Here is a 64,093-nt window from a genome sequence, read left to right on the forward strand (position 1 = left end):
GTCAGCTGAAATGGAATAGACTATTATTTGTATGCAGCATAGGCTAAAGAGTGGCCATGATAACTTCATGGTTTCCATTTGTAGTTGTTATCCGTCTTTAAATCATTAAAGTCAGGCATAAGACAATCAAAAATACACGAGTTGTAGAAAACAAAAGGTAATTTGGAATAGAATACAACAAAGAAAATGACACCATCTAAAAGCATTTTAAAGTGAGAGACCTGTAAAATTTAAATTACTGAAATAATAATTCAATACCATATGGTGGACTTATACGACAGATGCTTTTGGCTCTTTATCACTCTCTATTAATATTTATTTGGCACTAAGGAAGTTCTGTTTGTTTGACTGACTGGCAATAGCTAAACAACTGTTCTTACATCATGCTAGCGGCATTATGTTGACTGAACTACCACAGGGGATCACCTTATGCTGGAGCTTACAGAAAATACTAAACTTGGTGTAAACTCTAAGTGCCAGGGTATATCTGCTTATCCAACAGATTGGACATCTCCATCCACGACAGGTCCCACTGCACTTCCGTCACGTCCTGCTTAGTTGCAGGAACCGTCACTGCTGGCACGTCTTCTTTGGAAAATGGCCAACGTTTCCAAGTACCCAACATCTGGTATCTTAAAAAAATAAACAAATGATAATACCTGAAGCATTTGACAGCTTGTTTGATTTTTGAGTCATGCTAAGACATCATCTGTCTAACAACATATATACAACTCCTGGGTACTGTAACTTACCTGTAGCGATAAAAAAGCCAGACCGATAGAGGAATAAGAAACAGAAATACAAGTCCAACAGACAGGATAATCCATTTCCAGTAGCCTGTTGACAAGAACAAATAGTATTTGTTTCAGTGCAAAAAGGCTCAACCAGGTTGTACCTGAAAATACATTACTGTTCCACATCATTTAGTCTCATTTCTTTTCTATTTTTTAAGTCTGATTTCTAATTAACAGCTGAAGAAACCTGCTAATGGGGTGCAAAGTAATGTGATTCACAGGGTGCTTTTTTTCTTTGCTTGCATACCTTGAATTACTGTTACATCTACTACAATAATCAGTCAAAAAAAAAAAAAGGACAGTTGAATAAGTAGGCAAATTAATACTCGAATTATATTTTTATGAAGTGTTACCAATATAAAAATAGCACTTAACGTTTTGGGTTTTCATTTATGACTTTCTGTGATGCATGTGGAGCACACAACAAAGGTGGGCTCACTTCATTCAGAAATGTGGCTAACCCAATCAATTATGGCAAATAGCACAAACATTACCAGTACTGTTTCTAGCTTATGATTGGGTGAACAGGCTAATGTTGCCCAGTGTTGAGCGAGAAATACAGAGCTCTGAAGCAGACCAACTCTAATCTTAGATATAGGATGAGATGCCAGCATCTGGCCTCAAACTTGCAATTTTTATACTAATAGTTTGTCTAACCTCTGGCTTATGGTTACTTTCTAATGGTTGTTGCTTCTACTAAGTCATCCTGATACAAAAGGCTAAAACTAGGCTGATGGGATATCACTAGCATAGGGATATTACAACAAGTAAATTTTAGATATTTTTGCCAGTGTTATTATCATAATTTGCCTCATGCTGAAAACCTTTTATAAGGTTTTTACTATGAAGGAAATTATGCGCAGCCAGGCTTTCTTTGCAATAGCTGGCTTGAGAAAACTTAAAATCCCAGTCAGGCTTACTGGATATCACAATGGTACTTTTAATCCAGCTTGCATTTCACACAAAATATTCTTCTTCTGCTGCACAAAATGATCCATATGAGTGCTACCTACTCCAGTCATAGACATTATTGGAAGATGACGATGATAAAATGGTGATAAAAATGTATAAAGAACATAAAAAAAAAGCAGCAGGAAATTATTAATCTTGTAATTTTGCGCACAGAGCAATAAAACAAACATTTTAAGTTGAATTAATTATTTTAATCCTATTTTAATTTTTAACTTGATGGCTGCAAATTAAAGCTCTGAAACTGTAAACATTTAAAGATTAAAGGTTAGTGTTCCATAGCCTCTAAAGGGAGCTGTCGACAAAGGTTGCTAACTGATCTTAATCTCCCTTCGTAGTACACCTCTCTAATGGCTCATTAGGAAATGACAAAGTTGGCCTGGTATCGTCCCAGGTACTTGTCATTTATTTGTAGTGCTTTGGTTCTGAGGAAATCCCAAAGTTTTATTTGACATTATTAGAAACATTCTTATGACTCTATCTCCTGCTCTGACTAGTCACTCAAATAAAGAGTGTAAAAACTTTCTTTGCTTCTTTGCTAATAAGATCCAACATTTCAGAGCAAACATTACCCATCCTTTCTCTCTTCTCGCCGCTTGCCTTAACCGCCCATGTGTCTTTGAGAGCTTTGCACTGATATCTGTGAATGCTCTCATCAATTTAGTTGATAAAATGAAACCTTCCTGCTGCCCACTTGACATTTTACCAACCCCACTATTAGGTAGTGTGTTCTCAGGATAATTAACATCTCATTTAGCTCTGCCAGTGTCCCTTCCTATTTTAAACAGGCTATTAGAGGCCCTCTTAGAAAGAAAAAAAAGTGACCTTTTCCTCCATCACAATTTTAGACTGTTTTCAAAATTGCCTTTTATTTCCAATTTTTTTTTAGAAAAGATGGTTTCCAGCCAGCTTATGGATGCATAGAGATGCAGGTGAACACTTAGCCCTTGTTCTGTCAGATATCTGTGTTGCCTTTGACACAGTTTATCATGAATCAGTCATGAGTGAGGATCTATGGGTCAGCTCTAGATTTGTTTTCCTCTTATTTGTCTTGAGCTGCTTCTGCTAACATTCTGTCTTCTCTGGCCATTTTATCTTGTGGTGCATCCCAAGGTTTGCTTGTGGGAACTATTTTATTTACCCTGTACATGCTTCCACTAGGACATATCCTGAATGACTCTGAAGATAGCCCATACCATTGTTATGCAGATGATATTCAGTTGTACATATCAAACTCAAACTTATAGCCAAATCAATGTTCTAAAAACTTAATGGAATTGAAAACTGTTCTTATTTGTGCCCCTGATAACTTCGTCCCCAGAGTAATTGAGAATCATGGACCCATTTCAGCTTCACTTCTGCCCACAGTGAGAAATCTGAGGACACTTTTGATCAGGCATTCAGTTTTAAAAGGATCTTGGCTGTCTTGTGCAAACGTATTTTTATCATCATTGCCTGTCTCAGATATATTGTCTCTCAGTGTGAATTGAAAATGATCATTCATCTTTTTATTTCAACATGATTCGATTATTGTGATTCATTATTCCTACTCTGAGCAAATCCTTCCTGGATCGCCTGGAAATGGTCCAAAAGGCTGCTGTGAGGCTGAATCCTCTAAAAGCTCTCATCAGAGTCAAATTCTTCTTCTTTATTGTTCAGTTTACAATTTTGGTGATCACTTTTAGACTTCTTAAAGGTCAGATGCCTCCCTTTATTCATGAACTACTGTTTAATAATTTTATCTTATATTATATTGTACCTGTAAAGCACTTTTGGACTTTTGTTCTTGAAAAAATCTATATAAATAAACTTAATTACTTACTAACTTATTGTGTTTCTATATCAATTTTTTCCTTGTGACTTTGGTGTTTGTGTTATCTCCTTTGTCTTCTTTAACCACTTTTATGACTTTTGGTGACTGCTCTTCCTTGTGTGCATCAAACCCTTAACCTCCTCCTTTGCCTTCCTACTGGTGGCCTGATTGTTCCCACCTGTGTCTTGTTCCCACCTGTGATTGTTCCCACCTTGGAGTCAGCCTTCTGTGTGCATGCAAAGGCTTGGATTTCCCTTTTTTACTTCGCCTGTTCATTCCATGGGTTTTTATTTCTTCTCCCTTCTTATGAAATCACATTTCTACCTTTTGGAGCTTATCTTGGGACTTTTGTTCAGCCAAAAAAGGCTGCATAGGCTGGATGCTTCTGTTACCTAAAAGGCATTTGAACAAAATGTAAAAATATAAACACAAATCATTAAGTTGAGATTATACACCTGACCTGGGGTGTCGCTCTTGGGTCTCACAGATAACCAGCTCTCTGTACTCTCCATCTTTAGGGCCGGGGATGCACACTTGTAGGAACCTTCGTCTTTCTTTGTTACGTTCTCAATAGTCATGTTTATCTCATTGTTTGGACTCGAAGGCATCACAGAGACGACTGCTCCGTTTTTGAAGAAGGTTGTGTCGTTGTAGTTTGTTGTTTTGTACTGACAGTACAAAATTACTTTATCCCCCTCAAATACAGGGAAGGCTGGAGTCTTCATGATGATATTGTCATCTGTGGGATAAAGATAGTACACATAAATAACTCCTTACTTTTTTTTGTCACACATAAAACAAAAAATGCTCTCCCTCATACGTCACATTTAAAACCCCACCGTGTTATAATTTGTCTCTGGTGTGTTTTCCCCATTATGTCCAGAGGCAGCAATACTCACAGCTTGCTGAGATCCTGACTGAGTTGCTGCGACCCTCAGGTCCCTCACACCAGTACAGCCCACTGTTCCCAATGGTAGCATTGAAGACACACGCATCAGTCCTGTTTGTGTTAACAGCACACTCTAGTGGTGAACATTGGTCACCTTGGACAGCTTTTCTCCTCTGTGTACAGTCTGGAGAGTAATGCCTCAGCTTCCAGCCTTTGGCGTTCGTCTGAGATGAGGGGCAGCGCATACTGAATCTCTCCCCACTAAAGATGTATCTCGTGCTGGGAGCCAGAATCAGCGAGGGAGGGGTCAGCTCTGGAGTTGAAAGACGCAATAAGATTAGAAGAAGAACCAGAGCACTTTCATACTGTAGCAACTGGCAAATGTTTCCATGTTAAAGTTTTACTCATGAATATCATTATCATAAATGCACTTGCGGGCCTTGTTTGGCTGCAGAATAAGTGGCTCACATGGGAACACAACCGCTATAACTACATATCTCTGGAAATTACATTATAATTATTGCACGATTACATTTCATGCACCGCAGCAATGTGCAGTAATGAAAGAAGAAATCATATTCTGAAGTTCAGCTGCAGCAGGGACACGGGAATCCACAGATGACTGGTACATTTTGTCCTATTGAGGTAATTGACTTTTCTTATGAAACCCAACTTAATTTTCATACCACTTAAAATTTGATACAGGCATTCACGTGTCCCTTATGATCAGTTTGGTGATTCCCTCAGCTTTTCTTATTGGAATCTAAATCATACAAAACGTATTACTTACTGATCTGCCTTAGCTGTCCTTTGTGCAGAGAATACTGAATGAACATGACAGGTAAAGTGGGTTTACTTTGCATTTCCTAATTTTCTGTCATATAAATAATGTAACAGTGGTAGATGCTCATAATAAAGGTTTGAAGAATGGTTTAAAATTGAAATCAGAGTGTGCCCGTATAATCTTTGTGAAGCAGAATCTTAGCCTGCAGACTACCTGAAATGCTAGCAGATCTTTATAATATCATAGAGAGTGGATATCATTAATATGGTCATGTTAGACACACAGCTTGGGCTGAACCAAAATCACACCCACATTCTGGTTTAACATTATGTTTTCAAGGGTCAGCCAATCAGAAGAAAGTTGGCAAAGAGGGAGAGCGTTCTTTAGGAGAAAAGAAGATAAAACAGCATAATTTAGTTGAACTGAAGGGTTGCACTAAGGCCCAGTATATGATAAATAAGGAACTGTAAACAATCCAAAAGATTCTTGAATATAAATATAAGGGGCGTGAAATTAGCATAATGTTTTCCCTTGTAAAAGTTTGTTTTTTAATTAATTTAAATATTTTGAACATTATGATCTTAATCTCGGTTAAACCAGCAAGAAGATTTGGGCTCACAAACAATACACAACACAGCAGATGTTGTAGCTGCTCACCTGACACGATGAGCTCCACCGGCTGGCTGGATGTTTGTCCTGCTTTGCACCTGTAGCTGCCCGCGTCCTCCCTTGTTACAGCGGTGATGAAGTAGCTGTCATTTGAGACCACATGCCTGGGGTTCAGGGTCAGAACAGTTTTTGGTTTGTCCCACTCAAAGCCCCACTGAGCAGTGGAGTTTGACTCAACTGCACACTTCAGCAGCACAGATTCTCCGAGGTAGACTTTTGACCCTGGGGGCCACACGGACACAACAGTCTTTAGAAGACCTGCAGGAGAACGATAACTCCGTTGGCGTCTTTCTTCTGCTTATGACAGACATATTGTACTTATGTGTGATGATAACATCTGCCGTACCTTGCAGCGAATCAGCTTGGAGAACAAATGCAGCCATACCTGAAATACGGACAAAGTGTTTCACAGAAACAGTCGATTTAAAAAAAAAAAAATATATATATATATATATATATATATATATATATATATATATATATATATATATATATATATATATATATATATATATATATATATATTCTACCACAGATTGTTCCTGTCACATCAGTGACATTTTGGGTACAGTATGTTTTCTCTATTCTCTGTCATTCATGAGTAAAATGTATCAGCATGAACACCACAGGCAGCTCAGATGGCTTATTCCCACATGGCTGCATGCCAGAGAGTCAGTCATGGTCCACTGCTGTTTTTTATATTATATAATCAAGACATAAAAATATATATATTTTTAAAGTAAGTGTCTACAAGTAAATTTAAAACATCTAGAAGCAGTAAACCTGTGCCTATAAGGCATAACAATCTTTCGCTCTTCTAAGGAGTTGCTTTGAAGACCATCTGAGCCACATCTCTTTGCTAACACTCACAGTTACGGGACTGCCACACAGTTTGACAGAGAGCAGAGCTTCCTATGCCTTAATGAGCAAACTCTTTAGACAGTTATCATCCCCATGGGAACAGAAGGAATGTACACAGATTTGCTGTATTTTCCTGTTACACGCCCACGCTATACACGCACATATACAACAGTGTCACATAGTGCTACTACGACCATATAGTTTTAAAATATAACTCATGGCTGCCTGGGATGGAATAGCTTGCACAACAATTTGACAGCTCAGTCCAAATCATTTCCATTAGCCCTATTCAGATTCTGGCTGGTGCACATCATTTTAATTTAACACTGTCTGAAAGTTCCTGCTGCAGGCTAACAGCCTAGTAAAATTTATAACCCCGCATACCATACTACTGATATCTGCATCAAATAAGAGTGCTCGGCTTTGGCTCTGTGTCAGCACTACTCTGACAGCAGAGTGCAGATGCCTCTTAAACTGCTGGGACATGGTTTTGTCCACCGGTACCAAGAGTTTTGTCATGACAACGCTCGTTTTTTTGGAATTCTGCCCAGCAGAGGTGTGACAGAAGGTGTGTGACAGTCAATCAAGTGTTATCTGTGATACTCACCCAGCAGCAGGAAGATATGGATGAGGTTCATTTTGTCAAGAATTGAATGTCCAGAATTAATGTACAACTCCCCTCCTGTTCTTTGGAAAAGAAAAAGGAAAAAGCTTTTGAGATTTCCACAGTTAAAATGATGTATATTTCAGAAGTCCCTGTTATTTTACGAAGCCGGTTTTATTTCAGAGGCTATAAGACAGAGACTAATTGGATCTCATAGGAGGGGTTTCACCCAACTCTCACAGCAAACCACAGACAGAGATTATCATCTTGGTGGAGATATTTCCTTCCTCTGTCAACTAGTTAACAGGTGGAGCCTTTAGGCTGACAAAAAGGCGGAGAGGTGAAGATTTAAACCCACAGCACATCCAATTTATTATCAGCAAGGAGCTTAATTTTCCCTTTCTTCTTTTTTATCTTCTGTTGTTGTGGTCTGACCTTACAAACTTGCTGCAGAGGTGAAAGTATTTCTAATTTCTTCCCCTTCTTTGATCTGTGTTAAATCATGGTGTGGCTTTTTTGGGCCTCCTGCCAATGCTAAAATCCTGCATTTTCACATTTTTATTTACTCATTCAGGTTATTTTTTGTTATCTTTTGTTTGCTCTATTTATAGCCTCCCTTTCGGTCTACTGCTTACGGCTGTGGATGCTCATTTTCCCTTTTGGTGAACATTTATTTATAGTCCCTGTAATCCAGTCAGTTACAGTGCGATAAAGTTTAGTAAATTGATTGAGGAAATCTCAATCCCCCAGTCTGCAAGTTTATAGTCAGCCCACGGCACAGACCAGAACATTGGTTCGGGATGAAATATCTCAACAAATACGAGATTGTTGTGGATATCCACAGAGCCCACAGGATGAATCATAATAACTTTGGTTTGGTTTGGTTAATGAATTTGGATCCCTAGAGTTTTAGATCGTACCTGTTATGCCATTGCTTATTTTCTGCCATATTCATATTGTTACCGTGGTGCTCATATTAAACACCTTTCATTTTTCAAATAATGAGATCAGTGTATGTGCAAGTAAAACATGTGAGCCAAAAGCTCAGGCTTCAGACTGCTTTGAATGTGCAGTTACTAGCAGTCTTCAACAACAATGATTGTCCCTAACATGCATCTCAGGGACACATCTGGCTATAACCCAGCTACTGTTCAACCCAGACAATCAAAGTGAGGGTGGCCTTAAAGGGAGGATGGCTTGTCTCAGTAAGTGAATGAACTAGGGCGGCTGCACCGAGGCCCAGGCAATGTAAAACACTTTAAACTGCAGCTCATGCACTGTCTAAAGAATAAAAACGTAAATAGACATAAGACTACTGCCACTTGGAGGTTAGTCCTGTGGAACATTTGCAGAGCTATTCCATTCATACTTCCTGGATGGTGATTGACTCTAATAATTTCATGAATTTCATGATTTTCACCTGAAATGCCTCGAGCTCTCAGACCTAGACTCAGCTTGACCCCTTCAGAATAAATTGTGATAATTTCAGAGACCTCAAGATTTCCATATGGAATCACGTTTTTACCATTTACTGACTTTCCCATCAACTGCAACTGTCCAGTTCGGAAACGTAAGTTAACTGAAGAATAGCTCTACCTGGATGAATCTGATAAGCAATGTTCACTGTTTAGAATCGCTGACAAGCTCCACCTACACCCATCCCGTTTCCTGCCTCTTCTGTGGAGTCCCAGGGACAACCAACCGTGACACCCGCAGGGTAAATCTTTTCTTGTTTTTTAAGTGGCAATCTCTATTTTGGGTGTAACATTTGTTTCTGCTGCTTTGCATCTTCTGATTTCTAACTTGGGCGTGCTCTCACAGGTAGCCTAACCACAGCCTCATTATCCCAGAGTGATCCCCGCCTCCTCCTCCTCAACATCATCACTCCCTCCACCTCCCGTCTCTCCCACCATCCAGCCTCCCGACATCCAAACGGTTTCTTCCAGGAAGCGCGTCGGGCAGTCGGGTGCTCTGCTGGAATACCTGGGAGAGAGAGCATTCTTTCTGTCCATTTCTAAGAGAGAGAGGGAGAGGGAGACATTGGGGAGGAGGTGGAGGAGAGGAAGAGGAGGAGGGGTGGCGATAGGAGAGAGGAACAGACATGGCTTCTAAAGAGATCACTGCCTCTGGTTTCGTGAGTGTGAGCAAGGATATCACAGGTGGGTAAAGACCGCCGCTTGGTTATTTTGCTCCCGGTCTTGTGTCGGTGTGCTCGCGGTCGCCCCGGGCGCGTGTGTGGTCAGGCTCCTGATGCTTTTTTCTCCGCGCGGCTGTCGGAGGCTGCGACCGTACAGACGCATTGGATGCTTGTCATGAGCTACACCTTTGCAATCAGTCCCGAACCTTGCCGGGGCGGCTTTTTTCTTTCTTCTTCTTTCCCCGCGCATGTGAATTAGTTAATCTTCAAATTAATTATTTACAGTGCAGGGAAATTAGCTTTAAGCCTGCCCTCTCTGGGTGGATCAGGTAATAAAAAACCCCAGCCCTAGGCCAAAGAGGGAAAGGGGCGTTGTGGAAAATAATGGTGTGTACTCGTGGGGTCTGGTACCGTCTTGTTCCCTGCACGTTTCTTTTTCTTTTTAAAAAAAAAAAAAACCAAGACACCCATTTCACAGTGAGATTTCCCCCTCTCTAACCCTCAACTCTTGAGTATTTCATCTTTGTTTTTCTGCAGCCTAACCAGCCAGAGCGCTGCTGCTGATTGCACGCGTGCGTGCGTGTGTACGCGTGCGTGGGAAAGTGAAGAGAGGGGCACTGATACAGGCAGATGTTCACCGTATCTTGCCAACAAAAATGCATGAGCTATACAAACTCAACAGCGCGACAGAATGCACAAATATTTACTCCCCTTTTCTCAAACAGCAACAGCTTACATATGTCAAAGTCACAGCAATGCCTCGATTTCAATATCATACACGCGCGCAAAAGCACTGACACATGCACCAGCAGCACACATGCTCAGGGTAGCAGGGACTCTGCTGCTGTGTTAATTACTCCTAATGGCTCTATTAGGCTCACTGTGATGATTAATCCAGTGGAATCCCTGCCTCTTCATTCAGCCACCTGCCGGGCGGCTGCACCACCTCATCCCGCCTTTCCTGCACTGATTGACAGGTGGAGAACCTGGTGGTCTGCCTGCATGCACTAGGTCACTGGAAAGAGCCTTCCTAACAGCTGGATTGACTTAAATTATCAGGTCTCAATTCTTGGTTCGCATAGCTCTTATTAATATGGTGCAGAATGCACTAAAAGTGTCAAAAATTAGTCCTCTTGTTCCAGGAAGGATCCTATAAGTGTCATCATGTTATCTGATTATTAATTGTCCATGCAAAAAGGTATGAGCGTCATTTACGTGTTGTGTCTGGTTAGGGTGATGATACTTAAATGATTTATTTAGGAAAATGTAGCTTCATCACAGGTCATTCATATAAGAGTTGAGATGCAGTAAAGTTAAAAGTGCTGTATTTTTGCTGAAATTTGATAGATTAGAAGTGTAATGGGACATTAAATCCAAATATGTACATAATCTGACCAAATGTACATAACTGCAATGGAACCTGTTCCCCTTAAGACTTATGAGCACCTAAAAATAGAAATAGGAAAGAATTGTTTGCCAGGGAAAGAATTGTTTGCATCACTGTCCATTGTGACTGTATCAACTCCACTGCCCAATCCCAACAACCCAGCCTCTGTATCGATTTCCTCATAAACTTGTCAGTTGGAAGCTCTGGAGCTAGAGTAATTGAGATGCTGAATCATGTAATTTCTGCTAGCGACTGTATGTGTCTGCGATAGTGTGTCAGTGCTATGTGTTCCCAAACTGTGAGTAAGATGCTTCTTTTGGCGCATCACGGACGTTATGTGCTGTATATACAAGTCAGGGGTCACAACACCGACAGTGACACTGTTTGACAGGAACAGTTCTCAGTGAATCATAGACACTGATGCTCAAATGTGTTATATTGCTCCTGTGAGTAAGAAAATAACACTGAAGCATATTGTGACTACCTCAAAGGAAATACCTCGGAGGCAAAACATTGTTATGTATCACAGTCATTCAGTAATTAATCCACGAAATCGTGTAACTTCCCACTGAGTGCCTTTGTGCTTTGGAGCACAACCTAAAACCCTGTCAATCATTCTGCTTCAGTGTTACGTGCAGATTATATGATTTTGCATATAAGAGGTTTGTTTCTCACGTATAATCATGATCCTGTCATCGCGGTTATTTTTATCATCTAAAATGCCACGACAGGTCAGCGTACATTGCAAGTCTGACACATCCCTCAGCTAATGTTGAGCTGGGATATTTGTACAGTAATCTGAAGTTAAAGGATCCTTCCTTATTGTTTGCATGTTGTTTTTTTGTGTTCCATTTAATTTGAATTTCTGCCACACTACTCCTTATTACTTTTGGTTTCTGAATGTGATTTTTCTACTGTATCCCTTTAGGCAATGTTAACTTTGCAAAAATCAATGTTTAGAGACAAGAGGTCCTGCAAATAATCCTGCACAGTGAACATTATGTCTCATTTTATGTCCTTCAAAATGATATTATTGTTGTAGGATTTTGCTTTGCCTGTATTTTAGTATTACTGTACAATATTAACAGACAAAAAAAATAAATGTAGAGAATATTTTTGAGGTCTCTGCAAATTTGGAAGAGTGAAAAAGGATTCACAAATCTAAGACACAACAGCTTGCAAACTGTTCTTTTTATATGAAAAACTATCAAATTTGCACAAATGGTTGTTTGCTCCTTTCGGAGACTGAAACAGAGAGAGAGATTATGTTGTAACATATGTTAATGTTGTCATCCACAGAAAGCATCAGGAAGATTATCGATAAATCATCTATAAAGTTTGTTCGTGGCATTAAGCTTGACACTAAAAATGGCAAAACAGAGGACAAAATTCTGGTAAGTTGCTGCTTTCTGTTTCCTCACTGCCGACTTGGCTGGTTTAATGGGTTCTGTCTTAGCACTGGTCTGCTGATGTAGAAGAAAAAGAATGCCATAAGCCTGCTACATAAGCAGCCTGAGACATGCATCATGTATGTACTGTCTTTGATGTTTACTTCCCCTGCAGTGTTAATGGATCTCTGTCACAATGTTGATTTCTGTGACAGCAGAAGCAAGAGATCCTCATTATTTAACAGCGACAGTAAACATCTTGCTTCTTTGGTCACTTGCTAACTGCATTACGGCTGCTCCCCCTTTTCTGTGACTGCTGTTGGCGGCTTGGCAGGATGAATATTGGATAGACAGGATCTGCGAGAGTGGCTATGGATCCCTCTGTGCCTGTGGAGGCAGTGGGGGGCCGAACAGCTCACAGCCTTTGATTCTGGGGTGCTTTCATCAGAGAATATAGGACAGAGATATGAAATTTGTATTTGACTGTGCAAAACTCAGCCAGCTATCTGAATAGAATCTGGGGCAATCAGCTTGTACACGGCAGACAGGAAATCAGACTGGACCCTGTATGAATGCCAGTGTTAGCAAATGTGTAACACTTCCACTGTGTTTGCAGAAAAGGACACAACTCATGCATGGGTAACACACACTGCAGAACAGGTATAATTGATTGAGTGCACCATTAAGTGCAGCAAGGCAACCGTACATCTTTATAAGCATAATATAAAACAAATCCTTGTCTAACTAGTGTAGTTTTTATACTGTTTCGACACACTGGTTATTTCTGCTGCCCCTTCTACAATTCCCCCAGTGAGTGAATGAGCTTTTAAAAAAGGTCCATTTTTGCCTCGGCAGTGCAGAATTCCACTCATTGGATGCTGTAATGATTCATCGTGTGGTGAGGATGGGCAGTTAGGAGAGTTTCTGCATGTACAGCCTTTGATATTCAGACACTTTGATATGTCTATCTGCCAGAAACATCTTTCCAATAATCTCTTTCCAATCCATGTCTCATTTACCGCTTCCTCTTAAAAGCTGAACTGGAACGCGAGGGCTCTCTCTCCTGCTGGGTGCACATAGAAAACGGAAAAATAGATTGGAGGTTGATCAAATGCACCCGGGTTAGCATTTGGCAGGAGAGAGGAGAGTTTAATTGTGTTAAGTTTTTGTTTTCCTGTTTCACTGGAAGTTCAGGGTCGGAAGTAAGCAGTTGAAAGCTTGCTTGAGGTTGTGATTGGTGGTTTTGCTTTGTCACTATGGTTTACATGAATTTATCTGCAGAGGCCTCACCCAAACTGTCAAACAAAACAGAATTTGAATATCTGTTATCTAGCTGCATAATTAACCCACAATATGTGTGCTGTGTGTCTGGTCTCCCTTTGAAGTGGAATACTCGATAAGTGTCTCTCTCTCCTGCTGCATCAGCATGATTTACTTCTGTTTACTTGCATGCACTCTCTTAACTACCACCCGTAACCCAGACTCATCACCGTAATGCGATACAATCTGGTCCTTCTAATCAACTCCTTCAGACAGTCTTTGAAGTGAAGCGCAGATCTTCACCTCTCTCTTACACTCTCTCCATCTCACATGCACATTTTGAATTTTGAATGATTTCTTTTTCGACACCTCACTTGCTGTGTGGGTGTAAGAGGCTGTCAATGTGTGCTTCAGACAGGCCTGTGTCAAGCTCCCTTCTCCAAAAAATAACAGTAGAATGAGAGAGCTGTAATTTAATTACTTATTTCATTGGGGAGAGACACATGGGCATGGGGTGAGCGGAGGGGGGAGACTTTGTCCTCGGGGAGTGTTTTAGCAGGCCCATCAGAGAGAATGGAGTAAATGATTGGAAGCGACGGAGCAGAAGAGGAGAAGAAAAAGAGCAGAGGGCAGTACTTAGGGGCTGGTGGAGAGCTGCAAAATGCCAAAGAATCACTATTCTTTGTTTGCCTTGATGGATCGAGACACTGACTTTTTTCTTCTTCTTTTTATAGAGTGTGTGTTTGCAAGAAAAACAAAAAGAAAGAAACTGTTTCTCAAGAAGAAGAATCAGGGGCAGAATCAGATTTACTCAAAAGCTGCATGACACAAATGTCTCCAAGCCAAAAATAAGTGGGTGCACGCACACAAATGGTGCGTGTGCTCCTTCAGATGGAGATGCACAAACAGGCTCTGAGTTTGCTTTCAAATTTCCAGTCACGTCCAAACTCCCATCAAGTTTGCATTGAACTAAAAATGATCCAACACGCCTCTGACCGCAGATACCAAATTAGCAAAGATGGCAAAGCAAAAAAGCTAATTTGATGTCCTGACCCACCATGACCCGCATTTCTGTGTTTAGAACAGATCCTATGATGCGAACGGTAGAGAAGACATCTATTAGCCCTGAAATTTGGCGGTTCTCATATTAAAGACCTGGAGCGATGCTAAATGACCAGAAGAGATTGCTCGCTGGGCCCAGAGGCGCACTGCGTGTCTCGAACTAAATGTATGAGCCACTGTCATGTTTACCCACAGCAGAAGTAATAGAATGATAATGAAATTACGTTTTATGTTTGTGTCATTGTGATTAAAACATTGCAGCATGTCACCATTTCTCAGACTTGAAGATGTTAATCTGTTAATGCTTGACGTTATCGCTGACACAGATAGCAATTTGCTGGATCAGTAGATGAATAGACCCTCTCATCATTACCATGGAAACTCCTGGGACTGTTTTCTCCCTGGGGAGTATGACTGTGCAGTGAACTTTTCAAGAGTCTTCATTCAATTTGCTTTATTTCCTTTTTTTTCCCCAGGTGCTCACAACATGGCGTCTCTATTTCCTGGCGCCAAAGATTCCCACAAAGGTACTTTCTGCCACCCTCTCAAGTTAATGTGCAGTGTGAGGCTTTTAGATTCGTGCCAGCTGAAATGTCAACTATGTCTCTGACAACAGGTAGAAACCACATTCAACTTCTTGGAGATTCGAGCTTTGAATTCTCAACCTGAACATCAGGTGAATTTTTACATTTTTACATGCACTCCTCTCCACTGCAACAACAAAGTTGTCTGTGCAGTTGTATAATGGTGTAGTTACATCACTATGGCCTTCAAGGCAGGATAAAAGCATTTTAGACATTTATTAAAACAGCCACTGTGACAGTAAGAGCTCTCTTATTAACTTATTCTCTTCTACTGTTGATGTAATGCCAACAAGGAAAAACTTACTGCAAGAATTTTTAATTATTTTTCCCAGTTTTTATTTAAGCCTTTGCTTGTGAGATTAAAAGGCTTTTTTTCTCCTACAGGAAATTAATAACCTGTAACCAGAAAATTATTGTCAGGTCTGCTTTTTTTCTTCTAAGTTCTTCCACTACCTTGCTTTGCAGGCAGGTCCCTGGACCTAGATTTTAGCTCCACTCAGGAGACATTGAAGGATATAAAAGCATTTTTGTTACACAGCAAGGACTGCAGACTGTTTCACAGTGTGGAAAGTGTGTTGTTATTTCTAGGGATAAGGTATTAAAGCTTGCAGTATTGGAGATCCTGGATGGCCCCCCGGTTTATTTTATGTCAGGCCTCAGAGAAAAGTGTCTCCCCTCTTTCAACTCTCACAAGGACCAGTGCCACAACAGATTCAATTCATAGATATCAATCTAGGGACTCTAATAGCCATGGTCAGAATGACACCTGGTTAGGAGCAAGGAAGGAGGTGGAGTGAAGTCATCAGGAACTAATGTAAACAACTCTTTGCTAGGCTCAGGTTCAATCAGCTGCTAACTAACATAGAACTGAGTCAACAACAGTCAACAACAGGGAGAGAAAAAATACACTGATGCTCAGTTTGAATAATCAAGCATAACTTTAGTTTAGGCAAGTAAGCTTAGCTGTAATCTCAGCAGATCAGCTGATCTCATTGCCAGCTCATATCAACGGAGATGAGATCGGCTGAGATGATACCCCTCTATGTATCCAATTAGCTACCCAAGCTTCTTTGGCTGGCCCACAGTTGTTGCTCTGCAAGCTGCTTTATAGCCCAGCTCCATGTTTTTTTTTTTTGGACTAATTTAACGAATATCAAACCCGCTCTGTTCTGTGGTGGAGTCTTGCTACTGGTCTCTTTGTCTTATCTATGTATGCGAATGGAAGGTCTGGTAGCTCTATGGCACCAAACATAAATGACTGCAGATGGAAATAGTCTTCTTTTGACTGTATTGTAGTGGCCTTAACTAAAATGCAAATTGCCACCCAGTTAATATCAGTTTTTTACACTGAATTCTTGACAATGGGACCAGAATCATGTCCGTACGTTGTTCAAATTCGTGCCACATGCAGCACACAACAGAAGATTTTCCAATTCAGGCCTATTTTCACTACTACAGGTATTTTCTGTAGTAAGGTTGCAATGACTTCTACTTACTGTTCTCACATTGGTTCAATTTTTACATTATGCAGACTATATACTTGGTAGCTGGCAGGGCAAAATCCAGTCTGACTGATTCAGACATTTGCTTTCTCACATGTGTAGAAAAGTTTAGAGATGCAGTGGGTGTGTGAAAACAGCTGTGGAGAAAAACAAGGAAGATCTTTCAATCTAGACCTCAGGGGCTCTTAAAGGTTCAGCTCATAGAAATCTCCGGGTCAGTGGCTGTTGTGGAAAAGAGCTACAGCATAACAGAGATTAAGGTCCAGTATAAGTTATCAAGGTAAACCTGGCTATGTGCTTATGTAAGGGATAAATCTTTCCTATCATAGTCAAGTACCTGATATAGCTCTGATATACTTGCATTTATACTTGCAGTTGTTTGCTCCTTCACTTTAGTGTTTATTATAACAGACAGATAATCTACGAAGTTGTGTCATCATTCCATTTAACTAGTCCAGTGGTTTCATATATAATTCATATAGTTTAATTGCAAGTAATTAAAAAATAGATACATTAATTTGTTTAATAAATGAAATTTAAGATTCAACTGCCACGATATTTTTCAGTCTTTTACGGATATTTTTCTTATGCGCAGGTTGTTATCGACACTGACAAGTCCAGTTACTCCCTGAGGTTTGAGTCACGGGAACACCTCAATCATGTGGTCAGCCATATAAATTTCGCTCTGTCTCGAATATTCAACAACTCCATTTTTGCGTAAGTGTCGGTGCCTCTCAAGATAAAATGAGAATAAATAGTCACGTCTGTGCAGTGGTGAAAAATTGGAAAGTTTAATGAAGGATGACCTTTATTTGCGCAATTATCAAAAGATAAATGATTCCTTACAGTATCTGTGTTTCTTTTATGTTTGCAGCCCTTCCATCAGTCATTCAGACAGTGACCTTTCGGAGGGCAGCAGGAAGTATTCACCCAGCTCCGAGACTTCAGTGGAGACACAGAGGGCCTGCGGTAAAAGAGACGTTATCATCAAACATGGGAATTTGCACGCATGCATACACAGGCAGTCACACACAGATATGAGCATGTGTACACCACTTGGCAGACTCAAGAGGAAGTTGGCACACGTACTTTACAAATGCTCTCCCAGATGTTCTTTTTAGTGCTGTCACACATATAAAAGATTGATAATTTGGACAAATGTTTCTGTGTGCATTTTCCTCCCTTTTTTGCCATTTACTGCTGAAGGAAGCAGCTGTTCTCATCAACTCTTTTTTTCCCCCTCTTCTGTTTGTTCCTCCCCCTTTCCTTTCTCAGGAGGCTTCTCAGAGACTTACGCTGCTCTGTGCGACTATAATGGCATCAGCTGCAAGGAGGAAGTGCAGTGGGTAAGAGCTGTGGGGCTGTGCCTGTGTTACTGTGAGTGTGTTTGAATGTTACATATATATGACTGTGCACAATATGAGGGGGGTGTCATGCACTCATTGATAATGTTTCTCCTAGGATGTGGACACCATCTATCACTCTCAGGACAACAGGGAGTTTAACTTGCTGGACTTCAGCCACCTGGAGAGCAGGTCAGGAACGAATGGCGGTTGGGCAATATTGCAGCCAAATTACAGTTCCTCATTTATCCAGTTTTTCCCTTTTACAGAGATTTGGCTGTCATTGTTGCATCAATGGCTTACAACACCTGGTTCACTAAACTGTACTGCAAAGACCTGCGCATTGTAAGTATAAACTTGTGTGCTACACCTTACAGTATTCCTGAAGGGTCACCGACCAAGGTTTTAAATATGTCTTTCATGCATCAGGGCTCAGAGGTCACTGAGCAGGTCCTGCACACAGTCAGCAAATCCTCCAGCCTTGAAGAGATCACTCTGGAGAATGCTGGGTTAAAATCGTGAGTAGCAGTCTTCATTTACTTTTTGTGCTTTGACTATTATAGAAACTCTGATTCCTGAAATGGGCATTAATTTTATCCTGCCTTGATTTTTTTTTTAATGCAAATGACAACATTTACCAAACGGTTTTAAGTGTATTTTGTGAACCTTAGTGGTGTTTGTCTTTTAATGATTGACCCATGCTAAGAACTTGGTCAGAATACCTGAGAATGCTGCTTCTATGAGTCAATTGTTGGCCTTATTTTGATTAACTTGTATGTCCTTGAACAAGGCTAAATCTCTGTACTACTGAATTATATATTATATATGTATTGTATGCGTAAGTGCTTGTCTGTGAATGTAGTGTAAGTTCATAGAGTTTTAGTTCATAGTGACACCACAGTGTTTGTCAGTTGTTTCAATCGCTTCATTGAATGACATCAAATATCTTTGTGTTTTATGCTGTTAAGCTGTGTTCATGCTTTGGTGAAGAAGTGTCTCGCTACAAATACAATGAGGGCCAAAAGTTGTTGGATTTTATAGAATTTTTGCCTCTAAATTTCAGACTTTTAGTTTTGATTTAAGTGGTTTTATAAACCTTTTCTTTAACAGTTTAGGAATTGTGTTTTTATACAGAATCTCCCATTTTCAGAGGCTCAAAAATAATTTGACCATTGGCTGACAAGCAGTTTCCTAAGCAGGTGAGGTATGTTCCCTCATTACTGTATGACAAATTAGCCAGGTAAAAGAAGATGCAAGGATGAGGAGTTGGACTTGTTTTGGTAGCTGTTCACTGGAATTCTTTATGTGAGTTTGGCGCAGATGCCAATGCAAATAAGGAAGACGATCACATATAGAAAAAACTTTGAATGGTCAAATGAACAATATACTGGATCTTTTAAACGAATGAGCATCAAAAAGCCGACAAGACTATAGAAGACAACTAAAACAGATGATTTTAGAAGCTCCTTGACTACATTCTTGAGACATCATCATGAATAGAAACACAGAGGAGTCACAACAAGGTGCAAACCACTGGTTACATTCAAGAACAACAAGGTCAGATTAGATTTTGTGAGAAAACTTCTCGTCCTGCACAGTTCTGGAAAAATACTAGTTGGTTTATTGAAAACAAGATGAACTTGTACCAGAATGATGGAAAGACAAAGTATGGAAAAAGACAGAAACTGCTCATGATCTGAAGCATACCACATCATCTGTCAAACATGGTGGACGCAATGTTTTGGCGTGGTCATGTATAGATGCCAGTGGATCCGGGTCACAAGTGTTTATTGATAGTGTGACTGCTGATAAAAGTAGCAGGATGAATTCTGAAGGACCAAGTCAGTCACTTCATCTTAACCTAATGGACCATTCCTTTAAAGTAACGGAAGACAAACCTGAATGCAGAGAGAACCACAAACAATCAATGACTGAAATCTGGTTGCAGTAAAGGCCTGGCTGAGAATCTAAAGGGAAGAAAGGCAGCATTTGGTGATATCCACGGGTTCTAGACTTCAGACAGTCACTGGCTGTGAATTTCTATCCAAGTATTAAAAATAATCCTTGTATTTAAAATTGTTAGTTTTTCCAATTAATTTTGAGCCTCTGAAAATGAGCTACTATGTATAAAAATGGATGTATTTCCTAAATAATGCAGTACTGAGTTTTAAAAACGTCTTTAATTAAAGCTGAAAGTTTGCAATTTAATCACATTTTGAATGTTTGACTTAAAATTCATTCATTACAAAAAAAAAAAAAAAAAAAAAATTATATATATATATATATATATATATATATATATATATATATATATATATATATATAAAACTGCAAAATATGAGCTGGCCTGAAGCTCTGCAGCGATTTATTTAAGAATCAGCTATGGCAAAAGAGCCAAACGGGACAGGCCAAAAAAAAAAAAAAAAAAAAAAAAAAAAGAATCAGCTATGGTATGCTTTTATGTTTCCTCTCAAACACAGAAGCTCAGAGAACATGTCAACAAGTAACTAGAGCAAAGATGTCAAACTCATTTTACACTGTGGGACACATACCAGCCCACTTTGATCTTAGGTGGGTTGGATCAGTGAAACTCCTGCTTCCATCAGTGCAAAGTTTGACTACACATTTAACAGATGGCACTTCTTTTTCTACATGATAGAGAAATATTGATCTAATAAATGAAATAAATTTGCCAGGAATGACAGTTTGAGCTTAAATTGTAAGAAATAAATATGTAAAATTACAGACAAAGTTCTGGTAGCTTAAATCCCAGACGGTCCTGTAATGAAACAACAGAAACATTTTGTTAATTCACATAAAATGTCCTTTTAAAAAAATGCGAGCATATTGTAAAAAATGACATTTCCATAGTAGATGAGTTTTCTCTCATGTCATTGTTTATCTTTTCTATCTTTATCTATAACTTATTTACTCTAGTGTAGTAAGAATGGTTGTAAGGGACATCTTTGTCAGTAGCCAAAGCTGCAAAACCTTTGAAAATACAGCTAAAAGTTCAAAATTAATGCCCTCCTTCACATTTTTCAAAACTATCCAGTGGGCCAGATAGGAGTCTTTGCCAGGCCGGTTCCAGCCCATGGGCCCTATGTTTGACACCCCTGAACTGCAGCAAAACTATGAAAACTGTGTTTCTGGCCACACGTGGCTGTTGTAACTATGTCACTTGTAGTGGCAATGCAGCAAAAGTCACACAAAAAGCACATCAGTACATCATGATGGGCACTCAACATTTATAAACCAAGAGATTTATAATGAACCTGATACTTCAACTGCAGTTGCAGCTCTCTGTAGGTAACTGCACACCCACTTTTGCAGTGACTTCCCACAGAAGATGTCAGTAGCTCTTTCAGAGAACCCTGCATCTGTCATCCATTCCCTCAACTTGGCGCACAACTCACTGGATAACCAAGGTATCGTAAATTATCTCCCTTTTTTGTTTTTCTAATTTAATCTTTGGGTCTGGAGAAAAACTCAAGCTTGTGTTTGATGTGATGAAGAAAGACAGTTCTATTTTCACTGGCTCTCATTGTTCTATATCTAAATATTACCCGAAAGGGTCTGTTGAGTCCAATAGTAAAAGAAAATAGTGGCTCATTTTGGCTTATCTGGTCCCTGATCCGTTAACTCAGAAGCAGGTACATCTGTTACAGTGAAAATTACTTTCAAGTGACAAGAAATTCTGCGACTCACTTTTTATATCTGCTGTGTTCATGCTGCAGGTGTGTCCAACTTAATCCAGCAAGTGTGTCGCCTCAGCAAGGGGCTTCGTCTCCTCAACCTCTCCAAGACCTCACTCACCTCCAAAGGTTAGGAGTTGCCCCACCTTGTTTTTTTCCTTATTTACCCCTGTCTGTGAGTTAAATAAAAGTATGGCACAGGTGTTACTCACCAAAATCAGGAGGAGAACAAGTTGGATCCCCTGCAGCTTTCAGAGCTCGGGTTAGATCATACTGTGGTTGAGGGGATATAATGTTTTCAGAGCTTTGTTTTATGCTTTCGCCCCGCTATGACTCCATATTTACTTACAATGTCATGTGCTGCCCTGCAGGCAGCATGCCTTCTGCTACTGTCTCATCGTACAGGGTACCCAGCGGAGAATTTAAATATTACATTGAATTGCGCTACTTCCCATAACATCCACTGATACCTGCTGCTCCAAGATGTCTATGAATAATTTAAAGACACAAAATGTTTTGAGAGCATTCTCTTTCTCCTTTTTAATATTGTACAGCTACCAGCTCTCATCTTTCTCATTTTTCATTTCATCTCTCTGCGCTCTACTCCCCTTTCTCTCAGGAGTGGTTTCTCTCTCTCAGGCTTTGTGCTCCAGCGATGAGTACTCTAACTCCCTGCTGCACCTGGACCTGAGCAAGAACCCCGGGGTCCTCTCGGGGGAGGATGCATCGGTCAGAAAGCACAAGCCATCTGGAAACACAAATACACGCTGCCCCATTTAATCTCCACTTTTTCAGCCTAATACGATGTTTCTCCTCTTCTCGACCTATTCGCAGAACCTTTATCTCTTCTTGTCTCAACCCAACTGCCTGGTCCACTTGGATCTGTCGGGCACAGACTGCTGTGTTGACTCAGTGAGTATTTAATGGGTGGGTGTGATCAAATGTGTGTCTTTGGGATGCACTTTGATATCGCCTGAAGAGCAGTAAGGGCTTATTGGTAACTAAGATTACATTTTTTGGATAGCACTTGCCAACGTTTGTCTGCTGCTAAATGTTCAAAGAGTGCGTGACGACAAGCTAGAAGTCAGTGAAGTTGTTTTTTTTATAATTGAGATTTCTTCAACAAAACAAAAATAAACACAAAAAAGCAACATTGCCATCACTATCTGCGCATCCCTAATGCATGTGCAATTTTTAAAAAAATGCATTTCTCTCTGCGTGCAATTCTCAGCCCAAATTAACCGTTTCCACCCTGTGTGTCATGCAGCTATTTGGGGCTCTTCTGAGGGGGTGTTGCGCTGATCTCTCCTTTCTGAATCTTTCCAAAAATTCCTTCTCCCACAGGTTAGTCATATCTTTAAGATTACCGAAACAATAAACGCAGCTCCAAACCCAAATCTGGGAAGACATCATCCCTATTTCACCTTAAAGGCATCATCTTTCCGCTCATGTCATTCCGTCTCTATCTTTTTTTCTTTTTCTTTTTTTGTCAGTTGTTATCTTCATTTCTTGCTTAATGGGAAATCAGAAATGTGCTTTGTGGGAATCTCTGGAACATTGTGTTTCCTCTCTGTGGGTGTGTCTACTGCCGTTTAAAAGCAGAACTTTCGGCACAGTCTGCATAGATAAGACTCATGAATGTTTAAGCAGAGCTATCTATCATTTGACCCCACTCGCTCCCTCCTCTTACACCAAAGCAATATTCACTCATATTTCTCATTCTTTGTCAGTAGTCTACACTCAGCTCTGCACTCAAATTTACCTGGAATGTCAACAGTGTGACTTCATCTGCTGTGTGTGGTCGGTTTCATCCCATCCCACTCTCCGTATTATCTCTTCACCTCTACATCTTCTCGCTTTGATCCTCTGTGGGGGGGGGGGATTTCTAATCCAATAGGAAAGTGAAGGATACGCTGCCGTTGTTCCGTCAGTTTTTCAGCTCAGCTTTCAGCCTCACTCATGTCAGCCTGGCCTCTATGAAGCTGCCCCCTGATGTTCTGAGGTACCTACCATGTCACTTCTAATTCTCTATCCAAATATGCTCCCTTTTATCTGAACTCCTCTGCAATAAAGGCTGTGCCAGCGAGACCTTTAATACTCCTTCTGCTTGTCTTTTCCTTGTCCGTCATTTCTCTTCTTTCTGTCTCCGCAGGGCTCTCCTCACAGGGTTAACCTCCAATCCTCATATCAATGACCTTCATCTGGACATCAGCGGCTGTGAGGTGAGAGCTCATCTTCACACCTACACCGGATTTCAACACGGGAGGTGTCCAGGCGGAGTATTGAGCTATAGGTCACCTGTGTTTTTGAATCCCTCTGAACCAAATGCAGAGTGCAGATGTGAGCTTTAACTTGTGCTTTCGGTTTCATTGACAGGTTTATAGTGCAAGAAAGTAGCAAGCTTTCGTGGCCTCCATATGCAGCTGATTTTATTTACACTGGAGTGTATCAGATGAGCGTATCTTGCATCAGATGCAGTTGAGATAAACCGAAAAGTTTTATTTTCAAATTGGACTTTGAAAGCATTTTGAAAGGGAGTTTTACCAAGGTGAACTTTTGTAAAAGTGTTAAGATTATTTACTGCAAGCAGCCATTATCAGTATTTTTAGACTAAAAATGGATCAAATGACCATGCATGTAATGTGAAACTTGGTCTCTTGATGGCAAACCAACAAAGAGTTATCAACTTCCCAAAAAAAGTTATTTGGGAGAGTTAGACACTGGTTAACACACCATAGTACTTGGCAGCTTAAGTGTATTTCCCCCAGAAGGGAAGATGGCAGAATATAAATATTAGCTTTGCAATTGCCTGGCAGTAGCTAGAAAAATAATAGTGTTTCTGCTGGTTATGTAAATAGACATCTGGTTTGTATAAGGTCATAAGTCTCTTAGTTTCAGCCCACAGTTTTATAGATTTACATTCTGCAGTTAGAAGCTTTACTTTTAAACTGACTTTCTTTTCTTTTTTTTTAATTCATCTTGATTTTTCTTTTTTTGTGTGCGTTGCCGGAGGTGGGGGTGTGTATGTGGTGTGTGTGTGTGTGTGTGTGTGTGTGGAGGGGGGGGGGGGGGGGGGGGGGTGCTTTTAATGTTTACCGCCTGTCACCATCATAAGCTTCTCCTCACAGGTAGATGTATGCGTCCTGCTGCCAAATGATGTGATTGAAGGAAAGAAATTAATATCACTGTAAATATAAAAGAATTAAGTTATTTTTTTTAGATTTGTAGCCTTTCAGTATTTGTCAAATTTATAGTGATATCTGTTGATATATGTCAAAGCACCCCAAACACAAATACCTCTAAATTATGTTTATGTACTTGTAATTGTAGTTCATTCCAACACTAAATACTGTAAGGGCAGAAGTGTCAGCTATGTTATAATATGACTGTCAACTGCCAAAAATCTGTTATGCTTTTACTTACAGGGAGTGCAGAATTATTAGGCAAATGAGTATTTTGTCCACATCATCCTCTTCATGCATGTTGTCTTACTCTAAGCTGTATAGGCTCGAAAGCCTACTACCAATTAAGCATATTAGGTGATGTGCATCTCTGTAATGAGAAGGGGTGTGGTCTAATGACATCAACACCCTATATCAGGTGTGCATAATTATCAGGCAACGTCCTTTCCTTTGGCAAAATGGGTCAAAAGAAGGACTTGACAGGCTCAGAAAAGTCAAAAATAGTGAGATATCTTGCAGAGGGATGCAGAAGTCTCAAAATTGCAAAGCTTCTGAAGCGTGATCATCGAACAATCAAGCGTTTCATTCAAAATAGTCAACAGGGTCGCAAGAAGCGTGTGGAAAAACCAAGGCGCAAAATAACTGCCCATGAACTGAGAAAAGTCAAGCGTGCAGCTGCCAAGATGCCACTTGCCACCAGTTTGGCCATATTTCAGAGCTGCAACATCACTGGAGTGCCCAAAAGCACAAGGTGTGCAATACTCAGAGACATGGCCAAGGTAAGAAAGGCTGAAAGACGACCACCACTGAACAAGACACACAAGCTGAAACGTCAAGACTGGGCCAAGAAATATCTCAAGACTGGTTTTTCTAAGGTTTTATGGACTGATGAAATGAGAGTGAGTCTTGATGGGCCCGTGGCTGGATTGGTAAAGGGCAGAGAGCTCCAGTCCGACTCAGACGCCAGCAAGGTGGAGGTGGAGTACTGGTTTGGGCTGGTATCATCAAAGATGAGCTTGTGGGGCCTTTTCGGGTTGAGGATGGAGTCAAGCTCAACTCCCAGTCCTACTGCCAGTTTCTGGAAGACACCTTCTTCAAGCAGTGGTACAGGAAGAAGTCTGCATCCTTCAAGAAAAACATGATTTTCATGCAGGACAATGCTCCATCACACGCGTCCAAGTACTCCACAGCGTGGCTGGCAAGAAAGGGTATAAAAGAAGAAAAACTAATGACATGGCCTCCTTGTTCACCTGATCTGAACCCCATTGAGAACCTGTGGTCCATCATCAAATGTGAGATTTACAAGGAGGGAAAACAGTACACCTCTCTGAACAGTGTCTGGGAGGCTGTGGTTGCTGCTGCACGCAATGTTGATGGTGAACAGATCAAAACACTGACAGAATCCATGGATGGCAGGCTTTTGAGTGTCCTTGCAAAGAAAGGTGGCTATATTGGTCGCTGATTTGTTTTTGTTTTGTTTTTGAATGTCAGAAATGTATATTTGTGAATGTGGAGATGTTATATTGGTTTCACTGGTAAAAATAAATAATTGAAATGGGTATATATTTGTTTTTTGTTAAGTTGCCTAATAATTATGCACAGTAATAGTCACCTGCACACACAGATATCCCCCTAAAATAGCTAAAACTAAAAACAAACTAAAAACTACTTCCAAAAACATTCAGCTTTGATATTAATGAGTTTTTTGGGTTCATTGAGAACATGGTTGTTGTTCAATAATAAAATTATTCCTCAAAAATACAACTTGCCTGATAATTCTGCACTCCCTGTATTTTACTAGATTTAAAGAGCTTACTAATGATAATCCTATATATTTTAAGTAAATCAAATAGCTAAACAGTACAGAGGATTGTGTACTGAAGCGTAAAGGGTTTCCCCTTTCTTTGAGCTGAACTGCTGCAGATCACAAACAAAGCAAAGCTTGCAGGGACATAAATCCATAAATTTGCCCCACTGTGGAAAATGGAACAATTCCCCAAAGACTGAAGTTAAAATGACTCTGATTCATGGCTGTGCACATGTTAGTTTTCCCATCTGTCTCTATCTCTCTCCAGCTAAGGTCTGCAGGAGCTGCTGTAATCCAGGAACTCTTCCCTAGAGTCTCCTCCATCGCTACTCTCGATATCTCCGACAACGGTACAGTGGCACGCTGCATAACATCCAACCATGACCTTGACTTTTTATCCTTGGGCAGCTGAGGTTGGAGTGGGCTGCTAATGTCGAGCTGTGTGTGTGTGTGTTTTGACAGGTCTCGACGCAGACTTACTCACAGTCCTGCCAGCCCTCTCTAGACACCCTTCCCTCAAACACCTTCATCTGGGCAAGAACTTCAACATCAAAAACAGGTGCTGTCAGTGCTCTCTGTCATGCTTTACTGCAGTTATTTATGGATATACCCTATGCGCATGACTGTGTGTGTATCTGAGCACAAACATGCTTGCACTGCATATGCCAGCTTGAATATACACATTTGTTCTTGTAGTTCTGTTTTCATAAGTGGCTGCCATTCCTCAGGCAGCAGGAGATGACTCGACCCAGCTCATCCTGCTTTGTTTCCGTGTTTGTCATCTGCAGGGTTCTGGATGAAGTGTTGCAGAAGCTAGTTCAACTCATGCAAGAAGAAGAATGTGTGAGTAACTAGAATAGATATACAAAATTTAAAGGGCAATGTGCTTTGATTGCAAACAGTAGAAATAGAAAAAGCATAAATCAGCTGCAGAGACATTAAAATTCATCATATTCTGCAAAGATAAACTTAATTGACTTTCAGTTAATTAAATTATTAAAATAATAAATAATGTTTTTTTCAGAAGACTGAATGATTACATATATTTGTTTGTGTCAAATTCAAAATGAGAATATATTTTTGTACATTTTTTTCCCCATATGTCAACTTTCTTTATACTGCTTTTAATTAAAAGTAGGGTTCTGCTTACAGTTAAAATACTGCTCAGATTCCTGGGCACATAATTTTTGCATTATGTTTCACTGGAGATGTGTCACTGTTTCATCAATTATTACTGTTCCTCTGTTAACATTGTGGGCGCAGTGTCTATATCACTACACATATTGTGAATAATTCATGCAAACAGCATGTAAAGTCAAGTCAAAGCACTATTTGCTAAATGTCACCTCCTGGCTTCTCGTGCTTCTTTTCTTTTTCCTGAACAGTCTTCTCCGCTTCGTTTATTAACTCACATGCTTGTAACCCCTCCCTCTATAGGCCCTTCAGTCTTTGTCCCTCTGCGACTCACGCCTGCGTTCTCGGGGCACCGTGCTAGTCAACGCCCTGGGTAGCAACACCTGCTTGAGAAAAGTGGATCTGAGCGGGAATAGCATGGAAGACATTGGAGCCAAGATGCTGAGCAAAGCCCTTCAAATCAACACAACACTCAGGTGAACGAAAGACTAAGTGTAAAGTTTTTTTCCTGGGTTTCTGCAGTCTTTGCAGTGACTTGTGCTCTGTGTGGAAGTTTGTATTCTATGCAACTCTGACCTTGCCCTGCAGGAGTGTGACATGGGATCGCAACAACACCTCCGCAGCAGGATTTCTCGATGTGGCCCGAGCACTTGAACAGTAAGAGTGTTAAAAAATATATATTATCAACATCTATTCTGTATGTATGCCCACTGGACTCTAATCAATAAATAAGAGCATGTCTTACACATCTACTGCTAGAACTATTTTTAAGAAATGTTATTAAAGAATGTTTGAGAACATTTAACCATGTTGCTCAGCTGTGCAAATTGTTGTTTTCCACTTTGCTATCTTAAGTGGTCCAGACTTGCCTTTAGGCAAAAGATGACATGGTTGCAAGGATCAAAGTATTACTCAGTCACTGAATGGCACAGGAAAAATATTTTAGGATGAGCTCTGTCCAGTGGGGATATTAACCCTAACTAACCCTGGACTCTGTAACCCACTTTATTTTCTCTTTTTAGTCTCTTACTGTCTCCCTTAATAACTTGTCCCTTCCCTCGTTTTCTGCTTTCTCCTCTCAGTAATTTCACCTTACAGTACATGCCTCTACCCCTAAGTGACATCAGCCAGGCGTACCGCAGCGCCCCTGAGAGGACAGAGCAGGCGTTGACCAAGGTTGGGACGGTTGGAGTAAAGCCACCAATAAAGTTATTACAGTACTACTTAAAACTGGGAAGATTAAAAAAAGCTTAATAGCTTCTTCATCAGTGGCCTGGGGACCGTTGGGGTAACTCAAAAATAGAGATAAAGAGCCCTACCTAACAACCCTAATCCCTAAAAGCTTTCAACCTACAGGAGACGCTAGAGGGATTTAATTAAATTCTTCTAGTTCACAACAAAACACTTTGGTGTTGACTCTTCAAAATTAATTTCTGCCCTTTTTATAAATTCATCAAATGCTTTGAGGTCATAAATGAGCAGATGTTTATGACTGTAGACAAAGACATTATCCGAAGCAAATGAAAACAAATATGAGGTATTTGAATGAAAACTTGGTGTGCTCAAAGAAACGTGTTGTGCAAAAATTTGGACCTCTGGAGGAATCTGCGTAGTTTCGCACAAAACAGTGAAATTCATCAAGAGATGACGAGGTTTATCTAAAAGCTTCATATGTCTGAGATGAAGCTGTACTACAGGCTTATCGGGAAAGCAAGTTCATCCTAAGCCTAACTGTGAAAGAATGTTTTCTTCATATGTTCTTAAATTTCTGCAGCACTTAAGACTGAGTGCAAGCGCCTACCATGAAGAGCCTCTTAACATGTTCTGTTTGCGGTGCCGACAAACAGACAGTGGTGAATAAATGTGCAATAATTTTGTTCATTTATTTTTCTGTTTACTTGTTTATGAATACATGAATGTAAACTCAAACAGCATCGGGAAAGTGGCATTTTAGGAGATTCATAAATTAGACTTAACAAGCAAATTCTAGTTATTACTGTAATTATTTCTCTCTTGAGGAAAGGAGAGGGACAAGGGCTTTGGATAAAGGCTGTGTTAATTTCTAAGAGCTTTAGGGAGCCACCTCTAAAGCTTTAACAAGGATTCTACAGTCATCTTAGTCTTAAGATGCTTTTGTTGCTTGTTGTAAAATGACAGCACCCTCTACTTGGCTCTTTGCACTTTCTTCCTTCTGCTGAAATCTCCTTCTTGCATTGCCGCCTCTTATGTTCTGTTTGTGCTCTTCATGTTTTCATGGTGAGAGTATAATCGTGATAATCGTTTTGCCGCACAGATCCAGCGTGCTCTGGTGAGGAACAACCAGACTCAGCGCTTCTCTCAGAGACAGGCTTTGCGGCTCCATCAGGGCCTGGTCACCAGCACCGCCGAACAGGTAGGGCTCGTCAGCGTGCGCTCGCATCTGCGTCTGTTTGTGAGTGTTTGCACTTGTAACACTCCCCCGCCTGTCTGTTTCCAAGGTGATGGAGCGCCTCTGTGTGCGTGTCCAGCAGCAGGTGTGTTTATTACGGGGCGTCGGAGAGATGGAGGAGATTCAAGCTGCAAAACAAGTGCTAAAAGAGGCGAGGAACTCTCGCGCTGTGAGTGATGTGAAATGTGCAAGCGTAGTATTTGCATTGTTGTCACACTGAATATGAATGAATCCTTTCTCTGTGGTGCTCCAAGCTCTACCCTTCACTGTGTGAGCTCGCTCATGTGCTGTCTGTGGATGGGCCGGTGCGGCAGAGACTCGACTCCTTGGCTGGCGAACTTGCCAAAGCTGCTGACAAGGAGCTGCAGGTACATCTAGCAGCCTCTTTTTTTGACACTGATATGTAACAGATGACAGAGTCACCGATCGCTGGCATCCATTGCAGGTGATTGTCGACTCCATGGTGTCTCTGTGCCGCGAGCTCTGCCCTCTATCTTCTTCTGCAGCAGAGAGATTAAGCCCACCCCTCTCATCTGTCTCTGAGCGTGTGTCCATCCCTCGCTCTGCCATTCGCACTGCCCTTATGGAAAGAGCAGCACAGGACATTCACAGAGCCTTGGAGTAAGTGAGACGCTGAAGCAGCAACAATAAGTCTGAATTTGATAAGAAGAATATTGATTTGCTCTCACTTTTACCAAGCTTCTTCCCGTCAGTCTCTCCCTTTCCTCTAACCCAATCTTCTGCAGAGAAGTAAAGCTGTCAGTGGTTTCCTATCTCACCAACTCCATCGTGGACCAGATCCTTCAGGAGCTCTATGCCACCCATAAGAACCTGGTAAACACAAAGCATTTACTGTGAAACTGTAAAGGATACACAGGTTTTGTTTGGAGCAAAAGTTTTAGGAGTGCTGTCTTTCTCAGACTCGGCAGGTCTCTCATCTTAAATGCTGGGAGGGGACGTGTGAAGATGGGACAGGCTGGAGGTTTAACAGGCACAGGGACTCTCTGGACATCACAGATGAAGAGCTCAGCACCAGCATAGTGAGTGAACTTACGTGTGTCTTGGGACCCATATACGAGAAATATTCAATTAAATATTTAAAGTGAATTCAGTTTTATTGATATAATGCTAAAACGCAAAAACAGCCAAGAAGCAAAACCCCAACAGTCAAACAACCCCCTGTAAGAAAGCACTTGGCAATAGTGGGAAGGAAAAACTCCCTTTTAACAGGAACAAAACCTCCAGCAGAACCAGGCTCAGGGAGTGGGAGCCATCTGCCGCCACCAGTTGGAGGGTGAAGGGAGTACACCTCACAAATTGGGAATTTGTGGTTTTCTACATGCCTTCAATTGTGGTCGCTACCACAATCGCTATCAAATTTTCCAGAAAATTCAGCCTCCCAGAATTTTTTGTTGAACTTCAGCTACACTTTTGAAATTGGATATTCCTGAAGTCATAGCAGAGCGTTACCCAGGGTTCATGTGCTCCGATGTTAAATGAGCGGTTGCGAGAGGCGCAGAGTTTAATTTTTCAATTTTTTTGTTTACTTTAAATCCTTCCGTTTTTGTAAGTATTTATCCAATTCAGGCTGGGCTGGAGCCGGTGGGCCAGTCTAGTCACCAGTCCATCACAGGGCCAACACAGACAGACGGATAAACAACCACACTCAGGGCCAGTTTCAAATTTTCAAATTGCCATTTAACCTAACACCAATGTCTTTGAACTAAGGGAGGAAGTCACAGTACCTTGAGGAAGCATCCAAGCTCCAGAACACATAGAAAGACCCGTTTGAACCAGGTGGTTGAGACTGAAACCCTCTAATTGTAAAGCAGTAACAGTAAACACTGCACCAACATGCCATCGAAATGAAATGAGATAAGGATGCCGTTAGTAAATATGAAATGATAACTAAATGTAAATGTTTACAGGAAATGTTTTACTTTTTTTTAGTATGCCCAATTTTATCAACACAAATGGGCTGAGGGGGCTTTATTACCTGTAGCCCTCTCCGTGTGATCTTTTCTTGCTATCAAACAAAATCATTTCAGAGATTTAAATTAATTTTATCCCATCTAACATTACCTCTTAGCAATCTTTAGCAAATTGAAAAAGCCCAGGAAGTAGTCCCCCCCACCTTGCCTTCAGCATTTATTTTGCCTCTGAGCAGCTAGCTGTAGAAACTGAATTCCTGGAGTTATGATAAAGTATCATGACTCTCATGAAGACCCTGAAGTAGTGTGATTTCACATATATTAGTCTAATATTTCAAACCGTTTTCAATTTGTGTCTGACATGGAAAGGAGAATTGTTTCTCAGTTTTGTATTTTGTTGCATAATCGCAATATTTCATGTTTGTCATTGCAATCATATATGCATCAGCAAGTGTGCTGATTAAATTAGGTTTACGATCCCCTGCTTGTTTATCCCGTTATTAAATTTGAGCACTACAGCTAAGGCAAAAATAGTGTTTCAGTAGTGACAAAACTTGCAGGAATGAGGACTTTTTCCTCCGGGTTTTGACATTTGAAACATTAAGCTGACTTTCCTGACAGGAACACTACAGTTAAAGGTCAGAAATATTGAAAGGCTCCCACTCCTTCACTGGAGACGCTTTAACAATACTTGAATTGATGATGTATAGTCAGTACAATTGTGTTTTGGCCTTTAGAAGCTTCTACTGATTGTAGTGATTGAAGCATGATATTGAATGTCCATGTTTCAAAAGGCCAATAATTGCTACCCTGAAAGCCTGACTGGCATTAAACAGAAATCAAGTTATTGTTAGATACAATAGACAATGGACAATGAAGAAAAAGCAGGCTTTTTATAGATGAATATTTAAGTTTGTGGCTCTCCATGATGTTGATGCACAAAATTCTGAAGTTATTAAAATATTCTTATCTTCTTATGGAGCAGCTACACCTCCTTCCCTTTCCCAGTTTTAAAATGAGTTCTCCGCTGTGTGCTGTATCTACATTTGCTCATTAACAGTAAATTAGAGCTTTTGTCTGTCTATTAGTTGCAGAATTCTTCTTATCATCTCTCCAAATGAGAAAACTAAACCTGAAACCAAATATTATCTGAATGTTACCAATATGGCTGAAATGCCAGGAGGCCGAATAAACCTGAAAAAAGGAAGAAAAAGGAAATTTCTGCTGACGCACTAAATCAATAGCTCAGTATCTACAACACAGCTGGTAAAACTGCAGGAGTAAAACCGTCCCCCTGACATTATCTCAAGAATCTACTTTAAGTATGGGACTTTATACATCACAGTCTGCTCAATCATTACCTGCAAGGAATTTGAAACATTGCTATTTCATTGAGTAATACAGCTAGTGAAGATTGTTGTATTGCAAAAATGAAACCAATACCTTGCTGTCTCAACTAATACATCATGGACATTGTAGGCTTCAGTACTTTGGTGTCTCAGCTTTTTAATGAAATGCATTTGATCAAGCTTCATTTCAAATATTTTACGCAATCACAGTCCGGGTCAATATTCTTGAGGGAAGTAAACAGTCTTTGCATTGTCTGCTCTTGTGCCTGATTTTGGTGACAGTAACAGTAATTGCTAACATTACCTGTGGAGATCCTCAAGGATCCGTCCTGGGTCTTTCTGTTATATTTAAAATGTAATTAATTATATTTACGTCTAATTTTGCACTCATAACCTAAGATTCATTTACCTTGATGGGCTATTGATAATATTAGCAGTCTTGTGAAGCTGGTGTCTAAATGATGGTACAGTTATATTGCAGATATATAAACCAAATGTTTGAGTTGGCTGAAATTTTCACCCCCTTATTGTGCTACTTTCTATTTCAGTCTGGACCAAATTGATGAGACTGGCAGTGTCATCCCTAGAGCAGCACCTCTATCAAGGCCAGAAACACTTAGCCAGCTGTTTTGTTTCTTCTGAAAATCTCTCTGCAGTAATTTATTTTCAATTGGATCTTTAACTTAAAACTTTGGGTTTCCTCAGTCTGTTTTTCTTACCTTTTCAAATCTGTCTCTCCTAACTGTAGCAGGGAGACCTCTGGTTTTTGTCAGCTTACTCTAACATGCCTCATGGCTCCATACACCAACTCCGCAGTTATGTGACGTATGCACAACAGCACTTCTGCTGATTTGTGGTTGCCACATTTTCTCTACACACAATAAAGTCAGTCTTTTTTCATTGGGCCTACATTATACATATAAGGCCACTCAACTAGAGAAAGGCTTCACTGGGAACATTTTTGCTCTTTCTACATGTGAAATCCATAAGCTTTTGCTGGATTTTAAACAGCATCATGATCAATATGTCTAAAATTTGCACCTTGACTTGACAAGTCTTCATTGGCAAAAGCGGTGATTGCCCTAAAGGTCGTCTTGTACAATATTTCCGTTGACCTGTTTGCCTGTTTGCATGCGTGTCTCGTTCTAATTCCTTCCCTCAGCATCTCAGCAACTTTTACTTTTTCTTTTTTTCTCCCAGGACACAATAGCCATTAAGAAGCACAGCTCTAGAACAAGACGAATACGACCTGTCTCCACCAGGCTGAGTGAGTACTGCTGTATAGCCTATTATCCTCTCTCTTCAGTCAGCTCTGACCCCTTCCTTGTCTCTCCCGAAGCTCCATTAGCGTTTTCTGTAGTCGGTTTTCCCCTCTTTTCCATCTCTTCTTCTCAGAAGTCTGTTAATGGCTGTTATAATCTAGCCTGAGCCAAGTCTGAGTCACTATATGTCAGAGCAGTTACTGATTGTTTTGAATTTGATGACTTTGAAGCAGAAATGATGACTCCCTGTAATCTCCCCACTCTTTGACAGTTCCTTCTCAGTTTCTTGTCCTCACATCCTCTCTATCCCTTTGTTGCTCCTCGCTGCCATCAGGCCTGTGTGATGACTCCAGCTCCTCTCCACCCCCTTCCGTGCCATCATACTCGTCACCGCTATCCCGTTCGGCATCCTGGGAGGGTCTGTCAGAGCTGCCTACGCAGGGTCTGCCCCTTCATCACGTAACGCGAGTTCGTCCAAGGCCTCCGCGGAGACACAAGGGAGGGCACATCCCGTCTGAGAGAGTAAAGCTTGCCTGATCTTGGCACTGTTTGACACATATTAAAATGTTAAATAATCTGCAGCTGCACCCAATAATTCAGTATACATCACCTTTACGCAAATCTCCAACCATTTATCTATATATCTATGCATAATTCTCCCATTTCCCAAAATATGTGCCTGCTGGCGATGACTGCTATCTTTGCAGAAGTAATCTATTCAAATTGGGTGCCTGCAACTGGATTATGTCATCTCAGTAAAGGCATTGTAATCCATTTGTTTTATTGCAAATACATAACATTCACAAATGAAACCCACTAAACTGACCTCTCTAAAAAGATTTTAAGTGTGTGTTTGTGTCTGTGTGTGCACAGCACTGCAGTGAAAATGGTGGGATAAGCCCTCTGGATGATGGACTCCCTGATTTCTACACGAAAAGAGTGCTCCCTGATAGGTAAGAGTTTGTTTTATATTTGCACTTTGACAATACTTACACTCTGTTAGCAACCTGTCAGCTGTAATTCTCTCCTGACCTTACAAAACATTCCCTGAATATTGCATTTCAAACCTGCATCTCACATTTACTTAAAATTACTGTTGTTTCCCAAAGAACTCCTACTTTTCCCACCAGTCATAATTTTCCGTTATTTTGCTGCACTGTGAAAATCAGCAGACTTCACGACTGCTGGAGTAGGGTAATCCATCACAGTGAACTTATTGTCACCCTTAGATTATTGTTGCATAGTTATGCAGGTGTTTAATAAGCTGTCCAAGAGTTGGTTGGTTTACCGTGAATACAAGAAGACATGTTTACTGCTTTTGGGCTTCTTTATAATTTGAATACATGAGGTTGTGAATAAATTTTTGGTTTTGGTTTTGTGGGATTTATTTGCAGTCATCACTCTGTGTTGTCAGGACAAATCCCCACCCTTCTGTCCACATATTTGGAAAGCATAAGGCAGGGAAAAAATAGCTAGCTTTCACTTGCATACTGGTGAGCAGCAGCAAGACCTTAGCAGAGAACAGAGTAGGCATGAATGACAAAGGGCATCATATGCATTAAGGCAGACACAGAATGCAAAGAAGGAACTGTGGTGGGTTGCAAGGTGGCTTGCAGGTGTGCAGTAAGAATGTGCAAGAAAAAACTCTTTAAAGACAGTGTCTTTTTGTGATTTGCAAACTGGATATTTACAAAGATGAGGATCAGCTGAACCATCAGCCGATACTCCAGGCTGAATTTACCTGAGCTCAGCTAATGCTCTGTTCAGTTTGTGTAAATAGTTATGATAACTTGGTAAAAGGAAAATGGGTACATGGGTTGAAGCAATTTAAAATGTATGTGTGCAATACACATCCATGGATTGCATTAGGGGAATTACAAAATAAGTAACTCCAAGAGAATTTTTCATCAATCGATATAATGATTTCCATCCGATTATGTAACAAAGAGGGGAACTGTCTCAGTGGCAAGCCAAGAAAAGAAGATAACAAAAGACACAAAATGAATAGACAAATTATTGTATTGCACTGAAAGCCAGGCACTCTGAAAAATGTGTCTTTTGTAGAATAAAATAGATATTTGTAGCTAAAATCAAACTGCTTATCTTGCTAAGATGCTGAGCTGTCGATTCATTTCATTTCAATTCATTTTAGTTAAACACATAGATAATGACTTGAAAGTGATCCTATTTTGTGTTTCCTTCTTTTCTGTCTGTGTATATGGTGCTCCTGGTAATCATGGCCAAAGCTTAAAATAATGAGGTCAGTGTATGTATAAGTACAACTAATCCCTATAAGCAAAAGGCTCAGGCTTCAAACTACTCTAACAGCGTTTTTCTACTCTTGGCTCTGTATGGCAGAGAGAAGGGATATCCTAAATATGGTAATCCCAGGCATACATCTCCTACCACCCACTGTTTAGATGGGCTTTTTTATAAGGGACAACCAATCAGAAGAAAGTTTCCTTAAGGGAAGGATGAAGAAAGCTCAAAAAGCTTGTTTCAGAGGATGAGCTGAGGGGTGCACCAAGGCCTGTTATAAGATGAAAGACATAGTTTCAAAATCATGCAAAACTATTTTAGTAATGTCCAAGAATAAATATATAGAGGAAATGAGCATAGTGGGTTCCCTTTAATTCGTTGAAAACAATCTCGGGCACCACTTGTAATATCTCAAGATAAATAGGTTTAGTATTTGTTCGGTAATGTTAGCTGGTTATTTTCCTTATAAACAACAGTAGTCATACTGTGAAAGCCTTTTGGAAATGGTATTTTATTCTTAATTATGCCTTTTGAAAAGCTGCCTTTGTATGTGGTTACATTTTTTGATGCACTGTGTTGAGTGTGTTTCTCCGACTTGATTATATATTTAAACATCAGAATAAAAAGAATTTTTAAAACAGATACCTTCAAAGGGTTGAAAGGTTTTCTACTTACTCAGGAGGGGTTTCTGCATCTCTGTTACTTTATCTCTTTTTCTTTTTTCTTTTCTTTTTTTTTTTTTTTGCAGGCTATGTTTTTGATTATTATTCCTAATTAGTAAATGTGATAATTTTAAACATTTCATTATGTTAGTTTGTTAACCAAGATACATTTCTGCAATCTTAGTTCACTAATCCTTCAGTCAAAATGTCTGCAGTTTAACTGACCTGGCTTCAGAAGAAACCCCTGCATTTCAAGACATAAGATCAATGATTCTTCCTCCTTTGTTGTGAACCCTGCTGAGTTCTGACAGCGTGTGTGTTCACACCTTTACTGAGCTGTTATTTTAATTGGCTTATGCTTCATGATTTTCATAAACCAACAAGACTGTTTCTGTGGCCAGTGTGTTGTCTGTCTTTGATGCAATCTCACGGCGAGGTTTGGCTCGCTCCTTATGTCCCGCTGTCTGCTCGAACATTCAGAGGCAGATCGAGCAAATTCCGGCAACCCTCATCTCTTCTTAATTAAATCATTAACTTTGTGATGATTAGTGGAGCTGGACTGTTTAGAGTTTGTGATTTGGTAGTAAGATGATCGGTCAGTTGGTGGTTGCATGTTGATGATCAAAGTAGTCGTTAAGGTACCTCACAGAGATCTCCAGGAGGTACTTTGTGACCTAACGTCAGATCTGGTTTGGTGGTTTTGTTCAATGTGTAATCAGTTGCTGCAGTGTTACAAAAATAAAGAGAAAGACACAGAGCATGCAGTTCAGCTTCTACATTGCATCTCATATCAGATACTGCAACAAATACTGAAAATATCTCTGCATAACTTTATTCCAGTCCTTTTAGTCCACATGTTTTCACCTCTTTTTCACAGTTACTAAGAACAAGAATGCATTTTTGCAGTAGGTGTTCTACAATTTCACATGTATTTGATCCTCGTCCTCTCCTATTTAAATGGTGCGCAGTCACGCTTGCATCAAAAATCATAGAGTAAAGTTAATAACTTATAGTGACTTTTTTCCAAGACGGCTCTCGGGGACATAAAATCCACCGCACCACAGCATGCCAGCTATCAGTGTTCAGCGTAAAGTTGCTGCCTGAGGCTGTCACAGGTCACTAAACTTTATATTTCCACACAAATGATCAAAATAGATACACAAACTCATACAAATGCAGTGCATAGATCAAAACTTTAGTCTTTCCACTCCACGTTATTGTTCCCTTATGTTTCCTGGTTCAGCTGTTAATTGGATCTTTGATAGCAATGAAGCAATGAAGACACTCCTTTTATCTTCCCGATTGTATCTGGGGAGCAGGCACAGGTCTCTCTCCCTAGTCCCCACTCTGCTCAAATGCTCTAGATGTCAATACTTTCACCTGAAGTGTACTGCAGCTCTGTTAGTGTGTCCCCTTGTCCAGCTTTATAAATCTGAAACATTACTCGCTTCTCTGAGGTGACAACAAATTCCTGAGGCTGCTAAAAATTAACAGTCAACTCTCAATTAATTTTTATCCATTTTGTTAACACAAAAGTGGCCACGCATTGCCTCAAATGCAAAACCATCATTATGTGGAGATGCAGGTTTCATTTTGGTGAAGCTGAATTCATAAACAGCATCCAGAGCTTATCAGAATCATGTCGCTCCTTTCCACGCGGAAGCTCGTGAGGCGAAGTCGGTGCTTTTAAAATGATTACTTTTGTAATATAAAAAGTGAACTTTGGATAAATCACTGTATACCACGAGATGTAGCTTAGCAACACACAAAACGCAGCAGCCGATGAGACAGCCAGGATGGCTGTGATGAATTCAGTGATATGCTGATGGAGGTGACTCATCTGTAGACACCAAACATGAATGTGCTGGAATGAACCATGTGTGTTTCATCGATCTCTCTCACCTCTTGCAGTCAGCTCTCGTCGCTGCACAAAGCGCACTCTCTGAGGAGGAAGAAGAGGAGAAACATGCTGGCCATCTTTGGTTTCCGTAAAAGCCGCAACCAAACTCTGTCCCATCCGGGGCCCGAGTCAGAAGCTGAGGTTTATGGAGATGGGAGTCACACTGTTGCTACAGCACCCACGGGGTTAGTGTATTTGCACGCACACACATGCATGAGGATTCTTCTCAAGAAAGATTTGGCCTTGAACTCACAGATGGAAATACAAAACGTCAACTAGGAGTTTATCTTTCCATATTCAACGCTACATCTTCACATCTTTTGCTTAGTATCTTGATTCTTGTGAGGACACTCCACAGCACTGAACCCTATGAATAGTTCAACAAATATCACTCTTAATCTTCCTTATTTCTTTGTTGATATAAGAAATGGCTGATAGCTGCCAAAGCGCAGGCAGGCTGATACCAGAGTGTGTACACAGATGTAGATGGCAGCCGGTGTCTCCGATTCTGGATCCAACAGTCAGCCGAGTGATTAGAAATGAACACGCTGCATGTCAAATACAGATTACAATGGTATTATATCTGATTTTCGCCAGAAAATTGATACTTTCTAAACGCCCTGTTCTAAAAATTTGTTACATTTTTGTGTATTTTGAATATGTGGGATAAATTAGGAGAAATTGTGGACATTTTTTCGTCTTCCAACTTTTAGGACAGCAATGGAGAATGTATACACTCTCCTCCAGCCTCCAAGGTCTACTGCCAGAGCTGGATCTCCCAGCGAGGCGGCTGATGGGAAAATGAATGACCTCCAAGGGAAAAGTACTATCGTTCTGAGTCCACCACCAGTGCCAGGCATCCCTCACACATGTGTGGGTGGAAGCAAACACCCATTTTATTCTCCAAGAGAGGTAGGGCCAGTGTAATCCACTATTGTTATTAACTGAAAGTTTGTAACGCGTCCGTAACCTCTTCTTGTTTTGTTTTGACAGAAATCTGAAGTGGATGCTGTGTTTGAACAGCCGGAGGATACAGACAAGTACTGGGCGGACGACAAACAGAGGACGGCAGAGGTGCTGCAAGCAGACAAGCAGTGGATGATAGCAGCAAGGCATGGCGATGTAGACAGACAGTGGTTTGACGACAGGCTGCAAGACAGAGATGCGAGAACGACCGACAGACAAACAGACAGGTACTGGACTGAGAGCAGGCATCCAGACAGGCACATGGACAGACAGTGGACTGTAGACAGACACACTCAGAGGCAGATTGACAGAAAAATTGAAAGACAGTGGATGGGCGGCAGACAGATAGAAAGGTCATGGTCGGAGAACAAGCCAGCAGACATGCAAGTGGACAATCAGTGGAATGAGAGCAGACATCAGGGAAGAAAGACAGACAGACAGGTCCAAGCACTTCAACTAGCTCAAAGGCCACTCCCTCCATACCCATCGGACAGGACGCCGTCTCCAAAACATGAAACAGATCCTCTGAAAAGCATAGAGGCTTCAGCCATAGAGTGGCATCCGCAGGACACGCAGGGAGACAGACATGCGTGTCCTGATGCAGGTGGAGTTTTCTCAGAAGGCTGGAAGATGAGCGGAGGTGGAGGAGGAGGTGGCTTTTCTGTCAGTCGAGCGACATCAAAACCTGACCCCCCGCCACAAAGCAGCAAACCCAATCTGTCCAAGCTGAGGCAGAGGCATCGACTTGAGAGCTCAGACGCTCTGCCAGGTAATACACAGGTCAACCGTGTTCATTTGCTGCAGGTCAAAAAGCTTGTTTTAGCTTGCAAAGAGTTTTTGCCGCAGTCTTTGCCGCAAGTCTACATGCCACTCACTTCTCTTTTATCTATAGCTACAGAGGAGGAGGAAGATATAGAGAAGGACCCTGGAAATATGGAGAAGAAAGAGAAGGAAAAGAGACGAGATTCTGAAGGTCACCCTCCCCCGATTCCTGAAAAGGTATGAAATTTAAAGCCACACACAAGTCGGTTTGTTCTGTTTGCTCAGTTGTTTTTAGTGTATATTTAAACCAAATGTGTTCATTGATGATGTTGTCTCTGTGTTCGTTCACATGTGCTGTACTCATGCCTAGCCAAAGACCTCCTCGTTTGTGACTTTTCCAAAAGAATCAGCCAATGAAAGGAACTTACCTCCTCCTCCCGTCCCACCTCCTGTTGATAAGCCAATACATGGGTTGCCAGACAGAGCTGCAAGCCAAGGTACCTGGGCTGAAAACAATTAGCAGACATGCTTTTTTAATGTACTCAAACAATTTATTTCTACTTTTCTGAAGCAACAACCACTAGCCTGCTGATTTAGCGAATTAACAGCATTTAGACTTGCCACCGCAATGACCTGCTTTAAGCCACAATCCAGTCAGTGAGTGATGTGTTTCAGGGTAGAATTCTTGGCATTGATCGTGAAGTCTTCAGAACTCTGCAGAAGGCATGAAACAAAATCTTTCAAAGATTTTACTTCATTTGGTGAGGGTTGTTGCTTGATGGTGGTCCATGATTGATATCATAATCAACAAACCATCAGAGAGCCCTTGTGCTCTGTAGATGAATACATTGTCATCATGGAAGAGAAAACTCCCATCAGGGCAGAAATGTTTCATTGCAGGATAAAATTCATTAATCAGAACAACTTTGCATTGATTGTCGACGATTTTTCGCTCTAAGGGGACAAGTGGGCTCAAATCATGCCAACAAAGTATTCGACTTCTGGGTCCAGTGGCCCGAGCTTTTCCTAGAATTTGTCACCTTATAAGCAGAGCCATAGGACTGCAAAGGTTTGTCAAGGACCACAAAGGAAATGAAGAAGAAAAAGAGATATAACTAGGTTGTGTGCAGATCTCCTTTAACTGAATATTTTAATTGACAAAAATGTTACTGATTGAACTTTTTAACAGGAATGTAAAATTTGATAGATTTGAATTGATTAGAACACTGATGGTGGCTCTAACCTAACATTAAATGCTGTAATCTTGTCTGTTTTCTTTATATAAATTATCCTTTGTAGAATCCTCTATCAAGGCATCAAAGTAACTGTGTGGCCACTACAGGGTCACATTTGCAGCTACTCCTATGTGCAGACACATTGCACGATTTCCTCTTGGTGAAGTGTGTTTGCAGGATCAGAAAGTCCCACATTCAGGGACTTTGGGTGATTTCTGATCCTTTCCCCTGGAGAATTGTTCCCCCGACTATAAAACTCTGGCTGAAATGATGCTGGTAATTTCAGTCTCCAGTGTAGCAGCAGAAGCAGAGTCTAGCCTTTAGAATAATAAGACGAAAGCCTCTGCGATAAACTCCCTTGGCGTATTTGATTACGCCAAAAGCAGTCCCCCACCTTAGGTCCACTTAGTTAATACTTGCCTGCTTAGCCAAATTGACTGTTTTACTGGTCCTGCTTTAACAGCAGAAAAAGATTCAGTTATTTTTTGTTTCGTGTTGACATGAGAAGTGACCACAGAGCCTGTTTGCTTTTCTGCATTCATATGCATACCCTTTTCTGTGTATTAGTTCACGTGATCGAGTGTTCTTTTAAAACAAATGTAACAATATTAAATGTCTCATTTAAAAAACATGAAAATGGCAGGAACAATAACATCACGGCAGAGTTATTCTGTCCCTTGTCCGTCCAAAACAAAATTTAAAGATACCTCCTGTTGTGTGTCAATCACATGTTGTTCAGGCGACGAAGGACTCAGGCCTCAAGCACCAGTGAAGCCACAGAGGAACAGAAAAGCAATGTCCTGTGATGCAGGTATAATCGCATTATGAGCTGCAGCTATTCACCTTAGAATGTTATACGCACACTTTTGTGAATGAAACACGTTTTGTTGATCTCTGTTTGCGTGAAGCGTCTCTATCTAACTGTTAATTTGTGTCTTCTGTCCTCGCTGAACTCAGGCACTGACAGGGAAAGCCCTAATAACGTTGAGAAGCCCCCAAATCGCAAACCCCCCGTGAAAAAACCTAGACTACCCCAAAACAGAAATAAGTCCCTGGACTTGTCTGGTACATGTTTCTCTGTTTTTATTTATGTGTGTTTGTGTGTGTGGGTGGGCGACCAGCTGTAATCAGTTACTATGTGTGTGTTACCATAATGTGGAAGTATAATTACTGTCTATAAAGCATTAAACACAATTATAATACAGTGGAAAATTAGGTAATGTATCTGTAGCTCTCAGCTGAACGGTACTGATTATCTATTTAATGATCCTGTTCCACCGTACAGACAGCTTCAACTCAGCACCTGGGGAAAGCGAGCTGTTGTGATACCTGAGAACTTCACCTGCCGCTGTCAAGCCAGAGTTGTCATCCAGCGAGGTCAAAGAGCGAAGAGGAGGGAAAAGGCCTAACATCAGAGCAGGACATCATAAAACACTGTTCACTCGCTTCAGTTCAAACGCTTTCCTCTCGTCACTTTCCTCCCTCTTCACCCTGAGTTTCTTGTCTTTGCTTTTCTCTCACGTGAAGCTCTTTTTGTGGCTACAGTATTTTAAAAGTATTTGCTACTTTAGAAAAACCCATGAGATCATTGTCGTGTGTGTGTCGGTGGACAGCCGGCTGAGTGCTTGAGCGTCGTGGCTTCGCTAGGCAGAAGAATACAAATGTCTTTATTAGAATGTGGTTTCTTAAATCTGCAATGCATTTTTGACCGCTGATACAGTTGATTGCCTTGGTTGACACTTGAAAATGAGTTGCTTCTTATCAAATGAAACTTGATGATTTATATCTAGTTTTGCTTTCAGGAACTGAAAGTTAATATATTTTATAGAAAAAAAAGAAATATTATGTTTGAGCACCGTCACTGTATGAATAAAAGCCTAATGAAAAACAAAAAGTAGGATGTGTTTATTGCCTGTGCAAATCCATTCAATCATATTCATAGTTTGTAGTTTATATAAACAGTGGATTAAATCCCAATTTGTATGTGAAAGGCTGTGTTTGTGTTATATGTATAGTTCCTATGGGCTGGTTTGACCTCCTGATGGACCTGGGAACAAAAAAAACAAACATATTCCTACACACACAAAACAACAACAAAATTGTTGATCAGATGTTTTTTATGTAAAGTTAAGTAATACTTCATAACAGATAGATTTAAATAATGTCTTTTTATAGTAAAAATTCACTGGTCCTAGTTCCTAACATGTAAATACTTACTGGTTTGCTCACTTTTCTGAGTGTTAACTCGGCGTCTTTTGAGTCTATTAAATTGGCAGATATAATACTGTGTATGTGATGAGTTATTATCTTGTTAGGATTTTATAAAACAACTCATACATACAAGATTAAAAAAAATATTAACACATGGTTGGTTTTTGTCAGACAAAAATTTGACAAAATTCTAACATTTTTTGTTCATATAGCTTTTTTATGACATTTTATACAACAGTCTTAATTGGACTTAAACTGACTTTTTAATTTGGATTGATAATGATAAATAATAGTGCACTTCAATAATATAACTCAATTACAGTTTTTTTTTACAGTTCACTGTCAGTTTGCACACCTTTTTCATTTTGATTTTTAGCGTTCATTTTAGACTTGATTTTTTTTGTCACTCATTTTCAGCCCAATCCTTATAAATGACCATAAGAAGATTTGGGTTTTTTGTTTGTTTGTTTGTTTGTTTGTTAAGCCACTTAGTACTGAACCATGAATTATGCAAGCATAAGAAATGGCCTGAACACAAGTGATGGACCAGTTTTGTGTCGACACATAACAAAAAACTAAGAACTTAGTTTCATTTAAATCTTTGGGCACTTTGTTACTAGAAGCCTGTCACAAAAACATACGTGTTTATTTCGTGAAAATAACAGCCATGAATTAATATTTTTGCACCCACAGGGAGATTACCACTGAGCTATTACCTGAAAACTTGATATATCTCAGGATGGTGTGCAGGGGAAGAAGTCAGTCTTGCGAAAGGGAAATAGGGAAAGGCTGTGGTGTGCTAAGCTACACAAGAAGTGCACTGAAAGTCAGTGGCATGATGTTTTATGGAGTGATTGATCTAAATTTGGAAAGTCTGTCTCAATTTGTACCGAGGAGATCAAGAAAGAGCTATAACAGTGAGCGCCTACACCCATTTGTAAAACACAGTGGAGGCTCTGTCATGGTTTGGGATTGCAGCCAGTGGTGTTGCGGATCTTGTCAAATTTGATGGAATTACGAAAACAGAAAAGTACCATCAGATTTGATCCACTGTGCAATGCTATCTGATTGACAACAGCTTCATTTTTCACCAACCAAACTACCAAGGCAGTTAAAGCATAACTAGACAAAAAAAGACACAACAGGACAGTGCCGATCGTGAACTGGCCCAGAAAGCTTGTCTAAAACAATTTAAGTTGTGTGAATATCCTTTCAGGTAACAAGAAAACAGTTTGAGATTAATGTCTTGAATATTAGATTAAAAGGCAACCAAACTTCTTTCTATTTAACTCCTAATAAGGTTAACAGCTTGGAGGTGGTCATGAAAGTTGCTGACTAATCCTGCCATTATATGTGTCACTAAGGTCACATGATCAAGGTGTAACTGGGATTTGAAACACCTGGAAAGGGATCTCAAGATTTATGGCTGATGCTTGGTATCGTAGTCCACCTCTAACGATGGATATAAATGAACCCTTCTCCTCTCATAAAGCAGCTGTCTTCTTTGTCCAAACTGTGGATATATTTTTTTTTTAAAACTCCTTTAAGTGTTGTCCTGGTGAGCTGGATCTCCTGTGTTGCACCTTGTGTTGGTGGAGTGCTTGAGTTGTTTGTTTGTTCATGGGAGAGCCTATAACCTATACATGGGAGAGACCAAACACCCACATCACAGACGCATGGTTCAAAAGAGCTTTTGGAAGATTAGAGGTGAAACATCTTAAAGAACCTAAAAAGAGAAGTTCATTTGCCTTCAATTCAAGTGTTTTAGTCTACCATAACATGAACCTACACAGATAACTCAGGATTTCATCATATATATATATATATGTTTGTGGCTGCTGGATGTGTAATTAGGCAGCTTTTTCCAAAAGTCAACTTTAAGACAATAATATCATTTTGGATTTGTTTTTGCTGCCCCCATGTGACCAAAATGTCAAAGAAAAATATGAAAAGAAATGAAGCCATGGTAGGAGGGCAGCTCCTCTGATGAAATTGTGTCAAGGCTTAAACCATGCACACGGAAACCAATTAGCAGAGACCGTGAATGGCAATTCAGTGACTTACAGTGATGACAGGCAAACTGGCCATGACAGACTTAAACTCATTTCAACTTTGAGATAAGCAGCTGAGGTGAAAACAGAATACCACTGACTGACAGAGGATGCTGTAGGAAACTTACAGCTGGAGCATCTCTGTCATAGTGACCAGCTATCAACTGCAAAGAGAAATGAATAGAGTCGTTTTCATGGAGATAGAGCCTTATGCATTATTAGTGTCATGCAGCCAGTAGAATGATCCAACAAATGATGTGAGCTTCTCTGTGATGACTTCAATTACCAACCAATCTGCATACCAGTTTTAGTGAGTGAAATTGTAGTATTTAATTTAAATGTTACAAAGTACTAAAGACAAGGTGTGTATGTGTGTGATATCACATAAAGATGAGACATCAAATAACCTGAATTTAAATATAGGAAAAAAACTCTCAAACAGCTAACATGGTGAATAACTTTGAGGGGAAAAATCCATCAGAAACTTTATTTTGGGGGCAAAGTTTGGCAGTTTTTGAGCAATTTGACTTCTGTGCATTCAGTTTTTTTTATGTCCTAGTGACCATTTAAATTAAATTAAATAAATGTTTTGTGCAGATATAGCCTGTAACGCATCTTGCTACTAAGGATTTCTCAACTTGTAACTCTTCTAAATGACTTCTTGTCTGGGTATCTTTTATTTTTGACTCAATAAAACCATCCAAAATGCAACATCCCAAACTTCAAAATATGAGTTGAGAAACTCATAGGCAGCCACAATCATCTATTATGTACAGTCAATGGTCTCAACATTAAAGACTATTGTAAAACTACAAAGAATTTTATTTATTTGTTTGTTTATTTATTTATTTATTGGCATGTTATCTCCGTTAGCTCATGTGTAGATCGGTAGAACTAATACCAAAGGCAAAAGCTATGGTTCTGCAGTATCAAACTCTAACCGTCTGATTTTCATGATCACAGGTGGATGCTAAATTTACTTCCTGACTTCAGAAATGCCCCCCTCTGGTTGGCATGACAACCTCACATATTCGCACGTCAAAGAATGTAAAACAGCAGGGGGCGACTGATCCTCACAAATGAGGCAACCACTGGGCACACACGAACACACACACACAATCCAAGAAGAGAAGCAGTCTTGGAGGTTGTCATTAGCAACCGTGCTGTGACCTTTTTTTTTTCTAAAGATGCTGTAATGACTCAGATGCGAGTTACAATACTGCCACGCAGTGAGGAAATATTTCTGCAGTTTGCTGAAATGGAGATAAACAGGTTTATTTTTTCCCACCGAGTCAGTGATTTTTAATGAGCAAACAGCCTTTGGGGGAATGCGAAAGTGTTTGGGTTTTTTTTCAGTTGACTTAAACTAATTGCTGAGTTCATTAAATGCAACACGTGTATATTTTGCAGAGTTTATGAATGCATTTCTGCAATAGATCCCAAAACTCCCTCAGGTGGCCGGGAAATACTGGTTTTACAAGTTTGCGTTGATGAGCTCCTTGTTAATTAATCACAAACACTTTCTAGGTAAATATTTCGTTTTCCCCAAATCTACTCTGGGCTCAGCTACTCTGCCTGAGAAACAACCAGCTCTCTTCAGATTTAACATCTCAAACTCTGATTTATGGTGAGCATGGATGGAGTGTGTTGGCAGCAGCTGTAGCAATGACTTCATGACGGTGGAGTGAAATATAACGCAGGTGCTGGTTTGAACTTTTAGACCCACTTCACCTCAGAAACTGATGTGGAATCCGTTTTATCATGAAATACTTTAAAATTTATGTTATAGATTAACTGTGGAGAGACCTGCTTCAGTAAGTGCAGCTTTGAGTTCCTAAAGGAAGGTAAAAAAAATAAAGAAGAAATTAATTAACTAAAAAACTTAATATAATATTCAACATATCACACATTTTCTTTAACGTTAACACATGCAAATGATGAGAAAATACACATTATTTATTTTCATTTATGATAGGGCAGAGATTTCTGGCTTTGAATGTTACAGTATCTTATTTTAAGAAAATGTCCTGTAAAAGACATTTACTGCATGACTTTGTATGTTGTATTGGAATCACAGTGACAATTTCCCAGTTGATTAATTGGATTAAGAGAGCTATTATTAGTACTGCAAGCTTTCTGAACAGTTTCAGTGTGCAATAAATGAGCATCATTATCTATATAATTAGGCAGTCATTTGGATAATTACTTAAACACTGGATAAAACCAGATTCAACAGAGAGAAACTTTTTTGTTTTAGGAATATGATGTTTTAAAATTAGATTCAGCTTTGTAACAAATCAGAATGAGTCATCTAAAGATTTTGGTCATAAAGGTATGGACATGGTAAGCAGGTATGCTGTAGTGTTTAAATGATGCTCAGTTGGTGCTGAGGCATGATGCATCCATGGTGTCATGTTGTTTACACCAACTGATAAAGATATCTGATAAACAAAGTGTAAAATAAACACCTAAATTAAAATTTTAGCATTATTTTCCACATGTTCCACCGAACACAGACATGTTAGAAAGCAAAGAAACCAAGAAAAAAAGAACATGTAGTGTCTTGGCTTGAAGAAGTAGATTTTGCTTGGAGAGAAGTTTATTTCAACCAAAGCAAACTAGAATGGGTAGATATTAAACTCAAATACAGATGAAAATAAGACACAATGTTGGGCTTGCAACATAGCAAACCAAAACGTAATTGTCATAAGTTTCCCAGTCTTACACTTTAGGGTAAGTTTCATGGCTGCGGTTATGGTGACTGTAGCTCACCATGTTTCTTACGGATGATGTGAACACATCCTACTCTTCTCCTCATCATTCTTCTGCTTGTTACCAAGCAACATGACGATCACATAAAGGCCGAGGGAAGAGAGGAGCCAGAGAGAGAACATGTGTGGGCAGAAGAGAAAGATAAGTGAAAATAAAAGGATGCAGACAATCCAAAGAAATGCGTATGAATGTGTTCATACAAAGCTCCCAACACCCCTCCGGTATAAAATTAAAATCCTCTGCTCTTCCTTCTGAAATGAGGAGGGATCCAGCCTGACTATAGCGTCTGTGACTTATTGTAAGTGCAGAATACAACTTAAAAATGACTTTCTTCTAGATTGAGCACATTGCCTTTTACAACTAATGCCAAAATCCTTTGTCCTGTGTGTGCTGTAGTTGCATGGATAATGACTCATGAAAGCAGACAAGGAAAAGATGCAGTGTAATTTAATGTAATTACAACCACGTCTGCAAAGGTCATAAGTGAGCTGTTCAGAAGGGTTGTCATGGGAACTGCCTCCCTAATGGGTGACAGAGGCTACTGCCTTTGGAGTCATCTTTCGGCCCAGCAGCCTGTTTGTCAGATGGTGTGGCTCACATCAGTCCATGGTTTGTAGCAACTAATGAAGACAACCTACAGAACTACTGCTCACTGCTAATTATGTAATTCTGTCATATAAATACAGCAACCAGGAAGAACTTGGCAGCTTCTTTCTAAGAGTGGGTTATCTCACTTGAAGTCATAAAAATGTGCAAAGAACAGTGAGCAAGAGTTTAAAAGAGTTGTAAGCATACTAAGAGATGGGAATGTTAATATTTTTGCAAAATGCGGCAATGCAGTAAAAGTCAGCATGTGATTAAAATGCATCCTGATTGGAACATGAATGCAATCAAAACTCTGGAATTAAAGCGCACTGTTGCCAAATTGGTAGAAATTTAAAAGGGTGAGCTTTGACCTGTTCATTAAACAGTCTATAACTGCCTGCATAACCAGTTGCTCACTGATGTGTGGTTACATCTATTTTTAAATGTCTTCAGGACAGGCAGTCTATTCTGTTTGAGAACTGGGATCATTTTAAGCCATGGTTCAAAAGTCAAATTCACATTTGTAGCTGTCAGTCACACGTGCCTCATGGACCGCCCATACCTAACAAGCATGCTGAGACGGTATTGCAAAAAAAATAAATAAAAACACGTAAGAAGAAAAGTTGATGCTGAAACCTTGAAGACATACATTTTAAGACAGACATCATTTGCACTAACTGACAGTTGTTTTAAACAGTCACTGGATACTTGAACTAGGTCTGCAAGTATTGGCTTGGAGCCCTTTTGCTTTCAGAGCTCAATTAATTATTTCTACTATAAATTCAACAAGGGCTGGAAATGTTCCTCTGAGATTTGTGCAAGGATAGCTTCATAATATTACTGCTAATTTGTCTGCTGCACACCCATGATGCAAATTTTCCATTTCACCACATCCTAAAGGAGATCTATTGAGCTCTGGTAACAGCGGAGGTCATCTTAGTACAGTGGAATCATTATGTTCAAAAAACGACTTTGAAATGATTTGAATGATCAGAAGATGTGTACACGGTGGCCATAGAGATATAGACTAGATCCGCAAAAATACCCTGGTAAGCTGTGCCATTTAAAGGATGCTCATCTGTTGGTAAGGAGTCCAAAGTGTGCTAGTAAAATATCCCTCACACTATTACACCACTGATCTACCATCCAAATATCACACCAGAGATGGAGGCTTTTTAGACCATGTAACGCTTTTCTCGCTAATGTTTAAGCTTCTATGGTATGCTTTTCTGCATACATTGCTTGTAACAAGTGCTTATTTGAATTACTGTTACCTTCCTATCAGCTCAAAGCAGTCTGGCCCAAAGAACCGCAGCACACTGGATATTTTGTAAACCTCAGAGACAGTAAGTGTGTGACATCTCAGTAAATCAGCAGTTTCTGAAATACTCAGCCCAACCCATCTAGCACTAATAACCATAGCACATACAAAGTCACTTAAACCACCTTTCTTCCACACTGATGCCCAGTTTGAACTTCAGCAGGACACCTGAACCACTCCTAAATGCACTGAGTTGCTGCCATGTGATTTTCTAATTCAGTTGAACATACCTGTGAAGGAAATCTACAACATGGTGAAGCTAACTTTTCTTTGAATCCTAATTATGGACAAATGCAATTATTACTAGAGGAAATATACAAATCATTTTTAAACTACCCAAACCAAAATATTAGTAACCAATGAAAATGGGGGTGTATGTATATTTACTTGATACTGGTTATGCGAGTGTGTCTATCTAAAAGCATAGATGAGGTGTTGAGGTACATTCATAGATGTGCATCTATGCACATACACAGATACTGTTAGGTACAATATGTCCACGAAAAGTTTGTATAAAAAATGAAAAGTATAGGTTAAAATGTTGAACATGTCATTTTTGGGCTGTTGGAGCATGGTGGCACTTGCAGGTGGATTCTAGGATAAACTGCGGTGTTTAAGAGGAACAGCTTCAACTAATTTGAAATGAATTGGAAATTGTTAACAAAAATCACATTTTGTCATGAGTAAAATTAAATCCACACATTCAATCAAATATTAGAATTAATAAAACTGCTTGAAACACATACTGTTATAAAAAGAACAAACCTTTATTACAGTTTTTAAATGATCAAAGCATAAAGGAGGTATGCTGTACAATACAGTGCAGTATGAACATAAACACAAAGAGGCAAAGCTATTTCTAAAGAAAAACGAGGCAATGCAAACCCACCAAAATAACCCGATTAACTCATAAATACCACAACATCCGTCTGCAGAATCTGTTTAAAGCAAACACAGTTGTAAATGTCCTAACAGCTAAAATAAATGTTTTATTTTTATTCTTGCACTAATGTAGATACTTTCAAAAAGTTTGACAATCTTACTGAAAATTTTACTGCATCTGAATTATTGATAAGTGAGGTGCACTATTAACTCAGGGAATAGTATTAGCATTAAAGTGCCTGACGTGTTTGTGACATTAAGAATGACAGTAAAAATATCCTAATCCTGCAAGAGGATAAGAATCAGAACAGCCACACGAGTGAGGATGGAGGGAGGGGCATAGAGGGGGAATGAATTAACAGATTTAGTGTCATCTCTCAGTCTGGGAGAGGAGCCAAAGTATCGACCACCTTAATCCCTTCATCCCTCTCTTCCTCATGCTCATCCTCCAAAACCACCGCCTCTGTCTCTCTGTCTGTTGCCACCCCCAATTTCTATCTCTCTTCATCTTTGTTGTTTTTATTTTAAAGATTAAAGCCGTCTAATACTTTTTGTTTGCGTGTTTAGTGTTGACGTAATGTTGTGCTCATAGACATGTTAAACTGTCAGATTTAGAGTCTGTCATTAATTGATTATTTTAAAAAAAAAAAAAAAGAAAATTATGGCTTTTATGGATCAAATGAAGAGTTCATTTATTAATGGATTTTATATTCTGTAAGTGCATAATTATGATGCCAGTTAAAGTGATCAGTATTCAAGCATTATGTGTATGAATAATAGTAAGAACATCATAATATGTGTTATTTTCCTTTTAAGATTGTAGCTTGTTTTGTGGCAAATGTCTCCAAAGGATTAAACTCTTAAATATCAAAATATCAGTAGAAGTGTACAAATAGAGACGATAAGTGTATCCATTGATCTGAGGTGGGAATAGATGGTTGAGTCTAGGGTAGGTGAGGTAATAGCAGTGCTTCTGACAGCTTATGTGTACATTACAGATGGTTTATGTAGGCACAGGTATCTGTTAATCTGACACTAGTTTCAGAGGGAGAATCAGATCTAATCCCGTGACTAGCCTCATAATTCCATTCAGATGAGTAAGACGGTCTGGAGTGGAAATCAATAAAAGACTGTAAATAGCTTACAGGATATGAAATGTGTAAGCTTATAGGTGCACAAGTTCAAAGTCAAATTTAAATGGGCAATTTAAAGCTTAGCAGCTGAAGTGATGGATTAGAAGCCTGTTAGAAAAACACTCGGCTTAGAGGACCCAGGAGAAGGAAGTTAAATGATAAGCAAAGACCCCAGAGGAAGAATGTATATAGAATATTTATGCAAATGGCTGTTTCCAAAGATAATGAGCCAATGTGATGTACACGGTCATTATGAATGCATCACAACATTCTGCATGGGTTTTCTGCTTGCTCATCATAAGGTAAACTGTAAGCAGCCTAGTTATACACCAATTCAGCCAAAACAATGAAACAAATCTGCAGAATATTGTGATGATCGTGCTCTGATCAGTTGGGAGATGCAAACAGGACGTCTGGAGCTGTCCTGTGCTTTGCACCAGGAATTTAGCAGCAGGGTTAGGCTTTCTAGAGGCTTACACATCCGGGTGCACCAGAAGCCACATCAGCAGAACGTTGCATCATAACAAAATGACCAATGGCATTCACTTCACTTGTCAGTGGTTTTAATATTGTGGCTGATCTGTGGATGCAGTATGTTCAAAAGGGATAAATGCTGCATATATGTCATTTTCACAAAAGGCATATAATAATCACAGACCTTTTATAAAAGACTATATTTCAAAAACTGTATTATTTGGAATAGGCAACAGTGGGCGGCTACACAGGTTGCAAAAGAATATCCAATTCTATTCAAGTCTAAGGTAAAATTATCCTACTTCTCCTGCGATCTATGTCCTCACTAAATGCATTCGTGATGAATTTATTGGCTTAATTGCTAGTTATGCATCCTACTGAGTCCCATGTGATGTTAATTTTGTAAACCATGGTCAAACCTTGTGATTTACCAGAGAATGCAGAGCCCATGATTCCTAAAAAATTCTCCCTCTTGATGTCACATATGATTTCAAAGCAAAAACATGGTCAAAATAATTACATATAGACTATTAATCTGAGCGTTACGTTCCCCTGAGTGGTGTACAAGGTGAGGGGGGAGTAACAAAAAGTGTCCAGGTCAGAAAAAGGAGTCAAGGAGGCAAAAGGGTTAAATTAAAGAGTTTTATTAAAGTTTCTGTTAATATTCAACTAAAAGAGACGGACAAGCCGCTATCACCATTTAAGGAAACAAACAAATTAGTCAATTATTGGTCAATAAAGTAAAACATAAGTCAAAAAGAGAGAGGGCAGCTCACTAGCTGCACATGGCACTCTGGGCCAGAGCTCACCTGTCCCTGGGCTTAAATCCCTTTAATTACTGACGAGAGTCAGCTGCACAAAAGAAAAAGGTGGCAGCTAAGGCAGGAGAGATTGAAGGACACGCCCACACAGGCACCTTCAGGAGGAGGCCCTGCTAGGGCCGTAACACTGAGCCATCCTTTATATACAGTCTATGATGATTACTATTATAAATAACTCAATACCTGTGCTATAAATTAGGAGAACTGGAATACATCCTAGTAGTATATTAATTGTAATGTCGCTTTCAAGTTAAAGCCAAAATACTTGCCATCAATCCTTTTAATATAGAAACTACTTTTTGAAGCCACTACAAATAAAATTTCAGTCAAAAAAGTCAAAATTAGTGCATGTAGATGTTGTAAAACCAGGACGAAATATAAAGCATAATATAACATTTGTGTCTTTGGCACAATGTGATTATCCTACAGGCATCATTTAACCGGTCACGTATCTTTTTTGAGTACTGTGTTGTTTCTGTGTGTTTGCGTGTGTGCATGAAGAGTGAAGGAGACAAAGGACAAGGGAGGGAGCCCCTGTGAGGTGAGACGGGTAAGCCTGTTGCTTGTAGCAGAGTTAGTCAGGATTAGGACATGTATCTGTGGGATAAGACCGAGTTACTGGGACCCTACAGTGCTCCAGCTAACACCATCTGTCCTAACAGTCCAGGTCTATCCTCAAATCAGTCACTCTCTCATTCCCTCCGTCCTATCTGTCTGTATTCTCTTACTCATGTCTCCTGCTTTTTGTCAACAAGTTGTTTCCTCCTGCTGTTTGTAGTTGGCCTCATCCTGAGTTTCTCAGTAGCTCCTGTGGTGAAGGAAGTAAGGGGGGGAGTACAGTCCAAATAGTCCAAGTCATGTCCTCTGTTGGCCTTCAGAGCCTCTAAGTAGTAATTCTGAAGGCTATGAAACCGGGTTAAGAGCTGATAGGGGGGTCAGTGTCACATTCAGGGGGTCAGGGCCAATAGCCTGCTCAAGTTTTCGGAGTCTTTTCTGCCAGATCATCAATTTACATCTAAAAGCATCCTGCAAGGGAGTGTTTCCAGTTTTATCTGTTGTGAAGAAATGTTAGTGTAATAGTGCATGATGTATTTTCTTTCTAAATATATTGTAAGACTAATATATTTTTATCGGCATGGATGATATTAAGTCATAGCGTGCAGTCAGTAAGCTTAACATGAAGACAGGAAACAGGATACGATGTCATCACAGCCTGGCAAAGCTAAGCTAAACATTTCCTCCGCAAATCAAATCCAGACTACGCTTTGCAAAGAGTGTGTCTTTATAGTTATTTCCCTACATCATGTCATCATGTTGTACTTTGTTTTCTTTTGTGAATTGTTGTGTTTTTTGCTTTCTGTCTTTATTCCTTTCTTTCTCTTTGCTGTGTCTCGTAAACTAATCAGCCTGCCATCTATATCTAGTTTTTATTTACCTCTCTCATCATCTGTTTCCCCTCATGTGCAATCCCATGTTTCTTGCCTTTGTCCCCAGTGCCTAACTTTTTCTGTTAGTTTGGATTTTTTTTTTTCTTACCTTCTGTTATTACTGGGCTTTGGCTTATCAGCTTTTTGAGGTTTCAGAAAGTGGAGGCTTCAGTTTTGCATTAAAATGATTCTGTGTTTGGCTCAATATATCATCGTACTCTAATTAAAGTATGCCAGACATGATATGGAAAAATTATGGTAATGAAAAGAAAAGTCATTGTTTTTGTTCCAACTACTTGTTACCAAGTTACAGCTGGACTTTGCATACAATATGCTCAAATATGATGCTACTCTGCTTCAAGGAGTCAGAGCTTCTTTGATATATGATGACATAATTTTCTAATTATTACAAGAATCTTTTTGCTACTACTACTACTACTCTATGTAAGAAAAAAGCTTTTGTGTCACTGTGTGTTTAATGTGATAAAACAACACCAGCCAGTCAACATACTGGTCGACCTCTACTACGTTATCTTAATCACACGACCTCAAAACTTACCTTTGCCTCTAAAATAAAAGAGCAAACGAACAGTGAATCATTTGAATCAACTTCAGGTCACACCTGCGTGTAAGGCACACTGAGATGCTAAAAGATAAATGTGTGTAGATGCAGGAGGAGTGATTGTGTGTTTGTCATGAAGTATGAGGTAAGTTCCTCTGTGTCTCTCCCTCTCTTTGTCCCTCGCCCTCACAGGAGGCCCTGTTGGTTTAGCTGCTAAGCTTTCCCCGGAAACACAAATGATGGCCAGATAGAGAGGTTAAAGTAGAGAGCAGAGGAAACAGAAACTGAAAGAAGAGAACAGAAGCTTTTTACCTTTAAATTCTTTTCTATTTTACTATGTCTATTAAATCTTATTTAGCTGTCAGTAACATCTCTGCTTATTAAAGATTTATTTTTTTAATTACATAGTAAAATACTAAACTGTTTATCAGTCTTGTGCTTTTTTTTTTCCACGAGTCAGCATGTCTGCTTTCAATAAAGGTTTTGTTTACAGTCCAAATCAGATTTGTGAAGGCACTATTAACTTACTGATTCCTGAACGAGACGCTATTAAGACACTGAGAGACTCGGGATTAACAAGTTTAGCTTTTAAGGAGCATCTAGAAACGCTTGTTGTGCATTTCCCTGCAGACTTAAATGGCTTGGAAGAAGAAAAAAAAACAGCATTAGTTCACAGATTTTGATCCTAACTGTGAGAGGCAGGGTAGTAAGGCGACGCGGGGGGTGCTAATTTCAAATCACGAACCTCTTTGTTGAAATGTTTTGGGTCTGTACCCACAGAGATGAATATCTACCAGCTGAAAACATATCCAGTTAGTGAGATCATTGTTCACTGATACATTTTCAGTCATACATCTAAATTATCAGTCTTTTATGCTTAAAATGATATTAACTTATACTGCTACAAATTAATCCAGACATAATGAAGCACAGAAGTGCTGTTTGCCTTTGGGGCCAGTAGGCAATACATAATTAAGACTCATTACTTTGTTTGAATAAATCCATAAATGGGATGAGCTTAATGGGTGAATCACTGCTGGTATGTATTTATTTAATATTAAACAGTGGTAATAGAAATTACACCAGAAAACATTCAATTCAGTTTTATTTATATAAAGCTAAACCACAACAGCAGTCACCTCAAGGCAATTTATATTGTAAGACAGAGACCTACAATAATGCAGAGAAAATAATGAGAAATATTAGGCATCAAATGCACAAAAGCAATACTATAAAAATTATAGATATTGTATTGTATCAGTGGATATAATTACTTTATGTTGTAGACTGTCAACATAAAACCATGTTAGAATAAACCAACAGCCAGCTGGTTTAGATATTCAAAACCTGTGTTATATATATATATTTTTTTTTTTTCTCTGGGAAATTTACCACGATGAATTTTAAAAAGTGAATATATTCAAGTAAGATAAAAGTACCTTGAAATTGAACCAAAGCACAGTACATGAGCAGATTGCACCTCTGCTGACAAGTACGTTGGACACTGGTTTAAATTGACAGTGTCCAATTGCTGCAACACAATTTTTATCTAAATCCTGTAATTTAAAACAATTTTTTTCAATAAATTCCCCCATTTTTCTTTGTTCTTCTGTGGGTTGTTGTTGTTTTTGTGTTACCTGTATAATCTGTGAGTCTCGAGTAAACATCCAGTGACCTTAATAGTAATACTCTACAGCTTCTTCTTTTTAAAGCATCTTCCATTGCAGTGAAACATTTGAACAAAAAGGCACCAATCAGATGGAAAAACAACACAATAAGTGTATGGTTTTAGACTCATTTGACCTTATGTGGTTACAGTGACAGGGTCTGTGGGTTAGAGAGTTTTTAAAACTTTGTCTTTAACCTGGTTGACTGTAACAACTCACAGGTTCAATATTTAACAGCATTTTAGCGTTAAAGCAGAGCTGCTCTTGACTCATTTTCAGTTCAGGATATGTGACTATCCACTGTGAGGCAGCACAGAGCCTACAGTCCAACTTGCAGCAACACAATTGTTAAAGTTGTTATGTCCGAGAGATAAATATTCAGAGATAGTTGAGTAAACTTTCATGAAGTGTCAGCGATACTTGTTTTGCAGAACAACAGTTTTGAAATGAAATTTTATGTCGCATCAAAGGAGAGAGTTGGGAATTTGGAGGTATGTGTGTGGGGTGTATGCAAGGAAACAGAAACGTGTAAAACAAGAAGAGAAAAAGAAAAAGGAGTACAAAATATGGGATGGGGTGACAGAGTGAAGCAGGGGAAACACTGCCAGAGAGCGTGAACATGCCTGTGAACTATGAGAGAGGGATGTGGAGGGGAGAGACGGAGAGAGAGAGAGAGAGAGAGAGAGAGAGAGGAGGGGATTGCTGCAAACAGGGATTTGCAGCAGAGTGGACAGAAAGAAAGGGGGCAGTGGCACTCAGTAGCAGAGTGCTATACACACTCACATGCGCACGCACATGCACACACACGCTGTTTCCTCTGTGTCTCTTTCCAAACGTGTCAGTCAACCAGTCAGTCGATTATTTGTGTTTGTGTGTGTGTTCAGTGGGGACGTTGACAAGAGCTCGTAACCATCCTTCTTCTCTATGACCGACGGTAAGATCTTTTCAGTCACTTTGCCTGTTTGACCGTCTCTCACACCGGGCCTTTATCTCGGCCTGCTTTCACTCTACTTTTTTCTCTCATGTGTGTGTTTTTGCTGTAACTCTGGTCCGGAGCCAGACTGAGGCCTCCATGGAGCCCTGTCACTGTTTGCTTTCTTTTACAATCCATTTTGAGCCACAGGGGGTGAAAGTAATGAGCAGTGAAGCAGAGGCACTAGTCAAAGGTGGACTTTTTTAATTAGGTGTTCATTTTATTAATAACAACTATTACATCTGAAGGAGTGTAATTAGTATTGGCGGAAACCACTTACAGCTTTCTTTGATGCACTTACCCCTGTAGCATAATGGAAGTGTTGAACTTTTCAGTTATATTGTGAGGACACTACTTTTAGCCTCTTCATTTGTTTTTGAATGTTTTGACTTATTATGTTAATATTTAACTCATTTATCGTCTCAGACTTTCTATAAGTTACTCTAAAATATTGTCATGTAACTCTTTTTTTGTGTAAAACGAGTTTTTGAACATGAATTTGACAGCAAATGCATAAAAAGGTCACATTTTACTATCTTGATATGTTACTTTTAACTTGTTATCAATTTTTGCTAAAAGTAAATTTACAGCTGTATAGAATTTTAGAAAGTCGTGGCCTCTGGATTAAAGTCTGAAGTGCTCGATAATTGGATTTGCTCTCTGAGACCTGTGGATCTTTCTGTCAAAAATGATTAAGCCTGTGAATTCCTCTGCTTCAACTGCTTATGAGTTCAGCGAGCGGATGTTTCTAGATATATTGCATTTCCTGAGCAACCTGGAAAGTATTTCTACATGGAAGTATTCCAAATGCAAAACCTGACATGCAGAAGAAGATGTTGTCAAAAGGCATCTGGCAGCACATTTTATTCAGTTTCTTCATTTAGCCAGGAGATCTTAAAAAGAAGAAATGTGACGCTCAGTACTGATATAATTACAAGAGAGGAAATGCACTTTTTAAGTGCACGAAACTTTGTGTTTTTTATGTACACAGACTGCTTACATGTGTGGGATGCAAGAGGTGTGTGCTGCAGATTCGTGTGTTAATATACAAACACAGCCTACCTTGATGTTTACCCATTTCTAACTGATCCTTTTTTTTTAAGGCATTTCATGATAGAATCAGTTTGACTGATATATATATATATATACATATATATATATATATATATATATATATATATATTTCAGTCAAACTGAAATGGTTAAATTAAAGGGGGTCTTTAGATGTATTCATGAATGAGCTGACAGAGCTTGGGAGTAGTGCAATATCTAATTTAAATTCAAGGCTGGAAATTAAGTTCAAATGAAAATAATCTGGATGTAGATGTAGGAGGAGCTTACCACTCCTCTGCAGCCTAAGGCCTGCAACACAACACACCTCAAAGATCATTGTCAGCTTTTATTATGGGTAATGTAGGCTTCCAGTTTTAATAAGGAAAAAGAACGAGTGAAGTTAAATAAAAAACACATATTTCTGGTTCGATGCATCATTTCTTAGCTTTCTTTTAATTAATTATGAGTGCTAAATCTATGCTGCACAAAATTAGTAACATTAATTACAGCTTATCAGCTCTTTATAGACAACATCAACCACCCATTACTCTTATCCCTTCCATCCAAACCCTTTTTTCCCTTTTTATTTCTTCAGGACAAAATAAACAGAGACAAGGAAAAGGGGACATACAGTTTCTCACAAAAGAAACTCACCAACCAGTGGACTTTCTGACATCACCGCTGCCGCTGTCTATGAGCTGCACTGAGTCAGAGGACTGGACTTTTCAACAATCCTGACACACGTAAAAACCCTGTTGAAGCTCCCGCCAGCAGCAGCAGCGACAAACATCATGTCCTCTCCTTCCCTCCCCATGCCTTCTCTCCCCCCAAGCCCTTTGGCCATGGAATACCTAAACGACTTTGACCTTCTCAAGTTTGAGGTCAAATCTGACACTCCTCCGCTCCCTCCTCCATGTGCGTACCCTAAATCTGGTACCCATGACCCCTCCAGCTCTCCGTACACCAGCCACCCACCACAGGACTCCAGCTTGAGCTCCAGCCCTTACAACTCACTGCCACCTTCGCCCACATTCAGCGATGCCCACCCACCCCCTTCGGGCTCTTCTTCTCTCTCTTCATCGTCCTCCTCCATCTCCTTTCCCCTCTCCATACCCAACAGTCTCACTTCCAACATCAGCTCCGGCTCTCAGGGGAACGTGGAAGGCAGTCCAGCCCATGGCGGCCCTCAAGGTCCGACCCCAGCCTCTCTGGAGGACCTGATCTGGCTGGCCGCACTGCAGCAACAGTTTGGAGGTGAGGTGACGGGGCCCGCCACTTTGCTGGGAGCCTTGGGAGGGGTGCCAGAGAGAGGGGACCGAGAGAGAGGGCAGGTGAATGGCTTCCTGGGGTGTGAGGATGCTGTGGAGGCTCTACTGAACTCAGCTGCAGCAGCTGTTAGCTCACAGGTAAGAATTTCTTATGCTATGTCAGTGTTATTATTCATTATACATATACCCACTAAACAACTGACTTTATACTTCTCTCTCCCTTCATCATTTGCACCTCCTCTTTTCAGTTCCCAGGTCTTTCTCAGAGTTCAAGCAGCAACCTGGGAGACTCAAGCAGCGACAGCGGAGGTGACATCTCCTGCGCCAAAGCAGCAGACATCTGCCATCGCCCACTCGTCTTCCTCTCATCAGGCCCTCCCTCCCTCCCCAACACTAACCCTGCTTCTGCTCCATACCCCCAACCCCTCAGCCCCCAGGGCCGCCTTCATCACCACCAGCATCACCACCAGCATCACCATCATCAGCATCACCCGCACCACCCCATGCATGGCAACCATCACCATCATCACCACCCACAAACCAATCAGGTACAAATCTATCCAGAATTGAAGAGAGGGCCTAATTATGATTATAATATTCAGCAGGAAGCGTTAATCAGTAAACCATGAGAAATTCCTGGAGGGAAAAGACGTGAAGCGAGAAAACAGTCGCATTAAAAGGCTGGGCGGAAGGAGGGAGCGATGGTCCAGCAAAGGATTAGGATTAGGCCATTACAACATGGTTATTAATGTCTTTGTCTATCTGAAGTATCACTTTAAGGATTGTTTTCCACATGGCAACAATAAGGGAAGATAAATCTTTACCTAAGGGAAAATTTGGGAACATTTTTTCCCAAAACAGTTTAGCAGCTGCAGGTATTCTGTAGTTTAATTTAGTTATAATCTGACATCTGTAAATCTCTAAATGTTAGTATTTTAAAAGGTATACTGTAAATTTGCATTATTACAATAAAGGATGCACCAAGATTTTGGCTCAATGTTGCAGATTGTTATGTGATGCCAGTTTGGTGGTGACTAAATCTTGAAAGACCTAAAAAAAAAAAAAAAAGTTAAGCCACTTTTTCTAATTACTTTGTAATAATTTCTCAGTTTTCGTTACAAATAATGGGGAATAAATAGAAGCAAAGGCATAGAAGCTCATGGGTGGTGCATCCCTTCATTCATTAACTGTATATACAGCCGGCCTGTTATTGGTGTCCTCAGGAAGAAAAATGTTTGTCGATAAGTATTTCTGCTTAAAACTACATTAGTATCTTATTAATAACTCAGTTGTGAATATTCTGCTCTGCATGTAAAAGGTAAATAAACTTTGTAATCTGTGTTCTGGTTGATCAAGATGTCTGGGTGGATCTCTATATGGAACACAGTGTGAGCTTATGATAATATCTGCTATTATTGCTGTGGGTAATCCTGATAACTGTCTCCCACACTTAGTCAGATTACATGACAGATTATAGACATGTGGTGCCAGAATGTGCCCCCTGACAGCCAGGCACGCTCACACACCACACACACACACTCAGTTTGACACATCATGTGTACACCATTCATGCCATATATGAATCTAAAGCTTTGCCAGAACCAGCTTCACACCCTGCACACCCTCCCATAATTTCCTGCATGTGTCTTGTTGCCAATTAATGGTGAGAAACAGCATATTCTTTATGTGTGTCGTCTCCATCTGTTCCTCAGTGCGGGGCGAACGAGCGTTTCTCTGATGAGCAGCTGGTGAGCTTGTCAGTGCGCGAGTTGAACCGACACCTGCGTGGAGTGAGCAAGGACGAGGTGGTGCGCTTGAAGCAGAAACGCCGCACGCTAAAGAACCGAGGCTATGCCCAGTCCTGCCGCTACAAGCGTTTACAGCACAGGCACGCTCTGGAGTCTGAGAAACATTTGCTTACCCAGCAGGTACACAGTCTTCAATTTCTTTTCATAAGTGTCAAACCTGAGATTTTGCCTCTTTTTCTACACTGGCATTAATCATTAATATCAGCCAGCTTTTTAATGGGAAATTCTGGTTTTAAAGTAGGTGAGGACAGCAAAAACATGCAGCATCTGACATAACTGCTGACACACTCTGCAGATAGAATAAATAATGCACTCCAAGTGAGCATCTTTGCACTTTAGCTCAGCGAAGCGCAGATAAATTACAATCTTTCTACTCCTTTCTCATCAGTTGGAACAGCTACAGTGCGAGCTGACGCGAGTGCTGAGGGAGAGAGACGCCTACAAGGCTCGCTATGAGAAGTTGCTCA

The 64,093-nt window shown here is 40.0% G+C and overlaps 3 protein-coding genes across 5 annotated transcripts in view; 2 read left to right on the forward strand and 1 right to left on the reverse strand.

The window, feature by feature from the left end:
- Window positions 1-469: 469 nt before the first annotated feature.
- On the reverse strand, window positions 470-7,417 carry LOC146607486 (cell adhesion molecule CEACAM5-like). Its single transcript, XM_085347879.1, has 7 exons — window positions 7,387-7,417; window positions 6,265-6,303; window positions 5,907-6,140; window positions 4,476-4,778; window positions 4,037-4,315; window positions 753-837; window positions 470-632 (listed from the first exon to the last, which is right to left on the reverse strand). The coding sequence occupies exons 1-7, from the start codon at window positions 7,415-7,417 to the stop codon at window positions 470-472; spliced, it is 1,134 nt and encodes a 377-aa protein (XP_085204005.1).
- Window positions 7,418-9,484: 2,067 nt separating this feature from the next.
- On the forward strand, window positions 9,485-43,944 carry LOC146607487 (capping protein, Arp2/3 and myosin-I linker protein 3-like). 3 transcript variants are annotated; one of them, XM_085347397.1, is made up of 40 exons: window positions 9,485-9,542; window positions 12,207-12,301; window positions 15,094-15,144; window positions 15,234-15,293; window positions 17,299-17,420; window positions 17,578-17,672; window positions 17,979-18,049; window positions 18,165-18,238; window positions 18,316-18,391; window positions 18,476-18,564; window positions 21,380-21,474; window positions 21,784-21,870; window positions 22,361-22,470; window positions 22,576-22,653; window positions 23,009-23,085; window positions 23,639-23,743; window positions 23,894-23,963; window positions 26,999-27,080; window positions 27,193-27,298; window positions 27,519-27,573; window positions 28,168-28,340; window positions 28,453-28,521; window positions 28,947-29,040; window positions 30,158-30,256; window positions 30,342-30,461; window positions 30,547-30,660; window positions 30,738-30,913; window positions 31,039-31,126; window positions 31,213-31,332; window positions 34,773-34,839; window positions 35,169-35,356; window positions 35,708-35,787; window positions 39,667-39,840; window positions 40,369-40,567; window positions 40,649-41,390; window positions 41,520-41,620; window positions 41,754-41,880; window positions 43,358-43,429; window positions 43,576-43,683; window positions 43,904-43,944. In XM_085347397.1, the coding sequence occupies exons 1-40, from the start codon at window positions 9,485-9,487 to the stop codon at window positions 43,942-43,944; spliced, it is 4,608 nt and encodes a 1,535-aa protein (XP_085203523.1). The 3 variants fall into 3 exon arrangements, with proteins under 3 accessions (XP_085203523.1, XP_085203524.1, XP_085203525.1); XM_085347398.1 differs by having other exon boundaries at window positions 27,193-27,289; window positions 41,514-41,620; XM_085347399.1 differs by having other exon boundaries at window positions 27,193-27,289.
- Window positions 43,945-61,341: 17,397 nt separating this feature from the next.
- nrl (neural retina leucine zipper) overlaps window positions 61,342-64,093 on the forward strand; it is a 2,835-nt gene continuing 83 nt past the window's right edge. Inside the window, exons 1-4 of the mRNA XM_085348443.1 lie at window positions 61,342-61,956; window positions 62,067-62,366; window positions 63,531-63,746; window positions 64,015-64,093. The exon at window positions 64,015-64,093 is cut by the window's right edge and continues 83 nt beyond it. Coding sequence (XP_085204569.1) covers window positions 61,342-61,956; window positions 62,067-62,366; window positions 63,531-63,746; window positions 64,015-64,093 — 1,210 coding nt within the window. The remainder of the gene's footprint in view (window positions 61,957-62,066; window positions 62,367-63,530; window positions 63,747-64,014) is intronic.

The sequence above is a fragment of the Diplotaxodon limnothrissa genome, linkage group LG23 (assembly GCF_057381915.1).
Source record: "Diplotaxodon limnothrissa isolate DT_005_m linkage group LG23, D_limnothrissa_male_GT1.1, whole genome shotgun sequence".
Lineage (NCBI taxonomy): Eukaryota > Metazoa > Chordata > Actinopteri > Cichliformes > Cichlidae > Diplotaxodon > Diplotaxodon limnothrissa.

Coding starts and splice junctions, on each gene's coding strand:
- LOC146607486 (XM_085347879.1), bottom strand. CDS start 7,417: ATGAACCTCATCCATATCTTCCTGCTGCTGG. Junction 6,304..7,386: donor CCATATCTTCCTGCTGCTGG/GTGAGTATCACA, acceptor TCCGTATTTCAG/GTATGGCTGCATTTGTTCTC. Junction 6,141..6,264: donor CCAAGCTGATTCGCTGCAAG/GTACGGCAGATG, acceptor TGTGGCCCCCAG/GGTCAAAAGTCTACCTCGGA.
- LOC146607487 (XM_085347397.1), top strand. CDS start 9,485: ATGGCTTCTAAAGAGATCACTGCCTCTGGTTTCGTGAGTGTGAGCAAG. Junction 39,841..40,368: donor GTTGCTACAGCACCCACGGG/GTTAGTGTATTT, acceptor TCCAACTTTTAG/GACAGCAATGGAGAATGTAT. Junction 43,430..43,575: donor AGCAATGTCCTGTGATGCAG/GTATAATCGCAT, acceptor CGCTGAACTCAG/GCACTGACAGGGAAAGCCCT.